Here is a 51,201-nt window from a genome sequence, read left to right as displayed (position 1 = left end):
GGTTGGTATCTGCATCTTGGGCTGCTTTTCCTAGGGCTGTGCTTTCATTGCTTTAGCACAGACCTGGGATAGGATCTGATTGGAAATGTGACAGAGACTGGAAGACACTGGTCAAATTTAGTGACTCCTGCTAACTGCTATTTTTCTTGCTTGACGAGTATTTATTGACTGTTCTATCTGGCAGGCTCTTGAGGAGACACTGGGGAGAAGGGGCGAACAAGGCAGACAGAGTACCTGCTCTCAGGAAGGTGATCGTGTGGCAGAGGAGCCAGATGTTTTACAGAGAATCGCATGGATATGTATTTCAGTAGTGTCTGTGACATATTTAATACTTATGTGTTCCTTGGTCCCATTGTGTCAGCCAGATTTGAGAACTGACTGAGTATAAATACTGGACTATTGAACAGTGGTAAAAGTTTTCCTCAGGAGAGGTCCTTCAGGTATTTTTGTTTTGACACTGGAAATCCATTTGTTTGATCCAATGTGCCCTGAAATGCAGCTGTGGGTTCCCAGACTGTTTGGGCAGAAACGCTTGTGGCCAAGGGTTTTGTGTTGGCTCTGCTGCCACCACATGGTGTGGAAACTTAGGAAAGTCTCCTTATCTCTCCAGGCTTCAGTTTCCTTATCAGTAAGAGAAGGTTATTCAAATTCTCCAAATTCCCTTCCTGCTGAGGCTTTTTTTTTTTTTTGTCTGAATGCATGATGGACTGAGACACATGTTAAATGCCCCCTGGGAACTGCAGCCAAGACCTGCCCTTGGTCCCTTGTCTGTGTATCTCCTGTGTGTCCGCGTGTCTCCTAGGAGCCTGAGCCGAGCCCACATGCTGAAGACATAGAACTGAGGGGAGGAGCTGGAAGAAAGAAAATCACTAGGCTTGGAGGATGTGAATAACACAAAGAAGGAAAAGGTAATGGTGGAGGAAGGTGGTTGCCAGAGGACCTGAGAATATGGACAAGTTGAGTTCAGGCAAGTGAAGGGAAACTGAAGAATGCACACAGCACCATCTAGTTCTTCAAGTAGCAGCCTGAGCTAATCACGGAAGACCAGGAGGGTAACTTACTCCACAGTGAACTTGGGCACCTGCCAAGGAGATCCACAGGCTGAATCAGGGCTGGTTTATACTGCTGGGAAGCACCAGTTCCAAGAGGAAGAAATGTACATGATGCTCTGCTCCAGACCCCAGCCTTGGCCTTGAAGCTGGCCTCACAGTGGATGCCATCCAAGTAAGTGTGAGCTTAGAGGCATAAATGCTGTTTGGAAAAACATTAGAGGTGTCCATCTTTACCTTAAACAGTTCTGCCCTATGGCCAGAAGGGGCCAGGGTAGGGAGACCTTCATCTGAAGCAGAGATAGTCATGGTATTCTGCATTTACAGCTTGGAAGGCTTTATACAAAACAACCTCGCAAATATACATTGAGTGCTTACTTTCCCTTATGCAGTGCCAAGAATGTGGATTTCAAATATCAGGAAGATTTTCGAGATGAAATCAAAGCACTGAGAGGAAAATCCAAGTGGATAATTTCAACAAAACGTGGTTGTTCTCTCCGTTGGGGTGTTGCGGCAGCCCAGAGGATCGGGGGGTACACCAAGGACATCTCCTCCTAATGACAGAGTGAAGCATTGGGAGGAATCCCTGAGGATAGGCAAGACTTCATCAGAGTCACCACAGGTGAGTGTCATAGGGCAAGAGAAGTACAGGACATGTTCCTCTCTAAGAAAGGGGATTTGCTACATCCTGGGAGAAGGCAGAGCATCCCTGAAAGGACAGTTGCACAGGAATGTAGTTGAGATGATGGGAGACTTGCAACCATTTTTATTCAATCAGTGAACGAATGTAGCTGAGAACATCCTCAGTGGTTGACTTGGTGCCAGGAGTCACGAACACAGAGGTGAGTAAAATATTACCCCAAATCTCACAGAGCTCTCCGTCTAGTAACAATGAAATCACGAGAGTGTAGTGGTAGTTGGTTCAATGGAGGAAGTGGCCAGCGCTGGCTAGGCATGACCTCAGGGGTGGTGCTGGCCCCTCTTCTGTTTTTTGCCAACAGCTATATGACCTGTCCTGGCTCAACAACCCTGCTTATCAGCCAGATTTCAGATTTCAGCAACTCACGATACAATAACACATGGGCTCCATCTTGGCTCAACGTAGTCAACACCGCCAAGGTCTCCAGAGAACGCTGCTAGCACCGGTAGCTACTGCTGTGCCCTGGCCAGCTGGAGAAGTCAGGAGGTAATTTTAATGCGGCTTATAGATTCGTCCTTGCTGTAACGATTAGCGGTTAGCGGTTTTCTCTCTGATAAGTTAATTATTTCCCAGACTTCAAGATTCTCTCTCCATATCAAAAATAACTTAAATAGCAGTCATATTCCTAGGTTCGAAAAACTTGGTATTTTATCCTCAGTTTTAGATCAGTTTGACACAACACTGTAAAATGACTATAATTCAATTTAAAAAATGTTAAAAAAAAAAAACTAAAAAAAATTTAGATCAAATAACTAAAGTAAAAAAAGGAGTAAAGGAGATTCCAAGTTTACAGTGAGACTGTCGGGTGGTCTGGGACTAAACTCCCGACTTTTGATATTACAGTGGTTGATAAACCCAATGACTATTGTTTCCTTAAAAACAGAACAACACTCCGTAATCCCATCCTCTGCTTATCTTGTCATGTTCCATAAAATATAAGATTTCTCCTCATGTGGAAAACCTGGATTCTAAAACAGTTGAGCTCCATGAAAGCACTGAGTGAGCCCTTGTCGGTAAATCACTGCGCTAATTGCACTGAGAGATACAGAAGGAGGGTGTATAAATGTTCACTGAAAAGAGTTTTAAAACGACAGTTTTCAGCCCTGGTTCGGCGTTGGTAGGTGAGAACAACAGCAGACATGAATAGGCTCATCCTAGTGAAAGCAAGACACGAAGATTAATGACAGCCCCTGGTACTTACGAGCTGAAGAGTCAGGGCAGAAAGCAGCCAGAGGATCTGCTCCAGAAGGTGTGCAGGGTGCCAACTATCACCGTTCACATCACAGATACTTGTCATGGGCTCCCTCCTGGTGTTCCATTTCTGCTCCTGTTTAAACTGCAGCAAATTCAAGAGAAAAGGCAGAGGGATGTACTTGAAAAGACTGAACCGTGTGGTTGGGCAATGAATCTCAACATTTTTAAGATCCCACTCACAGAGTTCACTTTTAGGGAAATTAGAGCATGGGTGAGGTTTAGTGTCGTATAGTGGGAGAAAAATTATTGCATTTAACAGCATGTAATGATTTGTGAAGGCAGTATGTACCTAGAGGGACCCCAATAATGGCCCTACCGACCTAGTAACTAAAATACCCTCCTCACTTCCATTTGGTCTTACGGAAACAGGAGGCTCTTAATGCACTTCCATTAAAGAAGCTGGAAAATGGCTCTTCCTCTAAGGCCATGGAATAAAACAGATCCCACGGTAGGTGACCTAAGGGAAGGCAGAGAATATTTTATGACAATGGCCACAAGGCGGTGGAGGAAAATGGCTTGAAGCTTTTGTAGCTGCAAATGAGTTGGCCCCGAAAAACATCACATCTAGGAAAAACATGTTTAGCCAAATCTTGGACCTCATGGACACGAGACATTTAGCCCATGATCTGCGGTCATTCTGTACTCAATTAATCTGTATCGTCTTGGACCGACAACAACTTTTTGGAGGAGGTCAGGAATCTGCATATGAGCACACACACCTGAAATGGAAACAGTATTTTTTTTTAAAGGTGAAAATAATAAAGAAGTTATTTCTCATTTTCAAATGTTAGTCTTTCACCTTACTGAAGACTCGAATACCAAGATATTAACTATTAATGATGCTCGCCAATATGCAGATTTAAACACAGCCTAAGATGACTTTGGTAAACAACAACGTAAAGCAATTCTTCATACCGATAGCAACAATGCCATTCGAGAATGTCAATGGAAGTAGTGAGTGAAATTCGACCACGTGTCAGACACCTAACAGGAAACAGGTAAAAGAAGGAAAGGAACCATCAGCCCGCTGTATACAGTGATATGTAACGTACTTAACTATCAAGTTCGTTGATCCCAATTAATAAGAATAAATCTATGCTTCTACTGACTTTTGGGTCTAATCAAAAGGGCAGAGCATTAGGAAACAAGTATTTGAAGTATAAAAGGAATGGAAGCAAATTCTTTGTTCTTGGCTCAGAAGGCTCACTGTTTTTGAGATGTCAATATTCCCCAGCTTGATTCAATGCAATGCAACTAAAACTTGCAGTCCGTAGCTTTGATAGAAACTGATTGGCTGATTCTAAAATCAACGAATACGGAAATAAAAAGACCAAGCGTAGTCAAAACATTTTCTGTAAAATGAGGAGCAAAGTTGGATGGCTAGCTCTACCTGATTTCAAGAACTATTATAAAGGTGTAGTATCAAATCAGTGTGATATAACTGTAATGACAGGTCAGTAGATACAGAACAGAATAAAGAGTCCAAAAGTAAATCCATATGTATAAAGTGACTGATTTCTGGCCAATGCACAAAGGAAACCCAGTGAGGATGTTCTCAGCTACATTCGTTCACTGATTGAATAAAAATGGTTGCAAGTCTCCCATCATCTCAACTACATTCCTGTGCAACTGTCCTTTCAGGGATGCTCTGCCTTCTCCCAGGATGTAGCAAATCCCCTTTCTTAGAGAGGAACATGTCCTGTACTTCTCTTGCCCTATGACACTCACCTGTGGTGACTCTGATGAAGTCTTGCCTATCCTCAGGGATTCCTCCCAATGCTTCACTCTGTCATTAGGAGGAGATGTCCTTGGTGTACCCCCCGATCCTCTGGGCTGCCGCAACACCCCAACGGAGAGAACAACCACGTTTTGTTGAAATTATCCACTTGGATTTTCCTCTCAGTGCTTTGATTTCATCTCGAAAATCTTCCTGATATTTGAAATCCACATTCTTGGCACTGCATAAGGGAAAGTAAGCACTCAATGTATATTTGCGAGGTTGTTTTGTATAAAGCCTTCCAAGCTGTAAATGCAGAATACCATGACTATCTCTGCTTCAGATGAAGGTCTCCCTACCCTGGCCCCTTCTGGCCATAGGGCAGAACTGTTTAAGGTAAAGATGGACACCTCTAATGTTTTTCCAAACAGCATTTATGCCTCTAAGCTCACACTTACTTGGATGGCATCCACTGTGAGGCCAGCTTCAAGGCCAAGGCTGGGGTCTGGAGCAGAGCATCATGTACATTTCTTCCTCTTGGAACTGGTGCTTCCCAGCAGTATAAACCAGCCCTGATTCAGCCTGTGGATCTCCTTGGCAGGTGCCCAAGTTCACTGTGGAGTAAGTTACCCTCCTGGTCTTCCGTGATTAGCTCAGGCTGCTACTTGAAGAACTAGACGGTGCTGTGTGCATTCTTCAGTTTCCCTTCACTTGCCTGAACTCAACTTGTCCATATTCTCAGGTCCTCTGGCAACCACCTTCCTCCACCATTACCTTTTCCTTCTTTGTGTTATTCACATCCTCCAAGCCTAGTGATTTTCTTTCTTCCAGCTCCTCCCCTCAGTTCTATGTCTTCAGCATGTGGGCTCGGCTCAGGCTCCTAGGAGACACGCGGACACACAGGAGATACACAGACAAGGGACCAAGGGCAGGTCTTGGCTGCAGTTCCCAGGGGGCATTTAACATGTGTCTCAGTCCATCATGCATTCAGACAAAAAAAAAAAAAGCCTCAGCAGGAAGGGAATTTGGAGAATTTGAATAACCTTCTCTTACTGATAAGGAAACTGAAGCCTGGAGAGATAAGGAGACTTTCCTAAGTTTCCACACCATGTGGTGGCAGCAGAGCCAACACAAAACCCTTGGCCACAAGCGTTTCTGCCCAAACAGTCTGGGAACCCACAGCTGCATTTCAGGGCACATTGGATCAAACAAATGGATTTCCAGTGTCAAAACAAAAATACCTGAAGGACCTCTCCTGAGGAAAACTTTTACCACTGTTCAATAGTCCAGTATTTATACTCAGTCAGTTCTCAAATCTGGCTGACACAATGGGACCAAGGAACACATAAGTATTAAATATGACACAGACACTACTGAAATACATATCCATGCGATTCTCTGTAAAACATCTGGCTCCTCTGCCACACGATCACCTTCCTGAGAGCAGGTACTCTGTCTGCCTTGTTCGCCCCTTCTCCCCAGTGTCTCCTCAAGAGCCTGCCAGATAGAACAGTCAATAAATACTCGTCAAGCAAGAAAAATAGCAGTTAGCAGGAGTCACTAAATTTGACCAGTGTCTTCCAGTCTCTGTCACATTTCCAATCAGATCCTATCCCAGGTCTGTGCTAAAGCAATGAAAGCACAGCCCTAGGAAAAGCAGCCCAAGATGCAGATACCAACCCCACCGTGTACCGTGTTTGCTCTTCACGCTGATTTCATTACCCTTTTCAATCATATTGATCTTGTTTATAATACAAAAGAATATATAATGTAAAACAGAGAAGGCAGCGATAACCGCTAGACTGTTGGATAAGTGAACGTGATATCACGCAGCAGACAGTCTCCAATCCCTGGGGGCTGGCTGCACAGCTAAAGAACACACACGTCACAGTCACTGTGGGGCTGGTTGAAAACCCCTGGGATAAGGCCCAAGAAAGTGTGTTGCAGATGAAAATTCCAAGGAGATTTTCATGCAAGGAAGAGGCCCACCCATTAAGCAAACGTCCTAGAAAGGACATTCCAAATACCTGTTGACAACTGAAAGGACTCACCGGGATCAAATCAAGTCCCTTGTTCAACTACCCCCTCTGGACAAATATCTGCTTTTCCACACAGGGTGCTCAGCTCTGCCCAGGCCCATTCTCCTCTGAGGGGCACGACAGAACTAAGCAGTCTTAAGAGGGAAGTTCATTGAGATACAGGCCATCCTCCAAAAACAAGAACAATCTCAAGTAAAGAAGCTAACCTATCACCTCAAAGTATTAGGGAAAGAAGATCACAACCTAAAGTCAGCAGAGAGAAGGAAACAATAAAGACCAGGGAGGAAACAAATAAAAGAGAGAGAAAAAACAGGAAAAGAATCAAGCAAACCAAGAGCTGACGTTTTGAAAGGGTAAACAAAATTGAGAAACTTCTGGCCAGGTTCACCAAGAAGAAAAGAGAACACAAGTAAACAAAATAAGAGAAAGGATAGTGGAGAAATTACAACCAATACTACAGAGATACAAACAAAACAAAAATTAAAAAAAAGAGAGAGAGAGAATACTATCAACAACTATATGGATGCAAACTGGATAGCCACGAGGAAATGGACAAGTTTTCCGGAAACATACGGTTCACCAAGAGTGAATCAAGAAGAAACAGACCACTTGAACAGACTGTTCACTGGAAAGGAGACAGAATTAGCAATAAAAACAACCTCCCTACAAACAAAAACAAAAGTCCAGAAGCAGATGGCTTCACTGGGGAATTTAACCTAACATACAAAGAATTACTCATACCGATCATCTCAAACTCTACTAAAAGACTGAACAGGAGGGAACACTCCCAAACCCATTCTATGAAGGCACCATCACGCTGATACCAAAATCAGATAAAGACACTACCAAAAACTAAAATCAGAGGCCAATATCACTGATGAACATAGATGTATAAATCTTCAACAAAATATTAGCAAACAGAATCCAACAACACATAAAAACACCATACACCATGATCAAGTTGGATTCATCCCAAAGACATAAGAATGGTTCAACATATGCATATCAATCAATGTGATACACGGCATCAACAAAAGAAAGGACAAAAATCACATGATAATCTCAATAGATGCAGAAAAAAGCATTTGATAAAATTCAACACCCATTTATGAGAAAAAAAATACCCTCTCAGCAAAGTAGCTACAGAGGGAACATATTTCAACATAATAAAAGCTATTTATGGCAAAGCCACAGCCAGCGTAAAACCTAATGATGAAACTCAGAAAGCCTTTCCACTAAAATCTGGAACAAGACAAGGATACCCACTCTCACCACTTCTATTCAACACAGTTACGGGAGTCCTAGCCACAGAAATCAGGCAAGAAAAAGCAACTTAAAAATTCAAATTGGTAAAGAAGAGGTAAAACAAATAATCCTAAAATGTATATGGAATCACAAAAGACCCAGAATTGCAATACTAAGGAAGAAGAATGAAGTGGAAGGAATAACCCTCCCAAACTTCAGATACTACTACAGAGCTACAGCAATCAAAACAGCATGGTAGTGGCATAAAAACAGACATACGGATCAAAGGAACAGAATAGAGAGACCAGAAATAAACCCACAGACCTACAGCCACTTCATCTTCAACGAAGGACGCAAAATATACAACGGAGAAAAGACAGTCTCTTCAGCAAGCGGTGTTGGGAAAACTGCACAGCTCATGTAAATCAATGAAGTTAGAGCACTCCCTCACACCATACACAAAAATAAACTCCAAAAGGCTTAAAGACATAAATATAAGACAAGACACTATGAACCTCCTGGAAGAAAACATAGGCAAAATCATTCTCTGACATAAATCTTACCAATGTTCTCCTATGGCAGTCTACCCAGGCAACACAAATAAAAGCAAAAATTAACAAATGGGACCTAATTAAACTTACAAGCTTTTGCACAGCCAAGGAAGCCATCAGCAAAGTAAAGCGACAACCTATGGAATGGGAGAAAATACTTGCAAATGATGTGATTGACAAAGGTTTAATTTCCATAATATTTAAATAGCTCATACAACTTAACAAGCAAAGACACAAACAACCCAATCCAAGCACGGGCAGAAGACCAAAACAAGACGTTCTCCAATGAAGACATGCAAGTGGCCAACAGGCACATGAAAAAATGCTCAGTATCACTAATTATCACAGAAACGCAAGTCAAGACTACCATGAGGTATCACCTCATAGCAGTCAGAATGGTCATCATTAAAAGTTCCACAGGTGATAAATTGCTGGAGAGGGTGTGGAGAAAAGGGAACCCGCCTACACTATTGGTGGGCATGTAGTTTGGTGCAGCCATTATGGAAAACAGTACAGGGATTCCTCAAAAAACTGAAAACAGACTTACCATATGATCCAGCAGTCCCACTCCTGGCATATAAACAGAGGGAACTCTAATTTGAAAAGCTATATGGACCCCAACGTTCAAAGCAGCACTATATACAACAGCAAAGACACGGAAGCAACCTACATGTCCATCGACAAATGACTGGATAAAGAAGTCCTGGTACATTTATACAATGGACTACTACTCAGCCATAGAAAAGAATAAAATAGTGCCATTTGCAGAACATGGACGGACCTGGAGATTATCATTCTAAGTGAAGTAAACCAGAAAGAGAAAGAAAAATGCCATATGATGTCACTCATATGTGGAACCTGAAAAAAAGAAGAACAGGAGGACACTAATGAGCTCATCTACAAAACAGAAATAGAGCCACAGACATAGTCAACAGGCTTATGGTTACTGGGGGAAAGGAGGTAGGAAAGGATCAATGTGGGAGTTTGAGATTTGCAAATGTTAGCCACTACATATAAAAATAGATTAAAAGAACAAATTTCTTCTACATAGCACCGGGAAATATGTTCAGTATCTTATAATAACCTTTGATGAAAAAGAATATGAAAACAAATACATGGATGGATATACATATATGGCTGGGACCCTGTGCTGTACACCAGAAACTGATACATTGTAACTGAGTATACTTCAATTTTTTAAAAAAAAAACGAAACTGTAGCAAAGTAAACAAAACAAAACAAAACACCATAGTTCTTACTGATACTCCATCATCTCTTTCAGCGAGAGTGACTTTAAGCTGACTCCTTCGTCCCTTTGATAAGATCACAGCAGTCTTTGAGACCTTTCCTGGTATCACTAGGACAAGGTGTTTCTTTTTCAGCTTGAGTATTCACTACCCCGACCTGGATTCAGTAATTTGTTTAAGAATCTCTGGTTTGTTTCTGTGCAAAACAGTATTCACAGAACAACTTGAATATCCTAGGCATACTTATTGGAACTGGTTTATTTCTAGGCCTTTCCAGTGGACAAATCTAGGAAACACATATTCATAGTTTTGTGTATTTATGTACTCACATACACCCACAAAAACCACAATTCAAATTCAGAACTACAGGCTTTATATTGACTGTCTCTCTTTTATCTCAAGCTTTCTCTGCAAATAAGCATTTTTGTTTTCAAGGACTCTTGGAGTAGTAGAAACAGTGTCTCAGAAAGTCTCCTTGGTTTTTCCCCTATTATATGGACAAAAGAACAAAGATAACAGCAAAAGTACCACTAACCACACAATTGAGCAAAGCCGTTTTTGGTTTTGTTACTGTCGTGGAGTACACATAAATTACTGTTTTTGTTTCTTGGGATAGTTCTTATCCATATGGTGCTTCAACAAAAGGATACACTGGTTCCCTTTTTACTTACATTGTGTTTTCAATACCTAGAGGTGACGTTTAAAAAATTTAATTTAATAATGGTAAAAAAAAAAAAAAAAAAAAAAAGACGTGTGGTTTCCAACTTAACTCTAACCAAACAAGGTATGTTCTAGTGTGGTCTAGGCTTGAGTGTAAGACCTGCGAGTGTCTCAAATGCCTGGGGAGAGAAGGATCAGAGAAACGCTGGACCCCATGGTCTGTTCCCTTTCTGGCTGGGCTTTGGATGAAACGACAAGGTTTCAGGAGCGGATTTTCAAATTTTAGCCTAACAGCAGCTTTGTATCCAATGAGGACGTAGGACTAAGAAATTCTGAATAAAATCGGAAGAAGCTGGGATAGAATCAATTAAACTTCGGAATAAAATAGGGCATCTGAATAAAACCCAGGACTTCCAATTCAGGCCTGCAACCATCAAGCCGAAAACTGAGACACAGCCTTCCTCCTGGCTGGTCAGCGACATCACAAACCCCTCACACGGACTATTTACTCACAGGGACAGACGATCGCGCGGTTGCAAGACGTGCGATGTGAAGCCCCTTGCGGTGGACGGTTCAGGGGGGCGCTGCGTCTGCCCTTTACTCTCCCCCCACCCCCGCCCGGAGACCCAGGGTGACCCGACTAGGGGGTGGCACTGGCGCTGCCTCTGCGCCCTCGGCGGCCGGGCCGGGGCCGCCGATGTCCGGCGACGGGCACAGTCGCCCTGGTCCAGCGGGGACGCCCCGGGCTGGGTGCCCCCACCTGCTCGCTGCCTGAACCCCGCAGCCCAGAGAAGCCCGATTCCGGGACTCCGACTCCTGAGGAGGAGCCGGCAAAACGCGGGGGATGCGGCTTTGAGGCGGCGGCGGGAGCCAGAGGGACTGTGGCTCGGGGAGCTCGTAGGCCGCGCAGCTTCCTTCCTGGGACCCAGACCGTAGGTCCGAGAGCAGCAGAAAGCCGGAGACGGGAGCCGGAGAGCACGTCCACTCAGCGCGTATCTGAGGCGCGAGTTCGCTTTCAGGCAGCCGCGGAGTTGGGGCTGCGGGATAAGAGTCGGTTGAGCGCGGCCTAAAGGGAAGGTCCCACCAAGACTCGACCTCGGATGTCTGGATTCAGAGTCCAGAGTGCTCACCAAGACGCCCTGGAACCGCAGGACGGCCCGACGCCCCCCGCGGAGCCAGGCGGCGCGCAGCCCCGCGGGCCCAGGACCCGCCTCCTGCCGGGCGCTCGCTCACGCCGCCCCGAGCCCGCTTCCTCCGCGACGCCAGGGGGCGCCTCGCTCGCCTTCCCTCGGCGCGTCTCTGCGGGTTTGTACGTCGTGAGGGACACGAAGTCCTCTCGGGGATGAGCCACAGGCACGGCGTTTAGACCTGCCCCAAATCCAGCTGCTCTGCCGGGATTGCTAGAGTTTTCTGCCCTGAGGTAAAAATTCTCGCCAGGAGAAACACAATAAACAAAAAGTGTTCCTTTCCTCTTGTATCCTCCTCCCGCCGCCCTGGGAGCTCAGAGGACCATCAGAACAGCCCTCGGGGCTTCCTGGGATTGCCCTGCCCTGGCACCCGACGTGCAAAGGGTGCAAGCCCTGCCGGCTTCCCCTGGGGACAGACTCCTCTCTCTGTTGGGAGTCGTGTTCGAACCCCAGAGGCCCCTACGCGGCGCCCCGCCAGCAGCCTGGCCGCGCCCGCCCCGCGGGGGGACGTCGGGGAAAAGCAGGTGACAGCGTTTCTTCTGGGCTCTTTCCTCCCTGGCTTCTTTCTCCTCTTCAGGTTTCTGGGTCCCCCCTTCACGGCCTCCCGCATCCCCAAGACTCAAGGCCTCGCTCGGTCCCGGGTGGGGAGTTCCGTGCGGTGCCCGACGGGCCTCTGGACGTTTCCACCCTCGGGACGTTTAAGGGACTCAGCTGCCGGTTGGAAAGCTCCCAAGAGCGGCCCGTTTGGAAAGCCTTTCACAGCCTCCCTTTCTGCGGAGGGTGCAGCGCGCCGGCGGAGCGCAGGGGAGGTGGCACATGGGGGACTTCAGCCCGAGAGGCGGGGTCGGCACCTGCGGGGGCTCCGGGGCGGCGGGGAGCAGGCGGCCAGGGCCGTGGGCCCCGGGCCCCGCCATGGGGCGTCCAGTGCCGCTCGCTCGTGTCAGGGCCCCAGTGTGCCCCTGAATGAACTTCCAGCCGAGGAGGCAGGGACGCTGGAGCAGGTTCCCTCCGCAGGCTCTGAGCACAACAGGAGCCTATGAGCCTAGGACTCCTAATTGGAAGACCTGTGCTTGAAGCCCAGCAGGGAACGTTCTGGTCTTACTTCCACTCATTTCCTGCTTCTGAGTCTCCCCCAATTCACCAAGCCTCCCTCCTGAGCTGCTTTTATGCTTCAGGCAGCGACCTCCCCCTGTGGCTCTTAGTTCTTGTCCTCATTTGCTCTTCTCTGTGGGCGCAGGTGGGGCGGCTGTGGCAGCTCCGTTGTCCTGGATCTAGACGGAGTTGGGCCTGGCGCGATGGATTCTGGGGTCTCACCAGATGCCACGGGTCCCTCTGGACCTTCTGGAGCACCGAGGCCACCTTGACCTTCATGGTTGGATATATGGATTCTACAGGACCTGCCATGCTGATGGAGGCTGAAGGAAGGGCGTGGAAATCCCCAGCTGCTCAGACTCCAGGTTGGTGCACCTCCACAGTCAGTAATAACTCGCCGTTACAGGGTGCCACCAACACTTTGATTTGAGGGGGTTGCATCCTTACCTTTCTAAAAAAAATTAACAACCTTGCTCTTTAAGTGTTTTGACTTTTAAGTTGATGTCTAGTCAGTTTACAATGCTGTGTCGATTTCTGGTATACAGCATAATTTTTCAGTTATACATACATATATTCTTTTTCCTTATAGGTTACCACAAGATATTGAATATAGTTCCCTGTGCTATGCAGACTAAACTTGTTGCTTATCTATTTTATATATAGTAATGAGCATCTGCACATCCCCAAATCCCAATTAATCCTTTCCCATCCCCTTTCCCCCTCTGCTGACCAATAGCTGGTTTTCTATGTCTGTGAGACGATTTCTGATTTATAAATAAGTCCTTTTGTGTCTTTCTTTCTTTTAGATTCCACATGTAAGTGATAGCATATGCTACTTTTCTTTCTCTCTCTGGCTTACTCCACTTCGAATGACAGTCTGCTGCTCCATCCACGTTGCTCCAAACGACATTATTTTATTCTTTCTTATGGCCGAGTTGTATGCCATTATATACGTACACCACAATTTCTTTATCCAGGCATCTGTCAATGGACATTTAGGTTTCTCCCATGACATCACGTTCTGCACAGGTTTAGGTTTACGCATCAATTGAGCAGATATTACACAGTCCTCCGTTATGCTCTGTTCTCCCTCACACAACTTCTTCAATTTTAGTATCTTGCATTAGCGTGGTGCGAGGGCGGGTGGACACCATGATCACGAAGGAAGGTAGTTTTCCCAAAGTGAGGCTTATCCATTGCACCCCGAATGTGCTGAAACCTATCATTTCCCTGAATCTGGGATCTCGAGCACACAAATTCTACTATTGGGGAACTGTGTTTGAACTCTTTACTGCCATTTATGGTTAATAAGAGACCATTTTAATATATTTAGTAGTAGGGGTAAACTCTTGGAAGGCATTTCTGGGACACATTTTTCCCAGAGGGCAAAACTTCCTGCTCCCCTTCTAAGTTGCTCTGGGGAAAAACGTGCTGCATTTCTTTCAAGTGCCAGACTGTGTGCATCGACAACCCTCCAGGTGAATGAGGATTAAGGCCCTAATCCGTGAAACAGGAACACTTTATTTGAGACTAGTTCCACTTCCCATTTTCTGTTGGAAAGAGAGTTGGCCAGCTTACCCCTTTACTGCAGAAACACCAGCAGAGATCTTGAACTCAGGGAGCCCTGTGTGGCCAGGTGACGGCCTCTCCCAGCCCAGGGAAGACAGATGTTTCTGATAGCTTAACTGGCTTTCCTCAGTTGTATTTTTGTCTTTTATAACGGACAGGCAATACCCCCAACTCACAAGCAGTAGTATCTAGCACCGTGTCCGGTGCGTAGCAAGTCAGGCACAGGAACGTTTTGTACCCACAAGAGGAGAAGATCTTGTGGGTGGAGTGCTTTCCGGGGTCTCTATTGGAACAACACAGTGAGGTTCCCGAGAGAGAGTCTGGGAACCTTTGCCCCTCCTTGAGTGACTGGTTGCAGCCCAGGGACTTTAAACATCTCGTGTCTCTTCCTGGCTCCCTCGGGAACGTAAGTCAGCCTTGGACCAGTGTTTCCTTAGAGACACCTCATGAAAGTCAACACGTTCCCTTTGGGCAATTTGTAGTCATGTTCATCCTTCGCTGAGGGACCTTTTGGGGAATTAAAGTAACCAAGGCTGACATGCTTCTCAAGGGGCATGTCCACTCACGGAGAACTGGTTTTTAGCACAGACCTCAAAGGAACATCCCCTCAGTCCTTGGGCAGGGGCCTATGGGACTTCTGCATCCTCTAATACAGACGCAGACACTTCTGTCCTTGGATCTGGTAGGGTGCTTTTAAAATGCAAGCTTTAAGAGGTTTCCTAGGTTCACAGTTTCACCCTGGTCATGGCTGTGCTCTTTATTGTGTAAAAGTCACTTCAGAATCTTGAGAGACATTTTCCAGCTTGGATTTGTTAAAAGGGTGCCACGTGAATACAGAGTAACGGAAGCTGGATTTACTCTCCTGAGAGAAACAAACAAAGAAAATGATAACAACAAACTGGATGGGATACAGGAAACAAATATTTTCAAGAGACTGAGCTTCAGGCAATAAAGGTTAGTGAGTGATCCCTGAGAAACGAAAGACAAACAAGTGGGCCCCACAATCGCTCCGGTTTCCCACCTGGAGAGAGTTTCCAGCAAAGTAGAGAGAGGAAACCGAAAAGAAGCCCCATGGATTTTACTGTGCCGAGGACAATGAGCTGAGAGTCATTGTTCCTTCTCATCATCTCCCTCTCACCACGTGGAGCCATTCGGAGTTTGATGTTCTCACCTACGGATAACCCACTGTCCTGGGAAGAGTCACGTTTAAGCTCCGTTCAGAAAGGAATGTGTCCCCTCAGTCTGAATCTCCCAGTAGAATTAACACCATGCTTTACCCACAGGGACCCCATAAATGCTCATAAATAATTAGGTACATGAATTGATGCCTGAATTGAGCTGACGCTACCAGCCAAACTGATTTGTTCTCATGTTAGAAATAAACAATCTCAGGTAAAGAATATTAAACTCAGACAAGATTACTCTGAGACCTTAATAATCAAGCAAAATAAGGCTACCTCCTAATTTTGTCCAGGCACAGACAAACCGATGTCACTGTGCAACCTACAAAACCCCAAACTTCCTCTTTTTTTTAAGGGAATATTTTTTACTTTTTTACTTCAGTCACAGACCTGCCCATGCTGACTCACAGTATTGAGTATGGAACAAACCCTGCTTCCTCCCATCCTCCTTCATATCATCCAAGCAAAGCCCAAATCTGATAGGAGACTCTTTCTGACACCCTTTGGCTCAGACCATAATGTGTCTTTCCAGCTGCAAAGTACTAAAACCCAAGTTGTTTAATCAGAAGGGTGTTCCTGGTGTTTGGCTTAAGTGAATCGACACCAGCTTTCCAAGAACGAGCAGCTGCAAAAACTCCGCTTCAGAAAGAAACGTGGTATTATCCGTGAGATAGCAAGACTACAAAATCCAGAACTTGTTTTTATCCTTAAAAGAAAAGAGAGAGAAAAATTTTCTTTCTAAGAAGTCTTTTCATAACTAATGTGAACCTCAGAAGTTCAGACAGGATTTTCCCATGTCTTATTGAATAGAGAGATTGAGGATAAGGGTCAGAGAGAAGGTTACTAAGGAAGAATATGCAGTACAAACTGAGCTTTAATAGACCTGGGATCTGTCCAAACAAACAAACAAACAACCCTGTTGCACTTGAACCAGCAACCATTGCAGTAACAGGTGAATGAGCTCAAAGATCACTCAGGGAAGGAGAGAGTCACCTTGTAACTCGCATCCTTCCCATGGTTTTGTAGCCTGAAAAGGGGGATGTTCCCATGAGATGGGTCACTGGGACATAGCTGGGATTGGCTGGGCTGGTGGTTTCACAAGGGTGACAATGGCCACAACCTCCACGTGTTCCACTGAGCGTTCATGACTCAGTGATGGAAGGAGAGAGCAGATTACTTTTCAACTCTCGAGACCCACCTCCATCACAACCCACTTCACACTGAGGGCTGATAGTACTGTGTGAGGAAACTCACAAGTACATTCTGTCCAGTCAAAAATAGTTGTCCAAATTCTTCCTACACAGAGGTGATTGAAAACGAATTCATTACTTCACTGACATGCATAGCGTCCTAGTGCAATATTTGAAGTGCTATGAAAAAGTCATTATCTATATCATTTGTTAAGTAAGTACCAGCTCATTGAAAACCTTCAAAGTCCCAGGAGAGTTTGCTCAGGAAGGAAAGCCCGGATTCAGACTGATGATTTATTTTATAGTTCTTACTGCAATGGGAAGCATTTTCTCACTAAGACTCAATCCAGAAAGCATATGTTCTTTAGAGAAATGTTACCATGGATAGAAAAATCAGGATTCTCTTAAAACAATCTGAGATGACTTATGTAGGAGAAAGAGTGCTGCTCAACTCCATTGGTCCACAGAGACACAGGAGTCTCTTCATGCACTTAAACAAGCTGTAGGCCCATCTGTGCCTCTAACGTCTTGTAATAATACAGAGACCTTCAGTTTACAGGTTAAAGTGAATGAAGGTGATGACAATGACCACAGCTTATCAGGAAAATATGACTTTGGGCTTTTGCAGTTGCAAATGGGTATGTATAAAAGGACAGTATGCGATTTTGGAAGATACTTTGGCAATATATTTGATTAAAATGGCTGTTGAATATTTAGTCCATGTGCTGCCAATCGCTTTATAGAGTGACCAGCCTAGTTTGACTCTAGCCAACAGTGACTATTTGGAGAAAAGTCAGGGCCTGAGAGAAGAGCACATCGTACCAGGAGTTGAGCTACTTGTGGCTTCAAGGAAGCCGGGTACCTTTTGTGAGCCTTTGGGTTCATCAGGGTAAAGTGAATGAATTTGACACATTTTTTTTCCCACAGAGAATTTCCGGCCCCACAGACACCACAAAATAGATTTCTGTAAAGCCTCTGCTGGATCTCACACACCAACGGCATTAAGCAGTGTGGTGGGAGGATGGCATGGGGTGGGGAGAAGACAAGCTTTCCTAAGTGGCTGAGGTAGTCCTCCATCTTTAACCTTGACACAAATGCTCAGGGGTACTTGGGAACACCCACTGCACTCTCAATTCAGGTTAGTCCAGCATCTAAAGTGAAGAGAGCGATGCTGCAGAGTGTCTCCTAAGTCTCAGTGTCACCAGACCCAGAAAGGGACAGATGCTGAGCAAGTGAGGACTTCCTTTAGAACCTCACTTTCCCCCGCCTGCCTGCCCCTCTCCTCTCAAGCTAATCTTCTATGTCCCTGAGCACAAGGACACACGAACACTAAGGATCATCAACCCTCCCTGATCCACGACCTTGAACTTACCATGTTTTATTTGTGGAGTGGAGCCCAGGGCAATGGCGTGAGGAAAACTCAAAGAGAGCTATCAAGCAGAGTTCCATGAACACGGCTCTGCATCCCTGTCTGTTCAGTATGTGGGTGAACTGGATGAATACAGAACAACAGCATCATGCTGACAAGTCTTTCCCAAAGACATGGTCTCTATACAACGACATGTGCAGAATTTGTTTTCATCAATTTGACAGCTTGGAAAACGATTACGTGGGACTAGAATGCAATTCATACGTGACAATTATAAAATACACTGTTTAGAGACATTAAGAAAAACAAAACTAGAGTAATCCACACCTGGAGGAGGAGTTTATAACACTGGCATGTCAAACGTGACAGAAATTTATGGAGCCAGCAAGCTGCCCCAGTGAGATAAGGATCTGAAATAACACAGGGATGCAGTGAACAGAATATTGAGTCAGGACTGAGGAGACTTTTATAAATTAATTATTCGTTCACTTAACATTATATTCTGCTCTTTGTCCTACAGTTTTTATGAGTTACACAAAACTGGCAAAGACCCAGAGAACGACGCCATGACATTCTACAAGTCTGACATCTTTCACTTGCGAAAAAGCCATAAGGCCTGTTACCACTTAAAGAGAAGGTGGTGTGACTTCATGACAGCCCTTAAGAAAATAAGACTTTTGAGAAAACAATTTGTCTCTTGGTATTTTTATAGACACAGGAGAAGGAAAATGACAGCAATGCTTGGATAACTTTTGGGAAGAGATAGGTTGGTGCTATCAGCACAAGTATAGAAAGCCATTAAGAGTGGCTGGAGAGGGGGTGTCCCCATTGTGGCAACCTTCACGAGACCCCAAGCAGTGTGGCCTAGGCAACTAGAACACAGGGGCCCCCAGGATTCCATGGCCACCCCCCACCGTCCAGTTCTGTTATTGCAACTGCAGACGGTTACCTGGCACTCCGGGCCCCGCTCCATCACTCCTGTTAGAGTCTGCGCAGCAGGCAGTGCCTGTGGCCCTGAGCTCTGTGCTCTCGAACGTTGTTTTTGTGGTTCCACATCCTCAAGTGTTGTGAGCTGGTGATCAAGTTGTTCCCAACAGTAAGTTGAATACTCCTGCTTTTCCTCATGCCTCAATCCTGATTAAACTTATGTGGTTTCAATTGTTTTTAATCCATCATATGCTGGGTTTCTTCTCCCCAGTCCCCCGCTCTACCTGTTCTGCCACACGTCATCATGGCAGGATCTCTTGGCGCTTCGTGTGGTCCGAGGGCAGAACTTACAGTGCTGGAGATCAACCAGGAGCTGCACTTAGAGCTGACCAAACAGAAGCAGGACTTCCGAGATCTCACCCAGAAATTCCTTGTATGCCAAGCTACTACATACTGCCTGGCCAACCAGCTGCAGAAATACAGTAAGTCCTGAGGGTCGTGGTCACCACCTGGTGAATGATCACTTTCTTCCCTCTCAGAAACTGAAACTCTCCAGACTTTATCTTGCACCCCTTTGTCAGTATAAGTGTCATGCTGACCACAAACAAGGCAGGAAAGGCAGAAGTAGCTATCTGACCCTCAAGTCACTGAGGATGGCAAACTGAGGCATAAAGCGTTGAGCAAATTGTCCAGGCGTGTGGTGAGCTGTAGTGTGAGACTAGAGTTAACATTCCACTTATTGATGCCTATTGATATCTCTCTAGAACAAGCTAAACCCTGTCAATTGGAATCTTTTCTGAATTGTATTTGGTCCTGCATCACTGTTGGCTAAACATCTGGCACTAATGACTTCCTTCAGTACAAGCATCCCTGAGGTCGCAGTGGCAAAGTACTGTGCCAGTTACACTGGGGTCACGTGGTGACAGCACACTCTGGGGGAAGCAGGTGATAGTACCTGCTTTGAAAGAACTAAAGATGAGTCAGCTCCTCATGGAAACCATGGTCTCCATGAGTGATGCCATCAAGACAGGGGCTCCCTGGTGAGCGGGAGGCTGTGTTTCCTGGGTGCAGGGTCTCCTTCCTGAGTCCCAGGAAGTCATGCGACACCCTGTGGGGAGACTCCGGATGTCCTCTGGGGAAATTAGATAATCTGCATCACCCAATCTGTCTCTTCCTGTGCTGGTGAAACTTCAGTGATGTGTGTCAGCAGGAAATCCAGGTGACCCTGAAAGTTGGATCATGAGACATGTGGCGAAAATGAGAATGAGGGTAAGTGGGAGTGAATACCATTGCTAGGAAAACCCACGCCGGTATGTGGGGCAGGCCATTCGCTCCCACAGTCATCCTGGTATTTCGAAGCACAGTTGCCTGTTCAGTAGGAGGGGTGTGTAGTGACAAAAGGAATCCTGAGGACTCGGGGGAAATACACAACAAGATGATTGGAGGAATCTGGACAACTCTGGGTTTGTGTCATTTGCTTACAATTGATTTTCAGTAAACCAATGGTTAGGGTATACTTAATGAAAAATGACTGAAACAGAGAAACTAAATGTGAAGCCTGCTATTTAAGAAAGTGAAGAGGTGCACTTTGGGGAAAAGATAAACTATGTTTTCTTTACATCTTTCCTTATCATCCTATCATAATTTAAGAACCATGTTGTGAAGGTGAAGAAGGAAAAGGGTATCCCCCAGGACCTTGGTGTCAAGGTCACACAGTGCAGAGATGAAGAACACAGACTCTGGGCCAGGCTCCCTCGGCGCACATCCACGCTGCATGTCTTTCTGTGCCTCGGTTTTCCTCTCTGTCCACCCAGTGCTGCTGCATGTTTGAGATGGAATAAATAGTCAGTAAATTGTTCTAGAACTCTTACAACACTGCCTGGTACATTGTAAACGCAGGTCCTAGTACTACTGCTTCTACTAACACACATCATCCTAGTATTTCGGCTCATGTCTTTCAGGTCCTCACAGTTTAAAGCAACATATTTCACACAAGTGTATCCAGATGAATTTTTTTTTTTTAACCTCTGAGGTACTTCCTCAGTACTGAAATCCCTGCACAAGGGAACCATCAGTCCCTTAGTCCTAGGGTCCACCCCAACCACACAAGAAGCCACCGCCTCATGCCCCTGCTCAGTGTTTCACCTCCGAGGTTGCAAGTCTTGTTAGACTGGCCCATGATTCACGGTCAGTCTCAGGGACTGTGACTTCTGACCTTTCCTAATGGCAGTTAGTCTGTCTAGTTCCCTTCTGTGCCTTGCAGCTTCTCTTTCCCCAGCTCTAAAATGGGGAGTAACTGAATGCCACGCAGTGGGGAGGCTGAGGAATCAGATGTGGAAATCCCTGCCTACAGCCTGCTACCGCAGTTACCTCTGCCCTTGGGATGGACCCTAGCTCCTCCCTTGAAGGCAGTGACCACAGCAGGGGGTGCAGCTTTCCCCTGAGGCAGCATCTCTGTTTCCTCAGAGTGTGAAGAGTACAAGGACATCATTGAATCCGTGCTGGGGGAGAAGCTGCAGTTCCGGGTGGTGAAGTTGGCAGAGCAGCTGGCAGAGAAGCTGGCAGAGAAGCCAGTGCTAGCTGAGGAGAGGTTCAGGTAAGGAGGGCTCTGTGCAGGGAGGCTGGTGGAAGGTGTAGGCCTCTCTGAAGTGGGGCCACGAGCAACTTTGGGCCAGGAGAGTGCAGAAATGTTCATCACATTACGTGAAACTCAGCAGATTCAAATCCAGTGAACAACTCAGTGGCCTTTGGAACCTTCACCATGTTGTGCAACCAGTACCTCATTTACCTCTGAATCACAGTCCCTTCCTGGATGACTACACCTTGTCATCCTCCCTTGACCCTCTTATTCTCCTGTTCTTTCCACTTCTCACCAGCTGGGCCTGTCCACCCCATGTATGACTTTGTGACATTCACTGCCCAGTATGCCCCATGTGGATCTTTATATGGAAATGGGCATGGCTCAGTGAGACCCTCAACGGACATCTTGATGAAGGAGGCTTAGGAAAACATTAGATTTAGTTTCCAGAAGAAGATGAATGGGATGTGACGGAATCCTAGAGGAGCATCTCTGATACGGAGGATGCCTCAGTTATACCATTTTTCTCCTCTTTGCCACAGGAAGGTCCCCCATATGTGCCAGAATTCTGCTCTGAGGGCTCGCGCCTCGGGGATGTTCTCACAGAATTGCCTTCGAAACCTCTAATCGTCTATCGTCCAACTATGCATTTTAACATCATTTCTTCTCTCTCATGTTAGGGAATACGATACCCTAATTTGCTCTCAGGCACGAGAGCTGACCCAGTTACGGCAGAAATTATGGGACGGGAGAGAAGACTCTATCCTGCTCATCCAACAACTCAGGGACGTCCTCACCCACAATGACCTTGACAACAACCCGGGCCAGGGCTTCCGAGAGCAGCTGACCGAGGGATGCAGGCTGGCAGAGCGCCTTGCCCGCAAGCTCAGCCCAGGTAAAGTGGCCCCAGGCTCTGATAGCCCTGAGCCTCTCATGCAAAGTTTCTTGGCTCATAAGAGACTCCTCACCTCCACTAGGAATGATTTTAACAAGTGTCTTGTGTCCATGTTTCATTTTGGGGACTCTGACAGGACCAGGACTGGCTGAGTGGGAGGACAGAGGAGAAATGCGCAGGCTGGAGGTCACAGTGTTTCAACTGTCTGCTTCCCCTCTGATGGATGGTAGCCTTCGGGACGAGACAGCATCCCCCAGGGTTAAAGCACAGAAAGGAAGATGTGACTGGGCATAGCTTGTGGGAGCAGAAAGAGCCCTGGGCTTTGCATCAAAGTGGCCTGACCCCAGCCTGAGTGTTGTCTTTCCTGACTGTGAGCGAGTGATTGGATTTTCCTATTTCACTGTCTGTTTCCTCTTCTGTAAAATGGGTCAAATAATCTGTTGATGGTACTGCAGTGACTAATCTGGGAATGTTCATGAATCAGCTCAGAAAAAGGGAAGCCCTGCACTTTGTAGGGTTGGATTGGGCACTTAATGTTGTCGAACTTGTGTTGGGAAATTTGTTTCACTATACCTTTTCCATGGAGAGAATTTCCCTTGGTAACACTCAGAGGCCTTAGGAATGTCCCATGATGTTGTCAGATGGAGGCATGTGGGACACGGTTGTTTCTCTCTTCTTAGACAAAGCAGGGGATGTATGGGAGAGCCGTAAGGGGTGCAGAGCCTGTGTCTAGGGAGAAATTAGTGGCCGGATGGATGAAAGAGTTGTAGACGTTGAGATGGCAGGTGGACACTTGTACAGTGATATAGGGAACAGAAGACCATTTGAATGTTTGCCCCTTGTCAGGCAGAGGGGTCATGATGACCATCCAGCAGTTTGGGGTCACACTGAATGATGGATCAGACATGTGGACCAGGCCAATCATTTAAAGACAGTGCACTAGAACTTTAGCACCGCACTGACACATACATAGTGATTTATGTCCCCGTGGCCATACAACCATTAGGATTGTAGTTGGTGAAGTGGGGAAAAGCTGACTGGATATTTCTGAATTTGTTTGCAGAAATTCATGAAGATGAGGAAGATGAACTAGAAGAAGAAACACTCACCCCCAGGTAATCATGAAGTCTTAGGAGCCGGTAATGGGTAGGTAAAGTATGGAGAGGGTAGAAGAAAGATGAACCCATGAGGGCGAGAGAGTCTCATGTACCAGATGTGAGAAAAGAAAACCTGCAGATTGCATCGATTGACTTCAACCCAACCAACAGGGAAGTGGCCCTTTAACTTGGCTGTCTGTTGTCTCTGTGGCACTTGTAGGTATGGCCCAAGGTAATGTACCACCTTTAGGGTTCCCTGCACACACAGAGAATATGCATACTCTCCTAAATGAACACCAAGATGAGATAAAGAACTGTTTGTACACAGTTCTTAGGTGCTTGTTAGGAAGGAAGATAGCAACGGAATCAGTAAAGAAGTAACTCAAAGAATTAAACACCAGTTGAAGTGTCTAGAAAAACCTGTAGTTGCCACGTGACACTAGTATGAGAAAGGCTTTAGAGGAATTTTATTCGTAAATTGAAGGCAGAATATCTCTGAGGCTCTACAATACCTTAACGCTCATACTCACTTGGCTACATTAACTTAAACTGCATATGACAGAGGCACATGGCAGTAGCACATGCTGTGGCAGTTCACTTGTGCTTCATGATCACGAAAGGACCACACTGGGATGTTTGGGTGTCATTTCTCATCACATGTCATGTGGGCAGCGCACCGAACAACTACTGCTCTCTCCCTCTCCCACCCCGTGACAGCCAGACTCTGCTTCACATACAGAAGGATAGTTACTTCCCTCTTTATGAGGAATGATAAGTTTGCATTTCATGAATAGTTCCTATGCCCTGCAGCAAAATCAGTAATGACAACAAGGGGACGGATGCTCATGGTTGAATTTTCTGTCATTCCTTTCCCACCTGGAACAGCATTGAGCAAGAGGAGTTGGAGGAGGAGTTGCTCCAAGAGTCCCAGGATGAATGTGTTTTGAATCCCTCAGTTCTCCAAGAAGGATCTGACTGCAACCGGCTAGACAGTGAAGGCAACTTGCCATTTGATGAAGAGAAAGTCAGCCGTGCTCCGGATGTAGCTGGTGCTTGCTCCCATGTTGCAGAAGATCCAATTCCAGCTGACCTCCCAGGTATCCTTTCTAGTTTTGTTCCCCACACACTGTCTAGACTGAAGAAGGTCTTCACTGAAGGTCGACCTTAGTGACACATATTGGTTTAACCCAGAGAAAAGGATGGATTGTGAAACACAGATATCGTATGTACCAGGGAGCCTTGATCCCTTTCTAGGCCCACTTCATGTATCTGTCACCCTGGACGCAAAGTCAGGCCACGTGACCGAAATCAGGGTTGAGAACCTGTCACCCACCTTGGGTGGACATCCACAGGAAGTGTCTGTCAGAGATAGTTTGTGTCAAATTTGTCTTCCAAGCTACAGTGGTCTGATTCTTCTTTTTGAACAATGTCCCTGGCCTTTCTTTGTCTGTCCAAACAGACTGGTAGCCTTGCCTCTGTGTTAGGTGAGGTGGTGTCTCTGGTTTCACTGAACTCAGCCCGAGACTTCATCTTTGTGATGTTGGCTTATCTTAGCTAAGTAGCCATCTGAAAACCAGGAAAGAACCAAGTGTCCCTTTACCTTGCTTGGATGTTTCCATGAAGTAAGGGTGAGCTTTGGCAATCCCTCCAGCCTTGAATGCCCATTGTTTCTGTGAGGCCCCAAATTGTCCCCTTGATATGAATGTCAGTAGCATTCATCTAGTCTCAAGCAGAAATTCCTCCGTAGCATCAGTAACCACATCATCTGATGGGACAAACCAATATTGTAGAAAGACTTCTAGAAGCACCTCAGCTGATTTTTAGGACCTTTTGGGAAAATATACTATTAATTCGACAGACTCAGCAGATGGGATATTAGGAGAGAGCTCAACCAGATCAGCCAGAGAATTTGCCCCAAGCATTCGGAAGCAGTCCTGCCTAATTCTCCTAAGACTTCAGCTTCCTGAAATACCTTTCATAGCATATTCTATTGTTGCCCTGAGAAGATTAACATTTCTATGTTACCTGTGTTCACTGAGTTGGCCTGTGGGAGGGTGAATTGTTTATTGTGACCTGCTGTCTCAAATTTCTTACCAGAAAATCAGAATGAGTGTGACGAAGCAACTGGACAAGAGCCAGTGTCCGCCAGGTAATTCTGAAGATTTCCGGGCTGTTAATGTCAGTGGTGACCCCAGAAGAACTCAGATCCAAGGGAAAGACAATGTGCTGAATATGACTCTTGCATCCATTCACTCAACAGCCAACTAGGCACTTGAAAAATGTTGTTTCTTTCCATTGTGTTAGTTGTGTGTGTCTGAATTTCTGAATGTCTCAAGTTGAGTCATGGACAGTGATTTGACCAAGGTGCACTAGCCAGACTTGTGGGTCCCTGTAGTCAGCTGCTGTCCCCTCTGTGGATAATACAGGGTGAGATGCACATATGTTTTGTGCCAGTTTGACCTCAGTATGGTGATGAGTATTTGGCTGCGAGTGAAGAAAACATAAAAAAAAAATCAAAATTATTTCAAAATATTGAGATAATACTCCTTGAAGTTAGAAGTTACATGCCTGTAAATCCTCCAAGAGCTCTACTTGCTTGGGCACCGCCTGTATAGTTCAATGCAATGTATGCAAAATTGGGCGCCAAGATTTTAGTCCTGTTTGTTTGCTGGGCATCATGCCTGGAGCACACAGGGAGAATCGAAGTGCTTCTTGAACAGCTTCTTGCATGGGCAGTGCTCGGAGCACCTGCTGCTCTCTCCCACTCCTACCCCATGGTGGCCACACTCTGCTTGACACATAGGAGGATAGTTATTTCCCGCTTTAAGGGGACTGCCCCCTGGCTTTCTGTGTCCATTCCCTTTGCCTCCCCTCTCAGAACCACCTAGGACAGCTTGGTCTCTGATCCACTTAGTTTAATTTTCTGTCATCCCTTTCCAACTTGGCACAGCATGGAGCTCGAGGCGTTTGAGAAGGAGGAAGTGCTCCAGGAGTCCCAGGATGAATGTGTTTTGAATCCTTCAGTTATCCAAGAGGGATCTGACTGCAACCGGCTAGACAGTGAAGGCCACTTGGCATTTGATGAAGAGAAAGTCGGCCATGCTCCGCTAATAGCTGGTGCTTGCTCCCATGTTGCAGAAGATGAAATTCCAGCTGACCTACCAGGTAGCCTTTCTATTTTTCTTCCCCACACACTGTCTACAATGAAGAAAGTCTCCCCTGAAGGTCGACCCTAGTGACACATAATGGTTTAACCCAGAAGAAAGGATGGATATGAAAGACAGTCATCATTTTGGCCAGGGAGCCTTGGTCCTTTTCGAGGCTCAGTCCTTGTATCTGACTCGCTAGACCCAAAGTTAGGCCATGGGACTCAAATCAGCTGTGACTAACTGTCACCCACTTTCGCTGATCATCCACAGGAAGTGTCTGTCAGACGTTTGGGTCAAATGTTTCTTGCAGGCTACAACGATCGAATTGTTTTTTTGGACAATGTCCCTGGCCTTCCTTGGCCTGTCCAAACAGACTGGTAGCCTTGCCTATATGTTAGGTGAAGTGGTGTCTCTGGTGTCAGTGATCTCAGCCCGAGTCTTCATCTTCTTCATGTTGCCTTCTCTTAGCTAAGTTGGAATCTGAAAACCAGGAAAGAACCAAGTGTCCCTTTACCTAGCTTGGATGTTCCCATGAAGTAAGGGTGAGCTCTGGCAATCCCTCCAGCCTTGAATGCCCATTGTTTTTGTGTAGCCCCAAATCGTCTCCTCGATATGAATGTCGGTAGCGTTCATCTAGTCTCAAGCAGAAATTCCTCCATAGCATCAGCAACGACATTATCTGATGGGACGAATCAATATTGTAGAAAGACTTCTAGAAGCACCTCAGCTGATTTTTAGGACCTTTTGGGAAAATATACTATTAACTCGAAGACTCAGCAGATGGGATATTAGGAGAGAGCTCAACCAGATCAGCCAGAGAATTTCCCCCAAGCATTCGGAAGCAGTCCTGCCTAATTCTCCTAAGACTTCAGCTTCCTGAAATACCTTTCATAGCATATTCTATTGTTGCCCTGAGGAGATTAACATTTCTATGTTACCTGTGTTCACTGAGTTGGCCTGTGGGAGGGTGAATTGTTTATTGTGACCTGCTGTCTCAAATTTCTTACCAGAAAATCAGAATGAGTGTGACGAAGCAACTGGACAAGAGCCAGTGTCCGCCAGGTAATTCTGAAGATTTCCGGGCTGTTAATGTCAGTGGTGACCCCAGAAGAACTCAGATCCAAGGGAAAGACAACGTGCTGAATATGACTCTTGCATCCATTCACTCAACAGCCAACTAGGCACTTGAAAAATGTTGTTTCTTTCCATTGTGTCAGTTGTGTGTGTCTGAATTTCTGAATGTCTCAAGTTGAGTCATGGACAGTGATTTGACCGAGGTGAACTAGCAAACTTGGGGGTCCCTCTAGTCAGCTGCTGTCCCCTCTGTGTATAAAAGCAGGGTGAGATGCACATCTGCTTTGTGCCTGTTTGGTGTCAGTATGGTTATGAATATTTGACTGCAAGTGAAGAAAGCAGGAAAAAAATCAAAATTGTATCAAAATATTGAGATAATACTCCTTGAAGTTAGAAGTTATGTGTCTGTAATTTCTCCAAAAGCTCTTTTTGCTTAGACACTGCCTATATAGTTCAATGCAATGTATGCAAATAGTGGGAGCCAAGATTTTAGTCCAGTGTGATTGCTGGGCATCATACCTGGAGCACACAGAGAGAGTCCAATTGCTTCTTCAACAGCTGCTTGCATGGCCAGTGCTCGGAGAACCTGCCGCTCTCTCCTTGTTCCACCCCGTGGTGGCCACACTCTGCTTGACACATAGGAGGATAGTTATTTCCCTCTTTAAGGGGACTGCCCCTGGATTTCTGTGTCCATTCCCTATGGCCCCCCTATCAGAACCAGCTAGGACAGCTTGGTGTCTGATCCTCTTAGTTAAATTTTCTGTCATCAATTTCCCACCTGGCACAGCATGGAGCTCGAGGCATTTGAGAAGGAGGAACTGCTCCAGGAGTCCCAGGACGAATGTGTTTTGAATGCTTCAGTTCTCCAAGAAGGACCTGACTACAACCGGCTAGACAGTGAAGGCCACTTGGCATTTGATGAAGAGAAAGTCGGCCATGCTCCAGATGTAGCTGGTGCTTGCTCCCATGTTGTAGAAGATGAAATTCCAGCTGACCTCCTAGGTAGCCTTTCTATTTTTCTTCCCCACACACTGTCTACAATGAAGAAAGTATCCCCTGAAGGTCAACCCTAGTGACACATAATGGTTTAACCCAGAGAAAAGGATGGATATGAAAGACAGTCATCATTTTGGCCAGGGAGCCTTGGTCCTTTTCAAGGCTCAGTCCTTGTATCTGACTCGCTGGACCCCAACTTAGGCCATGGGACCCAAATCAGCTGTGAGTACCTGTCACCCACCTTCGCTGATCATCCACAGGTAGTGTCTGTCACACATTTGGGTCAAATGTTTCTTGCAAGCTACAACGATCGAATTGTTCTTTTTGGACAGTGTCCCTGGCCTTCCTTGGCCTGTCCAAACAGACTGGTAGCCTTGCCTATATGTTAGGTGTAGTGGTGTCTCTGGTGTCAGTGATCTCAGCCCGAGTCTTCATCTTCTTCATGTTGGCTTCTCTTAGCTAAGTTGGAATCTGATAACCAGGAAAGAACCAAGTGTCCCTTTACCTTGCTTGGATGTTCCCATGAAGTACGGCTGGGCTCTGGCAGTTCCTCCAGCCTTGATTGCCCATTGTTTCTGTGTAGCCCCAAATTTTCTCTTTAATTTGAAGGTCGGTAGAATTCATCCTCCCTCAGATAGAAATGTCTCCGTAATATCAGCAAGCACATTATCTGATGGGATGAACCATTATTGTAGAAAGAATTGTAGACAGAAACTCAGCTGATTCCTAGGACTTTGAGGGAAAATAAAGTATGAAACCTACAGACTCAGCCGATGGGGTATTGGGAGAAAGCTTAACCAGATCAGCCAGAGAATTTCCCCCAAGCACTTGGAAGCAGTCCTGTCTAATTCTCAGAAGACTTCAGTGTCCTGAAATACCGTTCGTAAAATATTCTGTTGTTGCCCTGAGAATATTAATGTCCTCGTGGTACCTGTGTTCAGCGAGTTGGTGTGTGTGAGGTATGACTTGTTTATTCTGACCTGCTGTCTCTGAATTTCTTACCAGAAAATCAGAATGAGTGTGACGAAGCAGCTGGACAAGAGGCAGTGTCCCCCAGGTAATTCTGAAGATTTCCGGGCTGTTAATGTCCATGGTGACACCAGAAGACCTCAGATGTGGGAAAAGAGAACGTGCTGAACATGAGTCTTTCATCCATTCACTCAACAGCCAACTAGGCACCTGAGAAATGTTGTTTCTTTCCATTGTGTCAGTTGTGTGTGTCTGAATTTCACAATCTCTCAAGTTGAGTGATGGACAGTGAGTTGACCAAGGAGCACTAGCCAGACTTGGGGGTCCCTGTAGTCAGCTGTTCTGCCCTCCGTGCATAAAAGCAGGGTGAGATGCACATCTGCTTTTGCCTGTTTGCTGTCAGTATGGTGATGAGTATTTGACGGCAAGTGTAGAAAACAAACAAACAAAAAACATCAAAATCAAAATTATATCAAAATATTGAGATAATACTCCTTGAAGTTAGAAGTTGCATGTCTGTAATTCCTCCAAAAGCTGTATTTGCTTGGGCACTGCCTGTATTGTTTAACGCAAAGTATGCATAAAGTGGGAGCCAAGATTTTAGTCGTCTGTGTTTGCTGGGTGTCATGCCTGGAGCACACAGGGAGAGTGCAAGTGCCCCTTGAACTGCTGGTTGCATGGTCAGTGCTCGGAGCACCTGCTGCTCTCTGCCTCTCCCACCCCATGGTGGCCACACTCTGCATGACCCATAGGAGAATAGTTATTTCCCTCTTTAAGGGGACTGCCCCCTGGCTTTTTGTGAACCGTATCTCCGCTTTACATCAATATACTGACTCTGTGTCTAATCGTCTGAGTTTAATTTTCTGTCATCCCTTTCCCACCTGGCACAGCATGGATCTACTGGAGGTTCAGAATGACGACGTGCTCCAGGAGTCCCGGGATGAATGTGTTTTGGCGCCTTCCATTCACCAGGAAGGTTCTGACTGCTATGAGAAGTGCAGTGATGGAAAATTTGCATTTCCTGAACAGAAAGTGCTATGTGCTCTGGAGGTAGCCTGTGGTTCCTCGCATGTTAAAGCAGATGCAATTGGAACTGACTTCCCAGGTAGTCTGCATGATCTTTGCTCCGCACAATCTGTCTTGTCTCGGAGAATTCGTTGTCATGTGTAGACTATATGCGTACATATCGTTTTGAATCAGGCCCAAAAATTGCCTTTATTTAATTACTTATTTACTTATTTATTTGCAGCATAGTCAGTTTACAATGTGTCAATTTTTGGGTTACAGCATAATATTTCAGTCATACATCTATAAACGTTTATTCCTTTTTATATTCTTTTCCATTGTCGGTTACTACAAGATACTGAATGTAGTTCCCAGTCCTATATAGAAGAAATTTGTTGTTTTCATTTATATACATAATAGTTAATATTTGCACATCTCAAATTCCCAATTTATCCCTTCCCAACCCCTTTCTCTAAAATAACCATAATTTCTTTCCTATGTCTGTGAGTTTCTCTTTGTTTTGTAGATAACTTCATTAGTGTCTTCTTTCTTTTTTAGATTCCACACATGCGTGATATCATGTGTTCCTTTTCTCTCTCTTTCTGGCTTACTTCACTTAGAATGACCATGTCCAGATTCATTCTTGTTGCTGCAAATGGCACTATTTTATTCTTTTCTGTGGCTGAGTAGTATTCCATTGTATAAATACACCAGTTTCTTTATCCAGTCATCTGTGGATGGACATTAAGGTTGTTTCCATGTCTTGGCTATTGTGTACAGTGCTGCTATTAACATCGGGGTGCGTGTGTCTTTTCAAATTAGACTTCCCTCTGGATGTATGCCCAGGAGTGAGATTCCTGGATCATATGGTAAGTCTCTTTTTCGTTTTTTGAGGAATATCCATACTGTTGTCTGTAATGTCTGCACCAAACTACATGCCCAGCAAGAGTGTAGGAGGGTTCCCTTTTCTCCACACCCTTTCCAGCATTTAGGGTTTATGAACTTTTAATAAAGCCCGTTCTGACTGATGTGAGGTGATACCTCACTGTACTTTTGATTTGCATTTCTCTGGTAATTAGCAGTATTCAGCATTTTTTCATGTACCTATTGGCCATTTGTATGCCTTCCGTGAAGAGTTCCTTTTTAGTTCGTGTGCCCATGTTTGGTTTTTTGTTGTTTCTGTTATCAAGCTATATGTGCTGTTTCTATAGTGTGGAAATGAAACCTTTGTCAGCTGCATCATTTGCAAATACTTTCTCCCATTCTGTAGGTTGTTGTTTTTTTTCCACTTATGGTTCCCTTTGCTGTGTAAAAGCTTATAAGTTTAACTACATCCCATTTGTTAGTTTTTGCTTTTATTTCTATTGCCTGAGTAGGCTGCCCCAGGAAAACATTGCTAAGATTTATGTCAAAAATATTTCACCTATGTTTTCTTTTTGGAGGTTTATCGTGTCTTGTCATATATCTAAGTGATTAAGCCATTGTGAGTTTATTTTTGTTTATAGTGTGATGGAGTGTCCTCACTTCATTGATGTCTGTGTGGCTGTCCAGGTTCCCCAACACCACTTGCTGAAGAGACTGTCTTTTCTCCATTGTGTGTTCTTGCCTTCTTTGTTGAAGATGAAGTGACTGTAATTCTACGGGTTTACTTCTGGGCTCTCTATTCTGTTCCATACAATTTCCTTTAAAGTAACACATTCCCTGAGTTCGTGAACTTGGCTCAACTCCTAGTCATGTATGTCGCACTGGCAAATCACTGGATCCATCACAGTCCTGCCAGACTCCCATATAGCTCTCCAATTGTGTCATAGGAAGTAACTTTCCGGTCTCCTAATTTTGAATGAATCTCTTATCTTGCATTTAATGCTCTAATTTTCATTCCTAAGCAATGTCCCTGAGATTCTATACTTGTCTGAGGCTGTTGGCAGTTTACTTTATGTCTTTGGAGATATTACTCCTTTGGTTGTTTCTGTCAACCCAAGTCTGTCCCTTCCATTTGTCTTATCTTATGCAGAGGCTTCTGAAACCAGAACAGAAGCACCACTGCCATCTTTGGTGTGTTCTCTGAAGCAAGGTAGGGTCCTGGAACACCCAGCCTTATAAATGCCCACTCTTTCTTGGTGGCACGGAAGAGTGTTTAGACTATGTTTAGATTCTGCTCATCAGTCTAATGTCAATGGAGAATGCATCTACCCCAATAAGAGACAGCATTTCAGATTGAAAAATCCTGAATATTACAGCAGCCTTCTAGGAGGTAGCTCGGCAGTCCCTCAGGATCTGTGGGTAAAAGGATGAGGTTACTGTTTGCCTAGACTCAGGACATAGTGTGGGGACATCCTGTCATATTAAGGAGACATATCTAGGGGCTCAAGAAGCAAATCCAGTGCCTTCTTATGAGGTCCTATCTAGGGCCTCCTGAAAGATTTCTCCCACAGTACCCTGTTACCACATTGCACACATTGCCAAAGTGCTAATTTTGGCATGGTTTTGATCATACGTAAATGAGTTTTGCCCAGTGTAACTGTCCTGTTAATTCATTTACAGAAAACCAAAATGATCAAGATGGGGTGAAAGGAGTAGAGCCAACTATCTGCAGGTAATTTTGAATATTTGTGCGCTGTTGATGAAATGTGACTTCTGCAGTCCCCTAATCCAGGAAACAGCAGGAATACAAGCGTATGATCCACTTTGATAACCAGGAATTATCTTTTTTGTAATGTTTTCTGCTTTCATTTGGATACATATATTGTTTCCTATTTCTCATTAACTTCTCAAGTGTATACCCAATTCAGTTGAACAAGTGATCTACGATACAGTGATTTTTGTGCACTCATTTGTTCTCTCTGGTGTCATTTACAGAGTGAGATGCAAATCTGGTTTCGGCCTGTTTTGTGTTAGCTTGTTGGCATGTGTTTCATAGCAAGAAGTGGACACAAACAGTGATATAATTATATCATGCCACAATAAAGAGAGAAAGAGGCCTTAGCGGCATGAGATTTCTGGGGCACTAGGGTGCCCCCAATAGTATACACTTAATCTCCATGTAGCAGTCAGTGGAACTTAAATGAAAGGGTGAAAACCACTCTTACATGAGTCTATGTTATGGGTCATGACTCTGCAGTTTAGAGATAATCAGTCTCTTTCTTCATCAGCTGTTATTTGGCCAGAGCACTAAGCACCCCCTCTCCTTTCTGTCTCCTGCTCCTCAAAGACACACACTCTGTCTCACCAAAACAGTCAGTTTTTTCTGCTTAAAAGATCACCCTTTGGCTTCCTTCACCACTCCCTTAAACGGTTCATCTAAAGCAGATAGGACTCTAGATTTCTGATTGCTATTAGGTTAATCTTCGGTCTCCCTACCCGCCAGGCTCAGCACGGAGCTGCCGCAGATGGTAGAGGATGACATCCCACGGCACTCAGTGGAGGAGTCCTATTTGACTTACTCAGCTCTTCCTGACCTGTCAGACTCCTTCTGGCCTTATAGGAGCACCGCCATCTACTCATTTGAGGGATTGGAACTCTCTTATGCTCGGGATGTCACCAGTGAGTACTCTTATCGATGTGATAAACCTCCAACTGCACTGCCAGGTAGAGCTGGTGTCTTTTGCGCTTCACACCTCTGGCGGTGCTGAGATATGACAGCCATGTGGGCAGACTCTGTATATTTATATCGAGAAGGTTTAGGTCCTAGAATTGAGTTTTAAGCACAGACATCATGCGGGTTAGGGAACGGTGCTCTCTTCCTCATCCCAGGTGAAGCCTATGTCTTGGGTCCCAAGATAGGTCACTGAACCAAAGACAAGTGTGACAATGTCACTCACCTCTGTGCAGTTGTACAGAGGTGTCTTTTTTTATGATTCCCATCAAATGTCGTTTTTACTTATAAGGTTCTCATGTTCATACCCCTAAAATATCCCTGGAATTTCTTTCCTTCAAAAGATGTTGACAGTGTTAACTACACCTCTGGATTTGTTGTTTCCCTGGGGTCACTGCTGTCATCCCCAGTGTCCGTCTCCTCTAAGTGGAGGAGCCACCTGAACACCAGGACACAAACATCCCTACTATCACCTTGCATGTATCTTTCCATGAAGTGCGGCTGACCCCAGCATTTCCCCACTCCATGAAGGGCTGATGTTTCTGTTTAGCACAAAGCTCATTTTCATGCTAGGGTTTGTAGATTCCAACCATTATGTTGTTTTCAGTGTACAAATTCTGCTAAAGCAGCCAGCATACGGTGAGGGAAGGCTGAATATTACAGTATTCTTTTTAGAATGCAGATGGGCTATTCCACAGACTATGTGGGGAAAAGATACATTTCATTTCTGACTCAGACCTGGAAAAGGTGATTGTGGTGAGGAGATACTGCCCAGGGGTCAAGAAAGCGAACCCAGGCAGGTCCAGAAGGCGCAGCCTGAGGCCTCCTGGAATATTCTTACGTTATCCTCCTGTGCCACTGGTGATATTTTTTTCCCCATGATAGTATTGGATACCTAACTATTGACATATGTAGGGGGATCTGCTTAATGTTTCTTGCCCTGTCTGAATTAATCCATAGAAAATCATACTGTTCTTGAGGAAGAAGAGGAACAAGACCAAATATGTTCCAGGTAATTCTGAAGCCTCAGGGGTCTATTGTTTTCTTTCTGCTATCTATCTGTCTGTCTATCTATCTATCTATCTATTTGTCTGTCTATCTATCTATCATCTCTTTATTTATTTATTTCAAAGTATAGTCAGTTTACAATGTTCTGTCAATTTCTGCTCTACAGCATAATGAAGAATCATGGCTCTTAATTTAATGTTGATGTATGGTGAGGTCAGATCCAGGGAAATGAGAAACTGCTGAATATGCCTAACTCTTCCATTCAGACAACCGCAATGTGTCCCTTTAACAATGCTGTCTATGTTAACTGTACGTTTATAAGCCCCTTTGATAATCTCTCTCAAATGGAGTAAGTGCATTCAGTTGATGCAGGGGTGCTAATCAGTCCAGGATTTCTCGGACTCTCCTTCTCTGTTTTTATTAAAAGCAGCATAAGATGCATTTCTGCCTTTCACTCTTTGTTCTTACCACTGACAAGTATTTCATAACAAGAAAAGTACTTAGAAAACCAAAATTCATATCACATCTCAGTGGTAGAGAAAAGGCATTGGAGACACAGGATTATGCTGCCAGAGTCTTGTTCCCTCAGCTGTTGCATGTAAATTTCAACAAAACTCATGCAAGAGTTGAAGCCTCCCTTGTAGTTTCTGAGTGTGTGTCTTCTGACTACTGTGTACTGAGGTAGTTCAGTCTCCTTCGTCCTGAGCTCTTTTTCTGGTCAGTGCTGGGACCACCTCCTGCTCTGTCTGTCTCCTGTTCCCATTGTAAGCACACTCTGGCCCCAGATGGAGGAGGATTGTTATATCTCGCTTTGTGGAGAATTTCCATTTGTTTTCTGCGACCAGTCCCTTAACACTCCCATCAAACCCAGCTAGGACCCTGTGTTCTCTCATCCGTTTTGTTTAATCCTCAGCGCACCTGACCCCAGAAGCCTCAGTAGTGAGCAGCCGGTGGTAGAAGAGAATGAAGGCCCACAGGACTCACTGGATGAATGTTATTTGACCAGTTCTGTTGGCCATGACCTGTCAGACTCCTGTAGGCCTGACAGAGGTGCCTCATTCCCTTGGGACCAACAGGGAGTCTTCTCAGCGCTTGCTGTACATGGTGAGTACTCCCTCGAATAGAGCACACGGCTCCTAGTGGGTCCCCAGTTATCCTCACAGACTTTGTAGCCAATGACCTGTATACACTACGAGAGTGATTTCTGTAAACAGGCCCTGAGACTTGTGTTCTTTTGAATCAGGCTGTGGGCTTTACTTTGCAAAAGGCATCATGTGGGTAAGACAACTTTCCTTTCTCCTCGTCCCAGGACGCCCTACGTCACCTGGACCGCCCGCACCAGTGCAGGCTGTTGGTATTAAGCCAGGCTAGAGAGGGGAAGTGAGATGTGTGGTATGTGGCCCGGCCCTGCCAGGCCATCATTCAGCATGGGCAGGAGAGGCCAACCTCCCCCACACGGATGGGCTGAGGTGAATGAATGGGACACATCAATGATGCTCGGGTCCATCCTATTTGTGGGCTCTGATCATGGCCTGTGAACAGTGTGGACGGCTGTGACTCTGGCAGTGGGGCCGCAGGAGACCTGCTCTTTCGCCCCATCCGCCCTGACCGGGGAGAAGTGCTGTAGGCACAGCACAAGCACTTGATCTTTAAGGACAAATTCAGATTTCATTGGAGGCTTTTCCCTACTTTCCTAAGTAATGCTATTGGGCATTCCTTGTGATGTTTGATAAACTATTTTGCCTTTTCCCATGCAAATGCAGAGAATATTGAGCATAGTTTAATAAAAGCCATTAGTTGGGAAAAGAGAGATGAAACTAAATGATGAAATTAAGATGTGATATTTTAAAATAATTTAAGTCTGTCATTCAAAATAGCATTTGAGGGTGGGTTTACTGGTTTTGAGCATTGTTTCACACATTAAAGTTTTTAATTTAAGAGGTGTTACCCTTCAGACCATGTGAATTATCAATAAATCTTATTAGGAATCCTAATGCAGTGAGTAATGATGAAGAAACTCTGCCTGGAGGAAGTGGGAAGGGCACACGAGGCAGAGAGCAGTGCTTAGGGAAAAAGCCCGGCAAGCTCTACAAGGCGCAGGTGCAGGGCTGGTGTCAGGAGGGCAGCCTGCGTCCAGGGAGGATTTGTTCAAGGGGGTTGTGGGAAGTGATGTGCTGAAGAAAGAGGGGCCAGAGGAAGCAGGAGTGTCAAGGCAAGGTGAGGATTTGAGTTCATGTAGGGAGGTTGAGGAGGACAAGTTTCCCCAAGCTGAGTAAGACTGGTGAGACCGCTGATAGTGTGGAGAGACAGGATCAGAGGAAGCCGTTAGAAGGAGGTCGGGTGAATCACTGATGAGATTCAGACAGAGTGCTCTCTGTGGAAGACAACGTGGTAAAAGACACAGGAGAGACACGTTTAAGAAACAGTTCAACAAAGTTTGTTCAGCCGGAGGGTCTACAGGGGGTAGTGAGAGGGGAGCCCCACAGCAATGTGCAGCAGGCCCCGTGGGCCGTGACCCCACCTGAGCCTGCCCTGGACTGGATGAGCTACTTGAGCTCTTTGGTTAGCCCACTCTCTGAGAATATGAACTCACTTCACAGTAGAATTGTAAACATGTGTGATTAGGAGCAGTGCCTGGTGCCCCTGGAGGGGGGTGTAATACAAGGAATGTGCACTGTGTCATCTCCCTGAAGAACCAGATGTCCTGATTCTGTAGCACTTCTGGACACTGAGCTTCCAGTAAGGCCCTCAGACCTCAGCTACACTACTTACAGGTGCCAGTACCCACCAGCCCACCCAGGACACACGTAGTCATGGGACGTATCCCTGTGTGGTGGGTGGACGAGTCGTCAAAACACACAGGGAATGGAGTTGAAAAGGCTCCAGAAGTGGGAAGAGTTCTCATTACTTGGTCCATGTGCTATAGTCCCCAAGTCCCATTTCTAGTGGAATTTGCAGCCTTTGGGCCCTACTTCTCCTGTTGTTTCTTTATTCTAATTAGACATCAACAATTCCTCGTCCTCCCTTCCCTGAGGCCTGGCCAGAATCTTGTCTCTAGGCTACAAGGAAAGGTCGCTAATAACTGAGTCATGGTCGTGACCTCAGCTGCCATCCAGTACCCTCTGGACCCAAGTGGGTGATTTTTGATCTCAGCGACGTTCCTGCCAGGCACCTGCCATCTCAGCGTCCCCAGGCACAGCCTTCAAAATGACATCTCCGTCATGTCCATGATGTCTGCCTCTGTTGTCTGGCTGATTGGGTGGTTTCCCTGATAGGCAGGAACAGCAGAAATGGGTGTTGTGTGAGGGGCTGACAAACGGAAAGTTGGATTGGTCCTGCTGAACTGTCCTCTGCTTTCAGGTGACTCCTGGGAGGACCGTCGCCAAGGGCCTTTGAGTTTCCAAGGGTCAGAGATGGAAGCTTCACAAGCACAACTGCAGACAAGCACCCAGGTGACCCATCACCTGCAGCTGCAGCGGGACCAGCAGTTTGACTGTGGTGACGGCAACGCCAGGCTCGGCCTTCCCTCCACCGTGTGGGGCTTCACAGCCAACACTGACCAAGGGCTGCCCCTGCAAGGTAAGTAAGAAAAGGGGTGTAGGGAGCTCTAGTCCATGAGCTGCTCGTGCCAGAGCTGGGGGTGGAGGAGACAGTGAGGCCTCTGCCATGCTCCTTTCAGGTCCACGGAAAATCCCCAACGCTCTAACAGAGGGAAGTGAGCAGGAGCCGCAGATTTAGGGCCAGCTCTGCCCCAGGTCCTGGGTTTGCAAATTCCTGGTTCTTTAACGGGACCAAGTTATTTATCTTGTGAGGTATTCCCTTGTCATTTCCCTTATCTGACCACCGGGAAGTTAAATCTACCTTCCGTGGTCGTTGGGAGTGTTAAGAAACATAGCTCCCAGGGTCCGTGATTCGGTAAAACCTGCGTCAGCACACCTGTGACTGTGTGATGTCTACCCGTGTATCCTGCTGGTGATGTAACACTTACACAATGATTGCACGTGCATTGTCTCAGCTGAAGTGCAGGACTTTTGATGGTCTCCACTTTCTCTAGACTCCGTCTCCCCTTGCTTTCTCAGAATGGCACGTTTGCCAGAGTTCTCTTCTCATCGCCCATCCTCAAGCCAGTTTTCCCCTGTCACGTGCTCTCAGTAACAGTGCATTAGTAATGTTTAGTAGCAATGTGAAAACTGCCCACACACTTCAATCGTCTGTTGACTTTTCACACGGAGGTAATTTTTCTGTTTTTAGCCCTTTATTTAAAATAAAGAACCACCTTCATAGATAAGGTGAGCCACTCAGTTTCTTCTATGATGCTCCATTTAATTTGTCCTCTCCACTCATCTCCATGGCCATGTCCTCGGTTTTCTTATCATGATCCGACTCTTCTCTGATTTTCTTCAATGAGCTTTCATACCCTCACATGCATTTCATCTGGGACGTATTCATCCTTACCCTCTACTCCTCTTAGTATCTCCACCCGGAGACTGGGGCCGCCTGGTGCTCATCTGTCAGGCGGTGGCCTCATCTGAGAAATAGGGAGAGTGGAGGTGAGAGAAGAAGGGGCACCACTGGCCACCGTGCAGAGAGCTCATGGGAAGTGCTCAGCGGGTGTTAGGGATGCGTGGCCCTGACAAGTGCCATTAGCCCTTGTGGGATTTCATTGTCTTGCCTTCCCTCTAGTCTCTTTTTCTTGACCTTGGCTTCCCACATTCTCGGCCAGGACTCAGCCCCACTGGCTCAGTCACTCTCTCTCCTGCACACTTACCCCAGAGGCCTGAGTTTGAATCCAGGCATCACGACAGATTTTGCTGCAAACGCTACTTTTAATGCCCTTTATTCTCATAATCCCCCGGATCTAATCGTTCATGTTACCACCAGAGATTCCCTCGCTTATTCCTCTGATGTCTATTTTTCCTTTTTCAATTTCAACTCATCGGAGGCTGTTAGAATGATCCATTCAATATCTCAACGCCATCATCCATTGCTTCCCTTGTACACACACACACGTGAGTGTTGTATTTTTATCACAGCTTCCAGGTCTTATTTAGCTTGAGTATGATAAACATTATATATAGTGTATGTACAAATATATGGGAAGCATATACTGATACACATCTGTAAACATTTCCAGTTTCAGGCTTCCCCAGTTCTTTCTTTCCTGAAGTTTACTTTCAACATTGACTTTGCTTACTTTCTGCAGTCACTTCTGTCCCAATAGTACAACCTCTGACTGCCCTGATTGCGTTGCCTTGTCTTTTCTACCTAGGAACTTTCCGTTTTCGTCAATTCTATTTTTCTTAAAAAACAGTTTTTTGGCAGTGAGAACATGTTTGCCTCCTGGCAGTCTTACCAGCACTGCACAGTTTGGGGACGGTCAACAAAAGAGAAAAATACCAAGGTGTCTCCACTGGCTTCACCTGGCAGGGACGTTCAGATGGCCTCTCTTGTTCCTGGACACGTTCCTTACTTGATGTTCCTCTTGGCTGGAGGAGGAAGTCATTGTAATATCCTGAATAACAATGCATCCTGTTTTCTGTGGTTTTATCTTCAGAGCTGGGTTTGGATGCTTCCATCGGAATGAAGATCCCTCCCAAGGTGGAGGGCGAGGGCTCAGCTGCCAGCCAGCATGAACGTCAAGTCTCTAGCAACAGTAATGCCTCCAGTGTCCTGAAGCAGAAGATTCTGCGAAGAAAACTGCTGCGCAGCAAGTGGAGAATAGCATGCAGGTTCCCTGGCCTTCAAGCGTAGGGGACAGAGGTAATCACATCTAGGCCTTCCATGCACGTCTTCCCTGTTGCTCCTCATCTAAGATTATACCTCAAACTCCACTAGTTTGTCCTCTTTGTTGTTCGTTCACTTAACAGTTGATCCTCCCTCTGTCTGCTCTTTCCTCTGTTTTCCGTGGGAGTTGCCACCCTGCCAGGCCCTTCCTTCCCCATTTGCTGTTTCTACTGTGAACTCTGCTGTGTTCCTGCCACTGCTGCCCTGGTATTCCTTCTCACCTCTACTCCTAGCTACAGGGAAGCCCGGCCCCGAGGTCCTCCTCATCAGAAGAGCATCATTTAGGCCCCTGAACACGGGGTTCTTTGCCTGAAATCACACACTGTCTTGGTTTCATTGCCTTTCTTTCCCGGCCCTCCCTCCCTCCACTCCACTGCCTCTTCCAGAATCATTGTCTTAATGATTCACATGCACATGGGTTGGCTTCTGCAGAACACACCTAGGACAACATTGACTCCTCGACGTCTCCACGTGAATAAAAAGTGATGTAACTGAGGAATGAGAACCCTGATTACAAAAACTAAATAAGAACCTCAGGCCTAGGTGGGAATGCTGCACAGGCCTGGGGTCAGGTTTCTCACCTCTGGTGCTCAGCTCTGGGTTAATGTCCATGGGGCTTCCAGGGCCTCAGTGGAGCCGGCATTAGGTGGAGGACAATAGATGGCAACCTAAAGGGACATTGACCTAAAGCAGAGACAGAGGCCAAGTGATTGCAGAATGCAAAGACAATGACGTGCCTAGGGTTTCAGACCTCTCTTCCTTTTACTCACATGACTCCGTCTACATGTTCAGTAAAGTGCAGAAAAAAATGAACTGAGTTGGAGTCTTAGGCCAAGGAGTCTAGGAAAGCATCATAGTGAATTAACTTGGGGCAGATTTATGAAGACGGAGATATACAGGATACAAGAAGATCAGTGGCTCAGGCAAGGGAATTTCAGAAGGCAAGTGATTAACTCTAGACTATCCGAAGGAAGGTGAGAAAATGTTTATGGCCAGTGGGAAAGGGGTTCATGGTGGAAGTAATGAAGCGACGGAAAGAGAATGGTGTGAGGCAGTGCAGGGCTAGTGGGTGGCTGTAAATTCTGCCGTCACGAATAACCTGGGTGAGCTTGGATCTATGTAACACGAATGGCTTGACCCAACCCCTCGACACTGTGATTCTGAAGTTCTGGGGTGAGGTTTCGGCATCAGTATTTTTCAAAGCTCTGCTGACATGCATGTAGGGGTTAAATGGACTATGGATTTGGTGGGATATCAGGAACCAGGATAGGGGTGTCCCAAGGATCCTTGCTCCAGACAGCAGTCTGTTTCTGAATGTATATGAGGGATGCTCAGCACATCCCTCCTGGGACATGTAAGAAAGGTATCACTTCGGTCCAGATGAAGGGGAATCAAAAGTCTGAGGAACCAGTGGGGGGATCTGGCTAAGACTCTGCAGCAGCTTTGAGCTGGCGTATCCCCAAGCACAGGTGGGGTGAGGACAGGGGTCCCTAGATTCTGCACCACAGTCTGCACGTTTGCTTCAGGAGGTATTTCTTCTAACTCGTGGATCTCCCTTTTCCCTTCAGCACCAGCCTCGGGCTCCCCCTTCAGCCCCTCCTCTCAAGAGGATCCCAGCCTGCTCCTGACTCTTGTCACCATGTGGTCATCCCTCCAGGCTCAGCCGTCAGCAGAACCCAACAAAGACCCACATTTGATCCCTCTGTCTCTCTCTCTGTCCCTCTCTCTATCTCTCCTATGTCTCTCCATCTCTCCCCTGTCTCTCTTTCACAGTTACGCATTATTTTCGGTACTCTGAAAAGATTTTGCCAATTTGAAGAAACCACATCATCAAATTTACCTTTCCCACTAGATGTAAACTATCTGCAACAGAAAATCCGGTTAAAGTCCAAACTGAACACTGCAGGGATGCTTTGCTGAGAATCAACATCACAATCACCAGCCACAATCCATGATTTTTACTCCAAAGGACTGATTTGATGGGAGAAATCCCAGGCATCAGTCCCCAAATGTGACCCAGTGCTAAGGAGACCAGTGCTTAGATGGATGCACAGCTGTGAGAGACTTTAACGCTTGCTTCTGTGAATTGCCATCCTGCACACACTGGCATCTGGAGCAGCTGGAAGAAGGCAACATGTCAGCCTGGACAATCTTTGCCACCAGATGGGCTGTGCTCGGTGCAGGTGGCATTAACCATGCAGTGTCCGTGCTGAAAAGGTTTCGCTTGAGTTTCGTCATGAGGTAGTTATCAGACAACTGCAGAATCTAGACCACTGAACAGGACAAGTGGCCTGTGTTTTTTAAACAGGCAATGCCTCCACAAATTAGATGACAGAAAGGAGAAGAGATGTTTTGGGTTCCAAAGAACTAAAGAGATTGTGCTGCTGTATTTCTTTAGTCCTTTTGAACCCAAACCCTCTCCTCACCTTTCTGTGGTTGTCTTTAATGGTGGTGACATTGACTTGTGTGCAGAACACAGGTCAGTTGTCTGGCTCAAAGGTCTACATTCTGCAGTTGTCTGACCCCTTCCTCATCATTAAACTCAGGCCAACCCGTCTGCCAATGATGCCACTTACTGAACACTGTTTGCTTCCTGGCACAGCCCCTCTGGAGAGTAAGCACGTCCACTTTGCGTGTCACCACTCTTGTCCTCTTAGCATTGAACACTTCGTCATGGAGGCAGGAGCCAGTGACATCCGTTCATTGGAACACACGTTTCTCTGTGTAGAATCAGTGATTTGATGAGTAGTTCTCTGAGAGTGAATAAATATCTTATTCTATGATTGTCATTCTCTAAACTGTTGCCATCCCTGATCGATCCCCGATGTGTGTCAATTACCATATTTATGTTTGTGAAGCAGAAATTTTCCAGTGCAGTCATTCTGTTCATTTATACTGCTGGCGTTGTGCTGTGGAAAAGACAATCCCTACCCCTTCCATTTAATTAAAAGTTCTTTGGAGTTTTACTGTGACGGTGTGTATTTTTTAAATTCAGTGTTAATTTAATTCAGCGACTGATTTAGTAGACACGGATATAAGTTAATAGAAACATTCTTTTTTCTCCTCTTCATTTTTATATCTTAAACTCTCCCACATCTTTTAAGTTGTATGTACCATTTGTAGTAGAGTGCATTTAATGTGTTTGTTTTCTCTCTGTTATTTGTGCGTGCATGTGTGTGTGTGTGTGTATGTGTCTGTGTTTTGTTTGGTATGTAGGAAGGACTGGATAGCTAGTGTTTAACACTGCACTAAAATATTTGTCATCTTAGTCCCTTAGTATGTTGTCACATAAGTTTAATTTGAAGTATAAATTTTGAATGATACCTCTCAACTTCAACTTTTTACCACTGTCACCATCAAGGACATTATTCTAGTTTTCTCTTTCCTTCTGTCTTTACCTGCCACTTCTGATAGTATTCTAGTAGTATTTCAACCTAGTCAAATGTATACCCTTTACGTACTATTTTTCCCACCTTGTCCCCGCCCCCTCCCCATTTGGTTTTAACTTCAGAAAAAAGGAGGGTATGTGCAAGAGCTGGAGGGGGCGCCCATGGGGCCCTTTAGGGACCCATAGGTTCACAGGAGGGCTGCCCCACCCCAGGAGTGTCAGCGGCCTCCTCGCAGAGGTCCCAGGGCCCAACCAGGCTGCCCTGAAAGCAGGGCCCATGACACACCGGCTTAAATCTATATAACATATATTCAGTGGTGACCAGGTCTTCATATCTCAGGGTTTCGTTGGTGACTTCTTGACGTGTAAAGTTCATCCGTCAAGTTTCCTAATGGTGGAAATGAGGACTCTTCAACGTTGGCATATTTAGTTTTCATTTTCTCTTGCTTTGATACATGGACAGCTTGGCTGAATGTGAAGGACATGCCCACAGTGACTTCTATTGAGATTTAAAGAAACATTTTCCTCCTTGGGATGTTTTGTTGAGACATGGAATATAATTTGATTTTCTCTTTCACTGGGGTAAAGGGAGTTTGAGCGCTTCACAGGAATTTTTTTCTTTAAAAAAATTCTTTTAGCTCTAATACAATGGGACTTAGAATTGAACATTCCAGTCCTATTTCTCCCAGATATCTATGACTTTCTCTCTGACCCTTTCTCATTATCTTTTATCCATTTCCTTTCTGTTCAATGCTTTCATTTTTCAATTCAATGTGTCCTATGATTGTAGACAAATAAGATCCTTTATACGTTTTCATTTAGACTATTTTCCAAGGAATGTTCTTTTTCTTCAGTGTTTTCCTAGTTTCTACCAATTCTCATTTGGTCTTTGTGTCTTATTTTGTGGTCTGAGTTCCTTTTCTTGTGTATGTGAGCCACAGTGTTTGTGTGTTTGTGTGTGTGTGTGTGTGTGTGTGTGTATGTGTATCTAAAAAGGTTCTGTTTAGAATATTTAAGATACAGATACTATTTTATATGTTTCCTACGTTTTTGATTGATTCTGAGGAGAATCTTTTCATCAGCTGAAATCTCTAACTCTGTTTTTGTTTTTCCCTAATGTCACCTTAGAATAAATAAATGTCTGCTGTATGATTTTCCTTTCCAGCAGAGTAGGATTTATCTCTGAGAGAAATAGCAGATCTAGGTGGGAAGTGTTGAATCTTTAAGGAGCTTGGTCAATTTCTTTTGTCTAGATCTTTGTCTTATGCAATTACTGTAGCAGATGTAAGGTTTTGGGGAAAGGCATGGTGTGTCTCCTGGTTCTGAGATTCTATTTCCTTCCAGTAGGACCTTTGACTTCTACCGGTTGCTTCATTCTTTCTCTGCACCACAAACATCCAAAGAACACTACCTTCATCTAGGTCTCACCGTGGCCCCGACAATTGTGCCTCACGAAGTTTGTCATCCTCTGGTCGTCTGCACTGCCGAACCCCTTCCTGGCCATTCCCCAGTCATCAGAGCTGTAGTCCACCAGGTCCCAGGCACGCTCTGAATTTGTCCACATGCTCTTTTGTAGGGAATTTTACCTGGATTCCCTCCCTGCTGGCCTCTCCTCTTTGTGTGCAGTCTTGTCTGATCCCTCTACTGTTGTGTGGCTCCCAGGCCTGGCTAAATACAAACTACCTGGAGTCCACAGTGTTCTGTGGCCCCTGGTTGTTCGGGGGAGCTGTCCTGTGTGGAGTCATTGACTCTCTAGCTTAATCCCTAGCCCTCTGAAATAGGTGTTGAGAGATTCAGCTGCTGTCATCCAGGTGGACCTGTACTCTCTCATCATCCTTTTTCAAATACAGAGTTTAATAATACACAGAAATTGACAGAATTATATAACAGAACATTCCCCCCTCTTTGTCAGTCACGTTCCACAATTATCACCTTGTGGCTGAACTTGTTTCTCTACAATCCTACCCACTTATCTTTTCCGCTATTATTTAAAGTCAATCTCAGACATCATTCTTCATCTGTAATTTTATGTTCCCCTAAATGAGGACTGTTATTGAAAGTGTTATCATTATAACATTACAGTTAGTCATAAATTAATGTAAAATCTTTAATGTCATAAAATAGTGTTCAAATTTCTCATTGTTATTTTTTAATCGATTTTAGTTTTTTAAGAGCACTTTCAGGTTTACAGCAGAATTGAGCAGAAACTACAGAGTTCCCACATGCCCTTCCACCCACACATATATAATCCCCTACCCTCAACATCTCTCAACAGTGTCTCCGTGCTATTTTTAAGTTAGTTTCTTTTCTTGGGATCCAAATAAAACCACAAACTTAATCAGTAGGATATGCGTTTGTATCTCTTGCAAATATGTTTCCCCTCAGTTTCTGGCTTCCTTCCTTTCTCTCTCACTCCCGCTCTCTCTCGCGCGCGCGCGCTCTCTCTCTCTCACACTCAAGGTAGCTCTCTCCTGGTCTCTTGCCATCCTCTTTTTTTTTTTTCTAAATCATTAATTTGAAGAATTGAATAGCTTGCTCTGTAGCATTCCCGCCGTCTAACGTGTACAATTGGCTGTACTTTAACAAACTCTTCTGAGCTCCATACTTTCTCTTTGTTGGTAGAAATTAGAGCAGTGCTCTTACAGAAAGAAAATGCAAGGCACATACGCAATTTAAATTTTTCTAGTAGCTACACTGAAAACTAAGAAATATAAGCACACAAGAAAACAAACACCATCTTCTACACGGCTACCTAATGCTACACATTAAAGGAAACATAATTCCAGCAAAGTTTTAAAGTTGTATTCAATAGGAAAATATTCTGTATCTTCAGTTTTTAAAGTTACATTTAAATGAATTATAAATACAAAAAAGAATTTAAATAATTATAATTAAAATTCCTCAGTCCTACTAGCCATATCCTACGTATTCAATAGCCACGTGTGTCTAGTGGCCACTACTTTGAACCTGGCAACTATAGACACTTATCAGATTTATGTTTGAGATTTTGGAGAGACCACCTCAAAAGTGGTGTGTGCTGTCTGACCAGGAGGCACATCAAGTCCTGTGTGTTTCTTCTAATAATATTAGCAGCCCTTTAACTTCAAGGCCTAGAGCCACTAATTGGAGAAAAATGCTGCTATTCCATCATCATGTATTATTTACCTGGAAAACTTTTAGAAAGAGAAACTTCCCCTAAAAACTAAAAACTATTTAGTTACTTAGTGGTATAGTCTGTAGAGAAAACTTTAGCTTAATGAGCAGATCCCGTAGCATCCTCTGTGGTCACCGATTAGTTTATTCCTTTTCTCTCCCCTGTGCTAATATGAAATCAAGGTTTCAACCACACTGAAGTATTTCAATCCATTGCAATGTAGTCTTTACTGATACTCCAGTTATTCTCCTTCAGCAGTGAAAGTGACTTTAAGATGGCTCTTTCATCCTTTTGATGAGATCCTAATAATCTTTGAGGCCTTGCCTGATCTGATACCAGTATGATAAGGTGCTTATGTTCTCATCTCGAATATTTACTGCCTCTGACCTGGACTCAGTCATTTCTCTACGAATTTCGGGGGGTGAGGGGTTGTGCAAAATGTTATTGCCAGATTAAATTATGTATTCCAGCGATATTGATTGGAATTGGTTTATTTCTAGGCCTATCCAGTGGACAGAACTATGAAAAACACATTCAGATTTCTATGTATTCATACATTCACAATTCAAATTCAAAACTCAGGCTTTTTATTGAATGTCTTTCATCTGAATGTCTTTAATAATGGCATTTATGTTCTTAGGAACAATAGAAGTGATAGAAATACAGTATCCCCTTCACTCCCACATCATATGGACAAAAGAATAAAGAAATACAAGCAATGCCACTAACAACACCATTGAGGAAAGCAGTTTTTGGTTTTGTTATAGTCATGGGGTACACATACATTATTGTGTTTTAGTCTCTTGGGGTAGTTCTTATCCATACGGCGGTTCCACAAAAGGGATACGCAGGTTCATTTGTCACATGTGTTTTCAATGGCTAGAGGCAACATTTTAAAAATTCAATTTACTTTTATGATGATAAAAAAAATGAATGTGGTTTCCAACTCAAATCCAACCAAAGAAGGTATATTCAAGGATGGTCTAGCCTTGACTATAAGACCTGCAAATGTCTCAGAGGCCTGGGCGGTAATGGTTCAGGGACCCCTTGTCTCCACAGACACTGAAACCCATGGCCTGGTCGCCTCTTCCTGGCTGAGCTTGGGATGAAAGGACAAGTTCTAGGAGTCAGGTTTCAAATCAGCCTAACCGCAGCTTTTTGTGTCCAGTGGGGATTTAGGAGCCAAAAATTCTGAATAAAATGGGAATGAGCTGGAATAGAATCAGTTAAAATTCGGAATAAAATAGGATATCTGAATAAAACCCAGGACTTCCAACTCAGGTCTGCAACCATCTAGCCGAAAACCAAGACACAGGCTTCCCCCTGGCTGATGAGCGACATCACAGCCCCTCACACCGACCATTTACTTACAGGGACGATCGCGCGGTTGCAAGACGTGCGGTGTGAAGCCCCTCGTGATGCAGGGTTCAGGGGGCGCAGCCTCTGCCCTTTACCCCCGAGACGCAGGGTGACCCGACGAGGGGGTGGCACTGGCGCTGTCTCTGTGCCCTCGGCGGCCGAGCGAGGCCCTCCGATGTCCCGCGACGTGCAGAGCCGCTGGGGTCCAGCAGAGAAACCCCGGACAGGGCTCCCCCGCCTGTCCACGCCCGTGTGGACCCCGCCTTCCTGAGAAGCCAGTTTCCAGGACCCCGACTCTTGAGGAGACAGCAGAGTACGGGGTACGCGGGCCCGGGGTCAGCACCTGGCGCTTACAGCCTCCTTCCGAGGACGGCGAAGGTCCGGGTCCAGGAGCAGGACGGAGAGGGAGGCGGGAGCGGGAGAGCGCGTCCCCTCAGCGCGTCCACTCAGCGCGAGTTCGCTTTCCCGCAGCAGCGGGAAAAGTTCGGGCTGCGGGATAAAAGACCGTTGGGCGCGGCTTAAAAGAAAGGTCCCACCGAGACTCGAACTCGGATCGCTGGATTCAGAGTCCAGAGTGCTCACCATTACACCACGGAACCGCAGGCCGGCCCATTGCTCCCGCCTCGGAGCTCGGGACTTCCTGGGACTGCCCTGCCCTGGGACCCGAGGTGCAAAGCGTACAAATCCCGCCGGCTTCCGTCGGGAACAGATGCCTCTTGTTGGGAATCGGGTTCGAACCGCAGCGGCAGGGGCCCCTAAGTCGCTGGAACCCAGGCCACTCACGCCCTGTGGGTAGTTGCCTAACAGGAGTTTGCCTGCTCAACGCACAGTGAGACCAGATAAACCAAATCATTGGCGTTTGGAGGAGAGAAAAGTTTATTGCGGGACCCAGCAAGGATAAATGAAGCTGGTGCTTAAAAGGCCGGTGTTCCCTGATGGTATTCAGGGCAAAGTTTTCATAGGCAAAATTTGTGGGGAGGTCTCCAGAAATGTGTAATCCTCCTCTAGTGGTTGGTGGTGAGGCAACAGGGATCTCAGTCATTAGCCTTCTTGTTCCAGCCAGGCTGGGATCCACGTGTTTCTACTTGGCCTGAAGTTCCATCCTCCAGCTGGATGGGGGCCTTAGTTCCTCTAGAACTCAGAAATTTGTATCAGAGAGTCAAGTATATTCCTTGAGGAGGAATCAGGACCCTGCCTCATTGCGGCACTATTGATTCCCGACCGCCTTTTCTGTGTTTCTGCATTTCCTCACTCCTCTAACTAGTATTTAAATCTGCCTTTTGTAACTCAGGGAAGGCCTACGAGGCTGAAACCTTTCCCCTACAGACAAGTAATGGGGGACACAGAAAAGGCTTTTGTACATGGGAGGGCCCCACAGGGTCCTGCCCGGTTTCACTTCCCCACTTTTCTTTGATACTCTCGCATCTTAAAGGGAACAGGTGTTGGACAATAAGGGGAGTAACGTTTCAGATAGAGAGGTTACTCATAAACCCGGCAGATTAACTCGGTTTTAGGGGGAACTCAGTTTCAGGGTGTGGTTGGGTGTAATCCTATGATAATCCTATTATAGGATTTGGGCTTTGGTTGGGTGATTTGGTGGAAGGTGGGAGGAAGCCGGGTTTGCTGTATGTTGAATACTGTTAGCATGGGCAACTTTGTGATTGGAGTTAAGAAGTAACGGTCATTTCCTTATGAAAAGATGAGGATGTTTGAGATTTTGTAGGTTGCACAGTGACCTTGCTTTTGTCTGTGATCTGACAAAATTATGAGGTAGCCCTGTTTTACCTGATTTCATCAAGACCTCAGAAAAATCTTCTCTGAGGTTGATATTCTGTATCTGAGATTGTTTATTTACAACATGAGAACAAGTCAGGGTGTGAGTGTCAGGTCAGTCACTGTAGGACATCGCAGGCTGGTATTTTTCTTTCTCACTGGAAATCCCTTAAAGAGAGGAAGGGAAAAGAGAGCACTGTAGTCTCTCAGGCTGTAGGTGCAAACCTGACTGGTTAACAGTGTGACTTGACTAAGTTTCTGGAATTTTCTGCAGCTCAATTTCTCACTTAAAATTGGGTCAATTAGTTCTTCCTCCATGGGTTGTCCTAGGTTTTAAATGAGATATGCAGATAAGGCATTGAGCCCAGTCCTTAGCTCACAGTAAATACTCAATACACAT

The 51,201-nt window shown here is 45.4% G+C and overlaps 2 protein-coding genes and 1 non-coding gene across 3 annotated transcripts; 2 read left to right on the top strand and 1 right to left on the bottom strand.

Moving 5' to 3' along the window:
* The first annotated feature begins 19,179 nt into the window (after window positions 1-19,179).
* On the top strand, window positions 19,180-30,905 carry LOC116151732 (neuroblastoma breakpoint family member 6-like protein). The gene is made up of 7 exons (XM_064489985.1): window positions 19,180-19,459; window positions 21,444-21,573; window positions 22,236-22,450; window positions 23,514-23,565; window positions 24,433-24,644; window positions 29,772-29,823; window positions 30,626-30,905. Exons 1-7 carry the CDS (start codon window positions 19,282-19,284, stop codon window positions 30,903-30,905), a joined length of 1,119 nt encoding a protein of 372 aa, XP_064346055.1. The 5' UTR covers window positions 19,180-19,281.
* LOC135322009 (neuroblastoma breakpoint family member 4-like) lies at window positions 30,747-42,802 on the top strand. The gene is made up of 9 exons (XM_064488836.1): window positions 30,747-30,840; window positions 31,563-31,609; window positions 33,285-33,336; window positions 34,108-34,283; window positions 35,296-35,347; window positions 36,257-36,447; window positions 38,704-38,922; window positions 40,898-41,103; window positions 42,696-42,802. The coding sequence occupies exons 2-8, from the start codon at window positions 31,579-31,581 to the stop codon at window positions 41,092-41,094; spliced, it is 918 nt and encodes a 305-aa protein (XP_064344906.1). The 5' UTR covers window positions 30,747-30,840; window positions 31,563-31,578; the 3' UTR covers window positions 41,095-41,103; window positions 42,696-42,802.
* A 6,753-nt stretch (window positions 42,803-49,555) lies between these two features.
* Window positions 49,556-49,627, bottom strand: TRNAQ-CUG (transfer RNA glutamine (anticodon CUG)). Its single transcript has one exon. It is a non-coding gene; the product is annotated as a tRNA-Gln (tRNA).
* Window positions 49,628-51,201: the final 1,574 nt, after the last annotated feature.

The sequence above is a fragment of the Camelus dromedarius genome, chromosome 9, assembly GCF_036321535.1.
Source record: "Camelus dromedarius isolate mCamDro1 chromosome 9, mCamDro1.pat, whole genome shotgun sequence".
Taxonomy (NCBI): Eukaryota; Metazoa; Chordata; class Mammalia; order Artiodactyla; family Camelidae; genus Camelus; species Camelus dromedarius.
Note: the sequence above shows the minus strand (reverse complement) of the source record. Positions and strands in the feature narration are given on the sequence as shown.

What these genes read in the sequence shown, in the direction of transcription:
- LOC116151732 (XM_064489985.1), top strand. Translation starts at nt 19,282, where the DNA reads ATGGCAGGATCTCTTGGCGCTTCGTGTGGTCCGAGGGCAGAACTTACA. An exon ending in TGCCCGCAAGCTCAGCCCAG is followed by an intron (nt 22,451 to 23,513) that starts GTAAAGTGGCCC and finishes ATTTGTTTGCAG; the next exon opens with AAATTCATGAAGATGAGGAA. An exon ending in AATTCCAGCTGACCTCCCAG is followed by an intron (nt 24,645 to 29,771) that starts GTATCCTTTCTA and finishes ATTTCTTACCAG; the next exon opens with AAAATCAGAATGAGTGTGAC.
- LOC135322009 (XM_064488836.1), top strand. Translation starts at nt 31,579, where the DNA reads ATGCCCAGGAGTGAGATTCCTGGATCATATG. An exon ending in CAAGACCAAATATGTTCCAG is followed by an intron (nt 35,348 to 36,256) that starts GTAATTCTGAAG and finishes TTTAATCCTCAG; the next exon opens with CGCACCTGACCCCAGAAGCC. An exon ending in CCAAGGGCTGCCCCTGCAAG is followed by an intron (nt 38,923 to 40,897) that starts GTAAGTAAGAAA and finishes TTTTATCTTCAG; the next exon opens with AGCTGGGTTTGGATGCTTCC.